The 56,902-nt window shown below is 44.4% G+C and overlaps 1 protein-coding gene across 2 annotated transcripts; it reads right to left on the bottom strand.

The window, feature by feature from the left end:
- Positions 1-17,842: 17,842 nt before the first annotated feature.
- On the bottom strand, positions 17,843-40,040 carry GPR20 (G protein-coupled receptor 20). Of its 2 annotated transcripts, none has more exons than XM_085536907.1 (2): positions 39,935-40,040; positions 17,843-19,195 (listed from the first exon to the last, which is right to left on the bottom strand). In XM_085536907.1, exon 2 carries the CDS (start codon positions 19,172-19,174, stop codon positions 18,113-18,115), a length of 1,062 nt encoding a protein of 353 aa, XP_085393033.1. In that variant the 5' UTR covers positions 19,175-19,195; positions 39,935-40,040; the 3' UTR covers positions 17,843-18,112. The 2 variants fall into 2 exon arrangements, with proteins under 2 accessions (XP_085393033.1, XP_015711897.1); XM_015856411.3 differs by lacking the exon at positions 39,935-40,040 and adding an exon at positions 27,907-28,091.
- Positions 40,041-56,902: the final 16,862 nt, after the last annotated feature.

The following is a 56,902-nucleotide window of genomic DNA, read 5'->3' as shown; positions in this document are numbered from 1 at the left end:
ACTGTGTGAGGTCAGAAAAGTGCATGAGATCCTGGTTCCAGGTCCTTCGCACTCCTGTATACTTTAAAGGTACTCTGTGGACTGCAGAACAGTGCAAACCATCTTGAAGCCTGCCTGCTCTTGGCCTGCTCTGCAGGTCACTGCTGGTTTCTTTACAGAATAACTTGGTCTCTTTTTGTGCTGCACCATATGTTAGATGGGACACAGATGTTTGCTCTGACAATGAGTCATTAACACAGTGTCAAGAAAGCTGGTGTATTTGCAGCTGGATCAGAGAAAGTCAAAGCTTTTAGCATGCATGAAGACAGCAGAGTTCATGTGCTTTTGTGAGAGTCTGGGGACAGCCAGACCAATCAGCCCCAGCAAACGAGTACTTCTCTATGGCCAATACAGGAATAAATTTGCCTGTTCCTGCTGTCTAACATAGTTGAGTCAGGACTTACTAGGTGTATTCATGTAAGACAGCTCAGCATGACCTTCCTGGCTTCTAAGGTGTCCAGATGTGACTGCAATAGCAGTTCTAGGTTCACCCCTTGTGTTCATGTGCTGTACTTTCAAATACACAGGGGGAAAGAGACTGAGATTCATGCTAGAAGAAAAACACCAGTGCTAATGGCTTTTATGATATGGCGGCTTATCTATAGGACCCTGGATATCATTTTTGCTCCCCTTTGACCTGGTTGGACTCACATCCCTTTTCTATCCCTTCTGACACACACTGCAGTTCTGGACTTTACAACTAACTCAAATTGCTATCCAGCAAGGATAATCTGGTAGCTTTTAAGCAGAACTCTGACAAAGTCTAGGCAGTGAGGGCACATCTTATATTGAAAAGGAGCCACTCCCCACCTAAAATACATGTCAAACTCTGATTTTCCTGGTGTGTTCCTGTAATGCTGTTTAGTAATTGCAGATGTGGTTATTCTTTGAGAAGAACTGGAGCTGCTGGAGCACTTTTTCCTTTTCCAGCTTTAGAAACTAGTAGAAAAAAACCTCTGGAATTTTAGGATTTGCATATATTTTAATGTAGAGGAACAAAAAAGGCATGAGCAGTGTTGCTATACTGTGTGCTATGAGTGTGCATTGAGAGCTCACACTCTTACAGAAGCATTAGGAGATCTGCAGTAAGAAGATAAAGCTGAGGATGCTGTGCGAAAAGAAAGAGAGAAATAATGAGTTAAAGCTGCATGTGCGTAAGCAGAAGACAGAGGAAGTAAAGGAGGACATGAAAGGGACATCAATATCTGTTTGTAAGGTGTCCCTGTTCATTGCAGGGGAACTGGACTAGATGATCTCCAGGGGTCCCTTCCAACTCAAACAATACTGTGACTCTATGAAAATGGCACAGGTCCCTGAGGAATATTTCTGCTCAGCTGTCCTGGAGGAACCGTTACCATAAACCTAAAGAAGGGAAGTTATCACACAACCCAGAAAATACAGGGAAATATTTTCCATGCTGCTCTGGGAGACCAGGAAGTTATTTTTGGTCTCTGTAGCACAGCTGAGTGTTGGCGGGAGCATGTGCAACAACAGAGTTCTCAGCAGCTGCCATTGTATTTGCTCCTATCGACCTTATCGCTAATAGGTGCAGGATATGAATTATAACAGTAAAGATGTAATCGGAGAGACCTGGAGACAGCTCGTCTGCTAGGGATGAGCAGTTGCCATGAGAGAGCCTCTCACATTGCTTCTTTTCAAGCAGGATGGCAGGTAAAGCAAGGATTCTGCAGCTTCTGTTGGCTTCAGCATGATGTAGGGGATAAGAGGTGGGGGCATTTTTATGACTGTGAAGGACAAGGAAAGTCACCTTATTGCACTCCTGGTGGAACACTCTGATATTATTCACAGCACTCGGGCTGGCTGACTTAATGTTATTCTTAGCTATTTCTTATTAAGTCACAGCACATGCAGAAGTGCGGCAGAGGCAAAGGATCCAGATCCTTCCTCAATTACAGAGGCTAGAACACCTAAGGCAGTGCTATATCCATTCATATCAGCTTGAAAAATAGCCCAGCAAATCCCACCAGGGGTTTAATCCTGACAAACATTATTTCAGCTCATGTGGTAAAAATGGTTTTGCAGAGGGAAAAACAAGCATCCTATACAAGTAATGAAACAAAACTGGCATCTTCCCTATGCTGACTGAGGACTAGGCGATACTTATATCCTCCTTATAAGCAGGCCAAGGGGAGAAAGGTCTGGCACTAGGCAACATGTTCTTTATATCGGTTAGAGACTCAGAAATCAGTGCAGCTCCTCCTGTCCCAGTGTGTAATGAGTGGCTGGCCAGGCAGAGACATTGCAGAAGGCTTCCAAAGGCCTTGAGGACACAGATGTTTTCTAGATGCCTCTGCATGGCTCTGGTCACAACAATAATGGGCAGGGAAGGTATTAGGGAAAGGACTGAGTCTCTGGAAGTTTGTAGGCCTTGGAGTTTTGCAGTGTTTTTGAAGTTTTGAACACATCACTGTTGAAGGTAAGGCTGTCCTGCAGAGCTTTGCAGAGTGAAGAAGCGTGGTAATGCATGAAGCAACAAGGCAAAGTCCTGGAGATATGGGAAATATAGAATCATTAAGGTTGGAAAAGACCACTAAGGTCATCCGGTCCAACCATCAACCCATCACTACCATCCCCACTAAGCCACATCCCTCAGTGCCACTCAAAAAGCAATAGGGAAGGACTTGGCATGCATCTATCTGGCTGCATTAAAGCTCTGTGATTTTCCATGTGTGCTTTCTTACAAGCACACCATCTCAGTAAAAGATCACTGCCAGTTTTAGGACACTGCAGAAGACATTTGACCACAATAAACACTGCAGCTATATTTTGCAAGAATAAAACATTGTTGACATTGCTATTTGCACAGAAACCCTGAATGTTAACCATTAATTCATTCCTCTGCATGATCTGCTCTCGCCAGTGCATCCAGTGCCAGAAACACCTGCACACCAATGTTTGTATTGCTGGATCAAATTGCTTTTATGGTTTGTGATAACAGGATTGTTCACGTCCTGTGGAACACATCAGGCCTCATCAAAGTCAGGAAATGAGTAGAAGGATGAGTGACCTGATGTGTGGATTCTCACTCCATTCCCAATCCACCCTGAGATGCTCAGTGGTAACAGCCACAATAGCAGCAATGACAAATGGGTAATTTGTGGTCTTTTGCACTGGAAACATGCTCTTAGAGGAGACCTCCTTTTGTTTTAATGAGGGCAGACAGTCCACAGAGCAAACACAGAGAGGGATCTAGTGTTCTTCAGCAGACTTCCATCCTTTGCACCACAGAGGAAGAAATGTTCTATACTTTGTCTGGTCTTGGTTGCCTCTGTTGAGCTGCAGATGAGTCAAGATGTATCAGGTAGAGAGAGGTTTGCATCTTGTAATGCTATATTCCCAAAGACCATAAAAACACCTTAAAATAGTTTGTGTTTGATCCACAAAAAAAACACCAAACCTCAAAGTCTTTGAAAACTTTGCTGTTTGGATCTGATCTAGAAAGTGCCATTAGGCTCTGCTCAATATCATGATGCAACATGGGACAATGCCAAGAGCAGAACTGATATAAACAAACTGCATCACCAGCTCCTGCCCTGTGCCTAGTTGCAATGAGATACACTGCCAGGATCTCCAGAGCACTGCTGATTTATTTTCATCTGCCTTTTTCTCCCAGTGGGTAAAGGCAATAGGGACTGACTGGCCAGAGCCAGATCCTGACGATCTCTATGCCTCAAAATGCTGAAAATGATGAAGGTGAAGGGAACAATCTGCAAGTGTTGTAACACCCAGCTATACTGACCACCTGCTCTGTCCTCTCTGCAAGGACAAGGTTGTGTTTTGTGCTTGGAGGTGCTTGCGAACAGCATGACTTACTTAATGTAGACTGAATCTGAGCTCAGCAGCATCATAGCAGACTCTTATTTCTATTTCTACTGCCTTAGCTGTCTATAAATATCATACCTATACATTTTGACCAGTTGTGCTTTAAGAAGCTGTCAGAAACACTCTTCAGCAATATTTTTTTCTGTGGAAATAAGAAGAAGGAAGGAAAGCAGCTCGAAAATGCTCCTATATTGCCTATTGTCTGGATAAACCTTATGTGCAGTTATGAGCTAAAAACTGAAACGCAAATTTATGGCGCTTGATCTAGTGCCAAAGAAAAGCTCCAGTTCAATTGCTTCAAGGCGCGTCTGTGTAGACGCAGGCAATTTGAGGTTAATTGTGATGAAGCCACTGCTAATTTTACTGATTGGTTATAACCTTGGGCGGACTTGAACCTTCTCCCAGAAGTAGAATGTCAGCTGAAACACACTGGCTGCCTGTACTGCGGCAGAAGGGAGAAGTCTCCAAGCAAACTACATGGACTGGGAAGACTGTGGAGAAGTGGTTGTCTTGAGATGAATGCACTGAGGCTTCCTTCAGACCAAACATATGCTTGGTTTAATGAAAACTAGGCTTTTATGAAGGTACAGATCAGCATGGAAGTTCCTGAGAATCCAAAGTTTTCATACAAGCAAAGGCATAATCAGTTCTGCCCCATTCATTCTGCTCCTGCTGGCCTGTATCTGCTCCTTTCCCTGGATGGGTGGAGCTGTATTTGCCCTGCTTATATGACTCTCTGCTCTCCTGTACTATTGCTTTGGTATCAACACAGATCCAAAAGGTTAGGCTCAGATGGGTGTGATTAAGAAGAGGATTAGGCAGATCCCATTATAGCAAACACAGAGGAAGAAAGATATAGTCATTACATTACATTGAAATCATCTCCAGCTAGGATGTAGATAGAACCGTACAAATACTATCCATATTAATCCATCCTGATGGGGCTTTCAGAATTTGCTCTTCCAAAACCACACTAAACTAAAGCAGTGATCTTTAGGATGCAAAAACACTCTGCTAAATGGGAAAAGGGGGCAATTTCTGGAGTTGCCTGGCTTTTGCGTGCAACTGTTTCTGACTGTGATGCATCACCACTTTATTCTGCATTGACCTGTCATGCAGGTCAAATCTCCAGCCAGGTGAGTTCCTATCCTCTGTAGGTTGGGTTGTGAAAGAGGCTGCTTATGCCAGAGCCTTGCACTGCTTTGGTGTTGTGTGAATTGCTGTGTCACCATTTCACCCTGGCTCTGTGTTTTGAAATAGACAGCTGCCACTTCTTCTCATGTTTTACTTGGAGCAGAGCAGTGGAGAGTCATTATAGGCCATTTTGAATGTTCTTCCTGTGTGGCAATTTGCCAGAGAAGGAGATGAATCACAGGCAAGTTCCATGTCCTGTGTGAGTGTGAAGGGAAGGCACCAGTATTAATGGTGACTGTCTCCCTGAGCTGCCCACTGAGTTCTGCATTTCACGGGGCTGGAGGTGGGGATGGCCTCCTAGAGTCCTTTGGTTCCTACTTAAAGAGGGATGAGCTACTCTGTTATGCTCCGCCAGCTGGTAGCAAAACCTGTTAGGTCTGCCTGACCTGTCAAATTGTTAGGCTACAAAGGGATTAGGAAAGGAACATAGAATGCTCCCAGCATAGGGAGGCCTCGTGGCCTTGCAGCAGGCTTTGTGTCATGGGGAGAAGTATGTGCAATCAGGGGTAGAGAGGACATAATAGGAAGATTTGCTCCCTTGCTGCATGCTAAGCCATGAAGGTTTCTATGCCTAAGAGAAACCAAGGAGGAATTAAACACTAAGGATTGCCTGCTGGTTCCCAGAGTCTCGCAAGCAGTCTCAGTGTTTGGATGTCCCTTGGATGACCAGGGAAACTGAGAACAGCATATGGATCACTTAGTCAAGCAAGGTTGAAAGATTCTCTTTGTAAGCACACAGGGACATGGGAAGTATTTATGTTAAAAAAGAATACTAACAGAGGATAAATAGGGATATACTGGACATAAACATATTTGGCTTAGGGGGGACAATAATACTCATAAGCTTCAAAAACACCTTCCAAAGACAGGCACCAAAGCTGTTTCTGTGTGCAAACAGGTGAAACTGAGGAAGACGTGGCATGAAAGAGGTGCCAACCTACAGGCAGAGGCAGAAAGGGGTTGAAAGAAGGTGTGAGATTTGCTGATATCCACAGGAGGGCACTGGAAGGGGATGACTGCCACTCTTGTCACTTAAGTACTGTAATCATGGAGTGGAATCGTTCCCATGTTTCAGGGTAGGAGGAAGGAAATCAATCCAGCTCAATGCAGAACCTGGCTTTGCCTTTTATTGCTCTTCTCTCTCTCTTCCCTGGGTCAGCCCGAGTTAAAATAGCATCCTAGGGGCAGGGCAAGCACTCCACTTGTCCTTTTAGGAGAGAGAAGTGTTCCGAATGGTCTACACACCCAAAATGTATCCCAGAATCGGATCTAATGTCAGAGAGGAACTGGGCTGGGTCCTTCCTTCTTTGTAATGCCAAGGGTGACATCATTTGACGGGGATCTCGGCAACACGCTTGCTGTCTCCTGCCTTTTTGTGATGGCATATTGGTAGCTTTTAGCCCTTTGTCACTGAAGTGTCTTCTTGCCTGTGAACCGCTTGGGATGCTGAATTGCATTTTGTGCATGCATGCTGTGGTGGAAAAAGGCTTTTGAATAGGAGGATTTTTCAGCCATACAGCTAATGTCTGGGGAAAATGCACAAGGTGACCTAGGTGGAGATGCTCTCCAAAGTAAATGGTTCAAGGAATTGATCCATAGCGACTTATTTTCATCAGAATTGTTTCCTTCTTTAGCGACTTGCTAATCCCCCCCCCCCCCCTCCCGCAAAGGCGGCCCTCGGTTTTCCCTCAGCGCCATCTTGCGGCGGCCTCTCTCCCCCCGTCTCCCCTCAGCCTTCTTATTTGTGTCTTCCTACTTGTTATAGGGCCCTTCTTTCACCAGTCTAGCTGGGTTAGGGACATGATGATTGCTCAAACAGCAGTAGAGACTCACAGCCTATGGCACAGGACACCTAGGGTAAGGTGGGAGCAGGACCAGTCTGATAACTGGATGAGAAGGTCCGTGCTTTCAACAACAGGAACAGTTCCAGAAGAAGGACATGAAGCTGTGCTGCTGGGTTGTGTGTTGCTCCTATCCTGGCTCCAGGCTGGCTGGGATGTTTTGAGAAGTATGTTATAAATCAAGTGATGGTGCCAAGGGTAGTTCTAGCTGGCAACCTTAATAAATGGATCCTTATGAGTGTGCTCTGCCCTGGGGCTCAGCTGCCCTTCTGTAAATTACAAACACCCATCCATTCTGGGGGTATTGGCGACTAGTTCCTTACCCTCAAGAGATCTGGGGACAGGTGGTCTCAGCACAGGTACAAAAAGCTCTGTGGGAGACAAGAATTCGTTGCTTCCATGGGTCATGCATGAGCCATTGCCAGCAGTGGACTGAAGCTCGGAAATAGAAGAATCCACCAGGGGTTTCTGTGTGGTCCTGCACACCAAGGTGTGGTGTATGTGACTCACCCATAAGGCTTCTCAGACTCTCCCAGTGAGGGAAACTGAGCACAAAACGTGTTGGTGAGTGAACAGCATTCCGACGCTGAAGGAGGTGACTGTAGATAACATAATCTGGCCTTTCTCTGAATGAGGCCAGAGGCTTCACCTTCTGCCCATAGTTAAATGCTAGTGTGCTTTTGAGGAGGGTCTTGTGATGGAGATGCCACAAGGTCCCCTTAGAAGTCACTTCCAGTGGGTGATTCTTTGGGTGGTCCTATGTGGAGCCAAGAGTTGGATTGGATGATCTCTGTGGGCCCCTTCCAACTCAGTGCATTCTGTAACTCTGCGATTCCCTTCAGATGAAATATGTCCACCATGCCTTTGTCTATTTGGATGCACTCCTGTGATGATTCTCATCAGAAACTTCTCTTTCTTATGCATTTTCCAGTGATCTTAACCTAAGTTGGCCAGTGGAAAGATGTAAATAAAAAAATGTGGTTGATTATGAGGATAAAATTGCAGCCTTATGTACAATGTACACCTACATGTAATGTAGAGATACAACCCTGTAGCAGGGATGTGATGTGCAAGCCACAAAATACAGGGCTTTGGCAGCTGATCTGAAGGAGATATCCATGATCTAAGATAAGAGGAGTTTAGTTTTCTCTATCCTCCCAGAAAAATAGGATTTCAGACATTATTTTCCGTCCAGCTAAATTGTTGGGATCTCTGTGGGTATTCAGACTGCGTTCAGCAGAGGGCAGTGGTTGGTTTGGTCACAACTTGGCTGGCAGCATCAGACCGCTCGAATCACTGTAGTGGACTGGGAGCCTTAAGGGTACCGGTTTCTCTATGAGACTGTGCTGTGCAACTTTGATGTTTGCTGACATGTCTTTGCTGCAGAGTATCCAAATGAAGCGTAGAACTGGATGGTGCCAGCAGGTGGGTCCTCCATGCCTTGCAGCAGTGCAGTGCAACAGAGATCCTAACTGGGCTTGGGAAAGTTACCTAAACATAAATAAAGTGTGTGGGGCTGCTCTGAGCTTTTCCACAATGCCTGGGAAGGGAACTGGGGGGACAACTCCTGTGACGTCCCCCCCTGTGGCTGCTGCCGTGTCAGATGCTGCTGTGGGAAGATGGTCAAGGCTGGGGATTCCCAGAGCCAGTTGCTCTGTATGGGGCTGGTGACAGCTGATGTGATGTCAAAATTGCTGGTGCAGAGCAGCCTTGGGGTTGCCAGAGCAGTCCAGCTTTAGGATCCCACTGACAATGGGTGCACTGTTCTGTGTCCTTCCCCACATTTGCTGAAATATATGTGAATTTTTCTATGTATTTATTTGGAATGTAACGATGGGTGGCTCAGGAGAAATTAACTGGGGAGAGCTCTGAGAACCCTGAAAGGTAGAGGGGCTGCTGATGCATGAAAGGCCCATTCTGATATAATAACCAGGGCCAGATCCTGCCTGGTGCTGAGTGCCCTCTGTTCCTGCTGCAGGCAGAAGGGATGAGCTACTTCCTAGGATCAGGCCAAGTCTAAAAAGAGCCAATAGGATATTTATGGCTGTGTCTGGGCAGCTTTTTCTTCTCTCCTGTTGCTGCAAAGGCCTCAGGCAGGCTGTTTCCTGTGATTTTACGCACCACTAGCTGGTCAAAGAGGCTCTTTTGGAGAGCTATGAAAGCATATTTCATCCATGAAGGTGTTCTGCAGATTGTGGAGGGGAAAAATTCACCTTGCCATGAAAGGAAAGGAAATTGTGCCCTTGAGGGGACTGGAGAGAGCATGAAGGGATCCCCTCCCCCTTTGGACTTGCATTAAAAAGCCTGCCAGAAATCTTGTATTTTTGATCTGGTGGTGCCTGAGCTGCTGGCTGCTGTTGCACCATCCTGGTGGCACAGGGGATGGGGTTCCCCTTGGTACCCCTTGGGGTGATCCTCAGGTGTGGTGTGGATAAAATCCCCTCACTGGAGAATGTATGCTGAGACTGTGCCTCAGTTTTCCTCTGGCTTTTACCCTGTAGCTCCCTGTGGTTCATGGGTTCATGCCCTCAATATAGGGACTCCAAGTCCTCTCCCCAGCCATGTTCGAGCACTTCTTTCTCTCTTTTCTCATACAGCATTGCACAGATTTGTCCATTTTTGACTTACGTTGCATTTGTTTTCAGTACTTCTCATAGCACTGGCATCCTCAGGCGTTCAGACAGCTGTTCATCTCCCTCAGATCCAAGGGCAGTGGACCTTTTTTGCCCTTTTTTTTTTCCATCACACCATTATAATCACACACACACGTGATGCATTGCCACCCAGGCTTGTTCTGCATGGCCGTGCACACCTATGCCTCTCTGGGGATGTCCTGCCCTGCTCTGTGTGGCTCTCCTTTTGGCCTCCATTGCTTCCACATTCAGCACTGCTATCAAATGACCCTCCAGGATACTCTTGGTGGAACAAATTGATTTCTCTTGCCCCCAGGAGCTTTCAGGACAAACAGCTGCTCCATTGATAACAAACTCTATGTTGGAAAGAGCATGTCCACATCCTCCGTCCTGGCAGCTGCTCCTGCTGATATTTAACATGGCAGCTGTAGAGATGATGTGCAGAGAACAGCTCCTCACCATCTTCATGGGCTTGAAAGAGCTGTGCATGTGGCTGCCAAATGCAGAGTATGTAGGCTTTGCTGCGCAGTACAGATTACATAGTGCAGGGGCTGAAAGAACACTGATGATGTTAGGGATTCACACTGGTACTGGCAGACAAGGAGCACTCGGTGGTGGATGGAGAGGCAACATGTTACCATGGTCCTTGAGTGTCATTTTGTCCCTCAGTCCATCTGTATCACCCCCATATATAAAAAGGTTTTAACCTTTGATTTTCTCAGTACAGGAGAGAAATTGACCTGACAGAGCACATCCAAAGGAGGGTCATAAAAGTGATCCAATGAATGGAGCACTTTTCCTGTGAGGACAGGCTGAGAGAACTGGGGCTGTTCAGCCTGGAGAAGACAAGGCTCCAAGGTGACCTGAGAGTGGCCTTTCAGTGTCCAGTGGGGGTCTATGAGAAAGAAGGGGACAGAGTCTTTAGCAGGTTCTGTGGTGACAGGACAAGGGGAAATGGTTTCAAACTAAAAGAGAGGAGATTTAGATTGGATTTAAGGACAAACTTTTTCATGATAAGGGTAGTGAAGCACTGGCACAGGTTGCCCAGAGAGTTGACGGATGCTGGTGATGTCCTGGTGACAATGAAGGTATTGATGGGGCTCTGAGCAACCTGATGTAGCTGTAGGTGTCCCTGTTCATTGCTAAGGGATTTGGACTAGCCAACCTTTGAAGGTCCCTTCCAACTCAACTCTGTCCCCTATTCCCATCTTCCTCTGATGCTCCAACCTGAAAAAGGCAGCTGAAACCTCCAAAGATGCTCAGAAAATAGTCACCAGAAAGTCTCAGCGTGGAAATATACCTCATAGGAAGAGACAGGGTCATTTAATTTTTCAGAGTGCAGGAATGGATTTCTGTTTACAAATACCTTTGCTGGGAGAAAAAAAAAAATATCTGGCATTGCAGAGCATAGTAATCTGTTAGACAAAGACAGAGCAAATATCCATGGCTTGGAATGTGAAACTGCAGAGACAAAGAAGGTGCTTTATCTTCTGTAATCCTCAAAGAAACACTGGTGTAAAATGGGAAGAATTCCTGAAAAAGGGACTCCAGTTTAAGTGATGATGAGTTGACTGTGTTGAGCCTTCTCTTCTCTGTTAGGCACACAGTAACCGTAGGAAGAAGTCCTGCAGGTTTCCAAGTCCTGCCCACTGTGGGAGGCTGCAGGGTTGTGCCTGATTTTGATGTTACATGAGTTAATATACCCTCCAGTGCTTGATGAAACCTCAGCCAGGTGAAGTGTTAGCAGTGGTAGAACTGTTTTGATTGTATAGATAAACCATCCAATAATTTGCTTTAATTATGACAATACTGATTTGTTTGCTTTACGCAGTGTTTGTCATAAGATGAAGCATGGTTACCAAAATTATCATGTAGACTAGTCTGTATATAATAGAAGGCCAAGAGGTTAGAAGAGGAAGAGTTTCCGGGTTGGTTGGAAGGCACAAAGTAAAGCTACCAGATAAACAAACCATAATTTCTGTCAAGAACCTATCAACAGATTCCCACTGCATGTGCTGCAAATGGGCAGCTGTACAGAAAGCTATGTCTGGACTGGTGTCTTCAACACTGCCATGTTTTCTAAGTGGCGCTGGCAGGACGGCATTTCCAACTCTAAATAATATCAATCAAGTGAGGCCTGCCCTGGGAAGCCAGGATTCAGGCAGTCTCTGAGCTAGCCAAAATGTCAAGGGTTTGGAGACAGGGCTTTGGTTTCGGTTGCTGTCTGATGAGCTTCTTGAATGAATTTATAGGAGTCCTTCACAAGCTATGGGATCAGAGGAAGGATAAGCCAACTATTGGGCTTTGACTCAAGTCTTTTATGTCATGTCCTACTCTGATATGGACTTCCTCTGGGCAAATCTCTTGGGGGAATCTGTTCAACTGATTTGCAGCAATCTCATTTTTTCTTCACTTTCTTGTAGAGACAAACATTTCTGGGCCTAATTTAGATATCAGCTTTTGAAGGAAATAGAAGTAAAGCCGATTTGAAGGAAATAGAAGTAAAGCCGAATTTTCTGATTAAAATCTGGGGTATTATTCTGATGCCAGGTGCTTGAGCCAGGTAGAGGGAGTTTTATTTTCTTGTTTTAAGTTCATGTCAATAAAGTCCTGTTAGTGTTCTCTGAGGGGGAATACTGAAGAATAAGGAGAATATTAGGGGTCTGCTGCAAGGGATACAGCAGAGGCCTTTGATGCATTACCAAAAGTAACCCAAGTGCAACACTTTGTACTTGGCTTTGTTGAACCTTGTTAGGCTTATGAGGGCCCTCTGAATGGCATCCCTTCCTTCTATCAACTGAACCACTCAGCTTGGTGTCACCAACAAACTTACTGAGGATGTACTTGATCCCACTTTCTATGCCACTGATAAAGATGTTAAAGAGCACTGGTCCTAAAACAGACCCCTGGGAGATGCAACTTGTGACTGTCCACCACTTGGACATAGAGCCATTGACCACAACCCTATGAAAGCAACCATCTAGCCAATTCTTTATCCACTGAGTAGTCTTCAAATCCATATCTCTCCAATTTAGAGATAAGGGTGTGGTGCTGGACTAGGTAAATAACATCAGTTGCTCTTCCTATGTTCACGAATGCCATACTCCATTCTAGAAGGCCTCTAGGTAAGTCAGGCATGGCCTGCCCTTGGCAAAGCTATGCTGGCTGTCTCAGATCACCTCTTCTCACATGTGCCTTAACACAGCTCCCAGGAGGATCCACTCCATGATCTACTCAAACACAGATGTGAGGCTCACTGATCTGTAGCTCTTTGTGTTTTTCTTTCTCCTTTTCTTGAAAATGGGAGTGCCTAGTTCAGGGATATGAGAAATATGGGAAGCCTGACTGCCAGTGAAGACTGAGGCAAATAACTTGTTGAGTACCTCGGCTGTCACCATGTCTGTTGTAGCCATCTCATCTCTCTGTGTCCAGTAAGGAAACCAAACTCTGGTTCACATTTGCCCTTTAAGGCGTGGCGCCACAGTCCATTCTGCACCTTTGCATTTCTGTGGCCTGGTGCTGACAGGTAATGGAGAGCACTCTTTTCTTCCTGATACAAAGATTTGGGTTTATTAAGACAAATATAAGAAGAGAGAAGGCTACTTACTTTTGGGTTGGTGGGATTGCAACTCCTTTCTATGAGCTTTTTGCTGAGATTGCCATGAAGTCAAGAAGGACTTCTTGCTACATGTAAACTCAGCTTTATTTCATCTAAGAGACTCTATCTTGGTGCATGAGCAGCTGGAAAGGACCATTCCGTGTTGCACTGCATGCTCTACACATAGCCGTGAAGGAAAATCACTTGCAATGGAAGTCAAACACATACTTAAATTAATTTGAGCTGTGATGCTACAGTCAAACACCCTGAAGAAGAATAGTTTCATGAATTAAGACCTTGATATCCTGCCAGCATTGGCAGATTGTAAAAACACTTAGGAGCTCTCATGTCCCTGCTAGATAAGTTTGGGTGCTTTTTGCAGCATCTGCTGGGTATACAACAGCTGGGTGTGAGCGAAGCCAGTTCTTCACCCAGGGTAGAGGACTCTGCTGGTCCAGTGTCCCTTTACATATCTGGGGGCCAAAAGCTCTCTTCCACTTTTCCAGCACACAAGAAATCTTGTCTTCTACCCCAAGAACACATCAGTTCAGACTGCTGTGGGGAGATCACTCTTTTTCCTTTTCTGGGCCTCACCTTGGGAAGAGAATATAGTGCTCTGCTTTTCAGCTTTTTCTTCCTTAAATGGGAGCCTTTCAGATCTGATCCAAGTGCTGGAATCCTCCCCAGAGCTCCTGTTTCAGGACTAGTGATGCCCAGATCAGGAAAAGAAAGCTATGCCCTACCTAGATTTCCTGTGTCATATTCACTGGATATCAGATCTGTGTATTCCCTGACAGCTTTCCCCTCCATTAGCTTCCTCACCCTACTTCTCACCAGCCTTTCCTACCACTGAGCTCCTCTTTTTTAACACACTGGCTCCCTCCCCTTCCTCCGTTATTGCTTTATCTGGGGTTGTGGTTTGTCTGTAAAGCCTTCATTATCTTCCCCTGCTGTAAGCACATCTGAGGGGAAGCAAAACCCAAAGGGATGAGGAGGAAAGAAGAGCATCATCATGCTGTTTCCACTTTGCAGCTATCAGCATGGTAGTGGACTGGGGACAGAGCTTGCTCAGAGCCCAGAAGAAGGACAATCTGGCCAATAACCCCATGTGTGGGGTTCCTTTTATGACATAAAATAGAAGATTTTAGTCTTTGCTGGGTCTAGCCATATTTGCAGTATGACAGAGGGCTGGCTATCCTATATCTCCTTCTCTTTACATACATCCCAAGAAATGCATATGAGTTTTTGCATAATATTTCTTTGGTAGCCTCTGGGCAGCTGGTAGAAGAGCATATTCTAATTTGCATTCCAGAATTTTAGATGTGAAAGAGCACCAAAGTACATCAGAGGGGAATGAATGCTCTAATTCTCCTGAAAGGGCAGGGCTTCTTACTAGAGCTCTTTTGTTGCAGTTAAGCTCCTTAGGGAACGCTGTATTCTGTCTGCCATGGAGTTGGCAGTGATTGTACGCTGTGTGATACTCATTCATCCCTATTAATATTTCAGCCTTTGGCTAATGACTGAGATTCTCAATGGCCGTTAAGTATCTGATTCTATTCAAACACATTGGGAATTTGGCATCTAAATCTTTAAATCAGCATATAAGACTGCCCTGCAAAACTGTTCTGTAGAATCCTCAGTGTCTATTTAATGGTCTGTAGAGTCACTCAAGTTACCCACGGAGGCTTCTCTGTTGTACTGCATACAGCTTTGGTTGTGCTGTTCACATCAGAGGAAGGTCAGGTTGGGGTAGGAAGACTAACACAGTTGCTGTCTGTGATCACAGAATGCGTTGAGGTTAGAAAGGAACTCTGGGTCCATCTGGTCCAAGCCCTGATCAAGCAGGAACACCTACAGCAGGGAGCACAGGGTCACATCCAGATGGATTTTGGAAGTATCAAGGAGGAGACTCCATAACCTCTCTGGGCAACCTGATCTCCATCAGGCAACTCAAGATGAGAGAGTCTCTTCAGCAGCAATGGGAACTGACAGGTGAAAGATGCCCAACAAAACTTCCATTGGAAGCTTATTTCTGATGATGGCCAACTTTTTAGGTTCTTATTTTCAACATTATGCCCTGAGCAGAAATGGATGACTTTAAATAGGGCAGAAGTTAAGCGACTACTGCACCCTGGGACAAAATGACACTTGTAAACAATACGGATAAAAAAGAAAGCACAAATAGTCAGTGGAAAAATAGGCAAGTTTGTAAATGATCTAGCATCTTGATCAAAGGCCCTGATCCTTCTTTGGAGTTGGGTGAAAATGGGAAAATGAGCACTGAAAGATCTGGATAAAGCAATAAACACTGCCAAGTAAAGAGAACTGTTCAATCTCAGATGGGTTGTATGAAGAGTGAATAATATACTGACAGTAAAGGGAATACAGACAACTACCAATTAAGTACACAGCAGAAAGGGAGATGCAGTTGAGACCCTATTTAGGAACTTAAAAATCTAAGCAAATGATCGTAGAGGTTTTATACTGGCCTCAAATGAATAACTGCACTGCGAAAGATATTAAAGCATTTCTGTATGTGGCAAAAACACTGTCAATAGCCAATTAAATGGAGGTGTAAAACTGCAGCTTGTTGGAACAAAGAAGCTAAAATAAGCTATGCACTGAGCATGTGCTTTAGCTCCTTTTTCTCTGAAACAGTCGTGGCAAATGACATGACAATGCATGAAACACATTTTCATTACAAATGAGCTAGCTGTAAATGTCTGTGACCATGTTGTGGTTTGGTGGGCATGACTTTTGGGATATACATGGAAGTGCAGAGCTTTGAGGCACAGTATATTTTCTCCAAATGAGGGGCTGGTGAAAAACTGTGGCAAAAATATGAATTGACTATTCTGACCAAGAAGCGAGAGACTGTTCTGGGTGCTGATGCATCATTTGACAGAGATCTGCCAATAAGCTGCCTTGGCTACTAGGCACCTTATCAGAGTTAGTGATTTGCAGATAAGTAAGGAAATAGATGAGGTGAAAGGAAAACACAGTAGAACTGAACCCTGGAAATGCTCACCATGTCCATGTCTAGGGTTAGAGTTATGGTTAGGTTCATGATCCAAAAGAGCCTGAGTTAATGGCCCAGTTGCAGCTGTCAATGTCATGCTGGTCTTCGAGGGGAGACCTGCAGCTGACTGAACACTGCCCATTTGTAGACTATAGATGCATACTTTTATTTGAGACATGGGGCTCAGATATCCAAGCAGAAGTGTCTGCGGCTGGGAATGCTCTGGGATACTTGAGGCTATTGGCACAGTGCAGGACTTGTGGGAGAACTACAGCCTTGTGTAGCAGGGTCAATAGTGAAAACTTGCTATCGTACCTACCATGGCAGTAGGCACTGGTCTATTGGCAGTGAAATACTTCCCCAGGGATTCTGATAGACAATTAAGACACATGCACGAAAGTGTTCCATGTGTAGGCAGTGTCTGGGCTCCTGCAGTATCTCTGGAGATGTAGGCAATGAGGAGGTCTCTGCTTCCATGACCTAGATCACTTTCCATGGATTCCACTGCCTGGGACAAGCAGAGGTCCTGCAGACACCTATGCTCATCTCTGGGCAGATCCCTGTATTGCAGTGGTGTTGACTGTTCATTGCTTTTGTGTTGGTCAAGGAAACAGAGTAAGGGAAACATATATGTAATCACAGGAAACAGTTTTAAGCATTGGTTGTGTTTTGGTCCTGTGAAGTGAAGGTGGCTGTCCCATCATTGGACCTGGGAGAAGTAAAGTATTCCAATCCAGCTTAGACCAATAGAGCCTACTGTCCTGAATGATGATGGGTGAGGAGAAATGGAGCAGTAACAACTGTTACTGCCATTTGTTTTGCATGTTTTGTGCTTTTCCTTGGATGACTTCTTTGCATTTCTGTATTGCTTAATTGTTGCAGTCCAAACTAGGACATGTACCCACTGTTGAGGACAGAATCTCCTGGCATCATTATCCTTACGTATCTTTCAAGCATGGCTCTTAAATCATTCTAGGGACTTTGTGTTGGGCTGAGTTTTGACTTAGATGCTTGAGATAGATTGTTTCTCTATCCCTGGAAACATCAGCATTTGAATGACTGAGTGGATGAACTGATGGTGGGAATTAGGACTGAAAGCCCTGATTTCGCAATGTGACAGGAAGAAAACTCAGACAAAGATAGTATAGCATTATAGTCTGGTTCTGCTTTTCATCTTGGCTTTTCTTCAGGGAGAGAGAGCTGAACAGCAGAGTTTGCTGGAAAGCACATTCATTTTCACAGCTCTTTGTATGCTCATCTGCAGTTCAAGGGATTTAGTGATCCAAATTATAGTGGAACATATCTTTAATCTTTCCCCAAGCCCAGACAATGTGTATGAAAACATACATACCCACAAATACTTTTTCTCTTATGCTTAAATGAAGGAGCAATAGTACTGCTTGACTTTGCAGTCTCTACCCTGAAAAAGTTATGACCTTTTCAGAAACAAGTGAGTAGATGCTGGTGATACGTGTGTTACAGTACTTTATGTCTCATCCCTTTGGCATCTTTGTCATGGGTATCCCTGGAAACATGACTCTTATCCTTTACTCTTAAGTACATGACCGAGGCCTGAAAAGCTTTCATAGAAAACAGAGGGACTTACTGCTTTCCAAGCCGTTGTAGTAGTGTTGCATTACAATGTCAAACAGGAAAAGAAAACCACAATATGGAATTTGTTGTTAGCAAAATGTCTGTATTAAAGTACAAAGAAAACATTCCTGTGGGGAATAGTAATTAATAAACTCTCTTTTGTATTGGTACTAAAAGCACTGCAAGTTCAGTTTTCCAAACAGACCACAATGTTTTTGAGGAAGAAATTCCACCACTGTCATTCTGAAAGTCTCCCTAAAGAACAAAGATATCAGACAATGGTACCATGCACCCTACCAGGGTTCCAGCATCATTACCCTGGTTTACTGCAAGATGTCCCATCAGAACTGGGTTAGATCTGGACGCTGCTTGGAGATGGCAAGCTCACAGGGCTTCCTATTGTGTTTGAGAAGGTGATGATTGCATTGGAGCCCTTGGTGTTCTTGTTCATACCCAGGATGTCCACAGTGGTTTGCTCTGGTTCGGTTTTCCTGAAGATATTTTTCATGGTTGACTGGAAGTTGTTGGTGACAAAGCAGTAGACAATAGGGTCCATGCAGCTGTTGAGACTACTCAGAGTCACCGTCACATGGTAGACAAGGAGGCTGACATTGCGTGGCATGTCTGGGTTGATGGAGATCGCAACCTGTCGCACATGGAAAGGAGTGAAGCAGATCATGAAGATGATGAGGACGGTGATAAGGAGTTGCACAGCCTTCATTCTCCTCTCCCGACTCTGGTGCATGAGGCTGGGCTTGGACAGAGCACACATAATCCTGGTGGTGAAGAAGATGATTATGATGAGGGGGAAGAAGTACTCGCAGACCATCAGGACCAGAATCTCAGAGAGGCAGCACTGGGCAAACTGTATTGCCATGGTGAGGATGGAGAAAGTCACTACAGTTGCAAAGATCCAAATGAAGACACAGATCCCCTTGGCACAGGTGGGGTTCCTCCATTTTCGTGAGGCTTGCACCTGTACTATAGCCAGGTAGCGGTCAACACAGATGCACGTCAAGAAGAGGATGCTACAGTACATGTTGACAAAGTAGCCAAAGATATGAACAAAGGAGCAATTCTGGCAGTCCTCTGCAGTATAGAACATGATGATCCGTACAGGTAAGGAGAAGCCTACCAAGAGATCGGTAACAATCAAGTTGATGGTGTAAATCACAGAGGTGGTTTTTGTCTTAGTACGGAAGCAGAATACATACAATGCCAAGCTGTTCAGCACAACACCCACCAGGAAGATAATGGCATTGACAACTATCAGGGCAATCCATAGGCTGTAAAATTGTTTGTACAGTTCTTTGTCAAGGTGGATGAACTTGGAGAACATGTAATTGCTGGAGTTGGGTTCCTGGGTAGAGTTGGTGTGGTCAAGAGCTGGCATTTGGGTGGAGAAGGTCGTCATGGTTGTTGGCTTTCCAGCAATCTGGAAGAAAAGACACAGAGATATATTGATGTATGTGTCACTCCATAGAGCTCAGAATATTGTCACTAAGAACATTTTAACCAATGTATTTGCACATCCTCAGTGCAACGATATACAATCCCCATCTCAAGTTTCTCCTGTTTAAAAGTGAATGTAAGGCCTGTGCAAGAATATGAGCTATGCCAAGGGGAGCAGAGAGGAGAAAGGAAAATCAAGGTGTGTGGGTCATGCTTGGGTCAGCCACATGGAAAATGGTCACTGGTCCAGGCGCAGCCCCATCATCTGACTCCTAACATATCGTATCCCTTCCCTCAGCCAGGTGATTCCATAGAGAGCTGTGCACAGAAGTAGTTTCAGGAACTGCAAAGCTTTCCTAAAATCAAAGGATGGCTTTTTTCCAGGAAAACACAAGCAAGTTGTGTGGCATTTTCTAGATATCTGTGCTCACAGCAACAGCAGCCGGGAGATTTCAACCAGGGTGTCAGCCATGACTCCTGCCAGGGTTTGACAGTTTAATTTGCAAATCATTCCTGACTTACACACTATTTTAAACTGATTTGTATATTATAAGATAAAAAATAAAAAAAAAAAGAAAAAGAAAAAGAAAGCCCAATATATACAGAGACTTGGCTGGTTTCAGTAAAAATAAATGGTTGAAAAATGTCTGGAATATCTCAAAAGAAGCTGAACAGGACTGTGAGGTTAAAAAAATCAGCTTGAATCAGCAGAGACTAATGCTGAAAGATTTGAGTTATGAGGGTTTGAAATCCCTGCTACCAGAGAGCCAAGTGCAAAAGGGCTGGTAGACAAGGAGCTGCAAACACATCTTCCAGCACTTGCAGGAAGTTTTTTCCTCATGTTCATGTGGAACTCCTTATGTTCCAGTTTGTGCCCATTGCCCCTTGTTCTGTTACTGTGCACCACTGAAAATAATGTGTTTGCATCCATCTACTTGACTTCTGACTTTTGAATATATCTCATTGATGAGATCCCCTCTCATTTTTCTTTATTCCAGGCTGAACAGTCCCAGGTCTCTCAGCCTGTCTTCACTTTCCTTTGTTTGCAATAAAAACACAATACTTCATGGCTTTTTTTGCAGCCAAGGATCCACTGTAATACCAAGTCTTTTCCAGCAGAGCAGTCCTGTGCCTGTGCTGGTGATAGAGTCTTAGGATATTGCCAGGCAGGCTTCTGTACAGAATGGGTGCCTTTCTGCTCCTTCACAGCTTGGAGAAGGTTTAGAAATCTGGTAAATTTTCAACCCTTGAGATCAAGAGTCCTCATGGGATGCCATAGCCCTGCTGTGGTTTATCTGTATGGTTCATTCAGGTGAGTTGTAGGCAGAATATTTGTTGAGCAAAACCAGAAGTTAGGACTGAGGAAATTCTTTACTCACATGGTGGTGAAGCACTGGCAAAAGCTGCGCAGAGAAGCTGTGAATGCCTCATCCCTGGAGGTGTTCAAGGCCAGGTTGGATGGGGCCCTGGGCAGCCTGAAATGGTGGACTGCAATTTTGCCCGTGGCAAGAGAGTTGAAATTGGATGATCTTTATTAAGGTCCCTTCCAACCCAAGCCATCCAATGGTTCTATGATAATTCTATGAATTTAGGTCTGCCATGAAACTCCCTCAGAAAATGTCTGCAGAATTGTCTAAGAGAACTGCTGGGCAAAGAGGAGCAATACTAACTTCTGCCTACTTTTACACTCAGGCCATTTCCATCAGCAGCCAGATGTTGGAACATCTTGTGTTTTAGGAATGGCTGGATTACCTCAACTCACACTGAACTCCAGTGGCAGCCAATGTAGGACACATGTTCTCTTTATTTTGTCTGGGTCTGATTGAGCCTGCCTACTCCTCGGGGAAAGTTGTCTCCTCACATTTTGTGCCAAGGAAGCTGTTAGGGAGTAACAGGAAAAACTGGGCCCAAGACTGACTGAAGGAGTTGCAAAGTGTGGCATCAGAGAAAGACCCGTGGGGAAGATGCAGAATGCTAGCATCACTTTTGAATGGTTTTATAATATTCTCACCATTTGATCTACTCTGTTTGTTTGTGTGGCTCTTTAATTACAAAAACAAACTGAAATGAGCAGATGCCTGGATCTGCTCCCAGATTTCCCTCTGCAGATGACGTCAAGGGGAGCACTGTAGAAGCCACTGCACTTGTGCAAACCAGGAAATAGAGACAGTTTTGCTTCTTGAGCATGGTATGAGCTTGCATATCTGTGTTCATACAGACAGAGGTGAGCAAAGAGAGAATTAAAAATCACCCATCCCATCCCTTAGCAGGCCCTTGAGGTTTGTAACTTGTGTGGACAATAGGGCACTTCATCCCATTCTAGTAGTAAGGCACTGGCTTTTTTCTCTGATTTTATGTCTTCTTGGTACCTTGCCTCTTACAGAAAGCATTTCTTCACTCTCAGATCTGTTATCAGGAACACCTGGTATTCATCTTACAGTTTTCCTGTTCCAGTGAGATCAGTAACTTGAACTGCATACAAATGCGTCTCATCCTCATAATACAAGTGAAGTATGCACATTTCAGACTAGTAGGAAAGTATCACCTATGAGTGCTGTCCAGTCATTCTCATGCATGTTGTGCTGGTTTACGTAGTTCCCTCTTCCCCCAAATCCCATGTGCAATGAAATAAACTCCAGATATTGCAATCATTCACACAGATAACAGACAGAATTTATCATTGTAATGGAGGAGATATGTTAGAGCTGGTGTCTCTTCTTACTCTACTGCTGTCCTGCTTGGGTTTACAATACAAACAACATAAAAGAAACCCTGACAAATGTAAGTAATTTTGAAGATTTTCCTTACTGACAAGCTATGGTAAAGCTGCTCTCAGGCTGCAGTGGGAAAAGTCTTCCTCTAATCAGATGGTTGCTGATGGATGTTTGGGTAAATGGCCTTTTAGTTTGTGGGACTGCTCTTATTACATGGCTCACGAACAGAAAGGATGGAGAGCTGGACTGGCAAAGCAACAACATTCCTCTGAGTGCTTTTAATGAGATGGAGCTAGACCAAACCCTTGGTTAACAGCTACTAAGTATTTTTCCATTGTGGGTCTCCAAGCACTTGACAAAGGTACATGGCCCCATTTTGCAGCAGGCTAAACAAGGCGCAGAAAGGCAGCCTGACCTCATGTGTGAGGAGTGGTAAACGTTTCCAAAGCTTTCCAATTTTGCCTCCCTCCCCTCATTTCTGAGTCCAAAAATTACCCCAACTGGTCTTTCTCTGTTATCAGAAATACTAATGCAGGTGTTAAAGTGGGTCAGTTCAGATAAGCATTACCACGGAGCAGTCAGTGAAGGTCGTGAGAAGCTTTGCAGCCTCTGAAAACCTCTGTTTTGCTATGGTCTCACTATTTATGGCTTGCAGCTGTAGCATGAGCTCATGGAGGGCTACGTGAACCAATCACCTTTCCTTGCAGAATTAATAGCCCTTGTGCTACCCCTCTGACTATAATCTCTAAAGGAATTGGAGCTGGGCTTTCTTCATGCCTAGTTCACCCCTAATCTCCCCAGATTTCCATGGAAACTCTGTTTCATGGAGCTGGTAGTCTGCGAAATCCGTGATGGGTAAACATGCACCCTTCTGAGCGCCAGTGACCTATGCTGTTATATTATACCTCTCAGGCTGGGTTTTGTCTGTCTGGCTCCGAGGCTGTGGGTAGCATTTCCTTAAAAGTACAGCAGGCATCTGGGTAGAAATGGGATATGGGGAGGGAGGGAGACTGGAGGTTGACCTGGTTTCCCTCGTTTTGATAAAGGTTCCCATTCAGCACTGGGAGACAGGGACTTGCTCTGAAGTACTTTCTTATCATTGCATGACACAACCAATTCCATCGTTCTTGGGCCAAATAGGAAACAGATGGTCACTGTGCTGAAACCAGGGCCTGTGATCTCTTCTTTTGATGCTTGGAATCCTCGTTCTTTTAGCATGGGCAACTCAGTGCTACGTCTTGCCCCAAGAGGATAGCCTTGGCCATCCCATATTTCTTTCCACTCAACTTTTAGCTCTGTATTAGCCTTATGCTTCACCCTCTGCTTGCTGAAGTCAGTTGGAGTTTCTTCCTTGACCCACCGTACTTTTGGATCGAGCTCAGCAATTCAAGTAATAGGATACAAAAGAAAAGGCAGGTCAGACAACTGAGCTTTGTCCTGAGCACTCTCCAAAAGGGTTATTTATTGGTTTGTACTGATAGGATCTCTGCATACAGAAAGAGAACAAAAAAGACATGCACTGGGATGGGGAAGATGAAAAGGACATTTGTAAGTGAGAACAAGTGTTATTTAGTATAAACAGCTTCAGCTTTCCTCATCTCCCTGTCTTGGATCTGAGCATCTGACTGGACAGACTGGCTCCTCTCTCATCTCCCTGTCCCATTCACCCTGTCCTGTCTGCTAACCTTGCTCTGTTGACTGGCATGGAGGCAGCTTGTGTTTAGCTTTGCAGTCTCTCCGTGTTTAAAGTTCCATAGGTGATTTATCATCCTGTTTATAAATGAAGGGTTAAACTCACTCGCTTTCAGTTTAAATTGTATGATTCTCCTGGCAAGCTCTCGCTCAACTCTGGCTCAAACTGGCCAAATATGGTGTTTTTCTACATGTTGAGGACTGGCCCTATATGTAGTAGAGCTCATTCTGTCAGCCTGGGGAGGGTGGGTTTGCTGATCGTGGGAACTGAGGGAGAAAGGGAGAAAGAGAGAGAAAGAGAGCAAATCCAGCTGATAGAGGGGAAAAGCTGCTTCCCATCTAGCCCCCAGTCTGGGAGAAGGGAGCAGTGTTTGGGGTAGAATTATACCATTGCAAAGAAGAAATGGGGCTATTCCCAGAGTAGGGGGGACCCTATATTTGAGGGAAACAGATAGAATCATAGAATGGCTTGGGTTGGAAGGGACTTCATGGATCATCAGGTTCCAACCCCTCTGTTGAAGGCAGGTTTGCCAACCACTAGACCAAGTACCAAATCAGGTTGAGGAGGAACCCATCCATCCTGGCCTTAACCATCTCCAGGGATGGAGCATCCACAGCCTCTCTGGGTAAACTGTACCAGAACCTCACCACTCTCAAAGTCAAAACTTCCTCATAACATCTAACCTAAGTCTCCCCTCCTTTAGTTTAAAACCATTCCCCCTTGTCCTATCACTACCTACCTGTGTAAAAAGTTGATTTATCTCAAGTTTATAAATTCTCTTTAAGTATTGGAAAGCCATGATGAAGTCTCCCCATGACCTTCTCTTTTCCAGACTGAACAAGCCCAGTTCCTTGAGCCTAGCTTCATAGGAGAGGTGCTCCAGCCCTTGGGTCACCTTTATGCTCTCGTATGATTTCAAGATGTGATGTCTGCTACAAGCTTCCAGGACTAAGTGAGCTTAGACAAGGAGTGTGAAACACCTGACTGGGGGGAGCTGCATTTGAAAACTCTCAGATTCAGTCCAGGGTAGGATTATTCCTTCTCCTCTAGTGCTGTGGAACTAACAGGTGTTTTGGAGACTCAAAACACACATCTGACATGGTGGGTGCCAGACAAAATTACACCTGTTTTCTTATGGTTCAGTGTCTTGCTCAAAACACTGGATCGATGTTTTACCGTACTTTAGATGGTTATTAATAGCTTTTTCCCATGTGGACATCTGGTTGTATTAATGAGGACTTATGTTCCAACTCTTTCCTTGGCTCCAGAACTTGTTTGAATTTATCCTTTCATTGCTGCCTAATTTCCTGAAAATTGAGGTGATCTTTCCCTTCTGCCAAATTTTGGTATAAATTAGCCAACAAATTGGAAAACATTGAGAAGACAGAGGAAGCCAGAGCTGACAAACACATAGGTAAGAACTGAATAAGGCCAGATTATCCTTGTTTCCTCTATTTTGAACCTGCAGAAACACTTTTCACACCAGCAAGAGGGATTAACACTCACCCAGCCAAACTTTTACATTGCTCTAGTTTTGTCTGAGAATCAGATTTCCCATCTGGGCAAAGGAAAATCTTAAACATCCAGTCCCAAGGTATGGCCAGATGTTGTCCTTCAGGCCATGTGAGTAATTACAGCCTAAAGATGTGTACTGGGGGGATAATGCAGTGTTGGTTTGGGGGTTGATGTTGCTCACGTGTTTTTAAACCATTTGCCTCCTGTCTGATGATCCCAGTGAGGCTACATGTGGTTCTCCATCTCCAAGGCGCTGCCTTGGGTGTTGCTATGAGCTGTGATTTTATTTCTACCCTACCTTGTTCATAGTTAAATGCATTGTGCACAGTTGTACCCCATACTCTCTAGGAAACCCAGTGCCAAAATCAGGTCCTGTGTGCACAAAGAATCCAACTTCCAGGTTTGTCTGGGCACGAATAATAGCCTGTGGGTGGCTGTGCAATAATTTAGTCCAACAGGTCATCCAGAGTTCCCTGCCACTTAGAAAGAGGGAGAACATAACCCTCCAAACTTTGTTCCTCTTCTTCATGGAGCATAATGACCGGGAGGGATGTTGCCTGGCTTGAACTGTCTGCTCTCTGCATTTGAGCTTAAGTTGGCTGTTTAACACCAGCTGATGTATCACCAGTCTGTGACACCCCAGAGACAATCTATTTTAAATCCCAAAACTGCTGCATGGTCGTCTTTCAACCCTGTCCTGAGCATGCATGGAAAATATGGAACGAAGCTCCCAAAGGTACACAGAGCAAGCAATTAATGTGCTGGCAGATTTTTTCAGAGCTCAAAATAATAAAAAGTCCGTCCTGAAATATTTAGATGTTTACAATGACTTATGGATTCTGTAGCATGTTCCATGTCTTTCTTTTATACTCTACCAGATCCTGGTCTCGGAGTGATAGAATTCCTAAATGAATTGGTGAATTCTCTACAAATCAGGTTGTTAGCATTTCAAGGCTCTGGGCAGCCTGATCTGGTGGTTGGAGACCCTGTACATAGCAGGGGGGTTGAAACTACATGATCATTATGTTCCTTTTCAACCCAGTCCATTCTATGATTGTATAATTTGATGATCTCATAGCCTGCCAGGACTAGTACCCAGTGCCATCTGTCATCTACATCTCCACTGTAGACTCTGAGAGAAATCAGAGCATGACTTCCTGCTTGTACCCCTCTCTGTCCTTCGTGGATCAGTGTAATAAAAAGGATAAGTGTATTCTTTTTAGGGGGAAAAAGAAATTACAAGCGTTTTTATTTTTGTTCAAAGCTAAATGTGGAAAGAAACTCGTGGATCTGGAGTTTTGTAGGGCTAGCTAGTAGAAATGGAATTGTGCCCGTCTTCTTGGGAGGTTGTAACATTACAAGAGAAATGTATTTGAGTTTTTGGGGATTACAGTAATCCATCTAGCCTTTCAAGGGTGCCTGGGACACAGTGTTAGAAACGTCAGTTTGGAATAAAAATGACTGTGGCTGTGCAAGAGGAGAACCCTGCAGTGAGAATTACTATATAGGCATGGAGAAAAACTTCACAGACAAGTGCAAAAGCATTGCAGGAGTTAAAACAGAGCAACATCAGGCCTGTGTGTTGCTGCTTGCTTTTTGAAAAGGAAATTCTTAATTGCAAATGTAGCTGTCTATGAGCACTTTTCCCTCTTTCTGCTTTCAGCTGCCTGCTGGCTCCATCCCTTGGCAAGAAGCCTGAGCAGGACAATGAGGAGCAGCAGTGGAGTTTTGCTGTCAGGCAGTACCTGGGGCTCTTTATGGTCCAGAACAGAAGAAAGCCAGGCTCAACCCCCAGAGAGTGCTGGTAATGGAGATGATACAAATGCAGATAGGAACCAAAGAGATTGAGCAGGGAGGCATCTCAGGGTAGATTACCAGATCTTAACCCTTTTGGAGGCTGGTTGCTATGGTTTCCCTTGTTAGGCACTTCAGTCAGTGCACTGTGCAGATAGAACCCCCCAGTGCCTCTAGAGATTTGAGAGTTTTGGATTAAACCTATTAACCTGGAAAAAGTTGAGGTGTAAGCAGGTGTATTACTATTAAAGCATTTCTTAAGAGGTGTTGTTAAGGATCTTGGAGAGTATCTGATTCTCCTTAGGATGAGAATCAGCACAGCCAGAGATAAAACAACTCCAGCCCCAGCAACCTTGTTCCCAGCAATGCATTGTCTCCTTTTTTGGCTTCAGAAGCCTGCATACAGGTCATTATAGAATCATAGAATCAGAATTATTAAGGTTGAAAAAGACCTCTAAGATCATCTAGTCCAACTGTCAACCCATCACTTCTATGTCCACTAATCCATGTCGAGGAATTCATACCCAAACAAGACATCACCCGACTCCTTACAAGAGCTGGCATAGTATTTTTCACCAGGGGGAAGGCAGCACCTTCACACATCTTTCATCACCCCATCTCTTTAGAGAACAAACACATAGCATCGCACTGCCTTCAAACCTCAGAACAGAGAAACTCACAATGCAGAAACCTCCTTGCAGCCCCACTGTCCCAGTGGGCACCTTCTGGTGAACTTCCTTGCCTGCAGCAAGGACAGAACCATGGACATCTTCCATGTGCTCGACAGGGTGCCATTCCACCTTCCAGGGCTCCATGATAGACAAGCTTTCTGTTCTAAGTTTGGTCTCTGTTCTTCAGTGACTCCCTCCTGTCCCCCTTACTGTTACCTCTTTCACATCATGCTCCACTCTGACCACTGTCCCAAAGCATCTGCTTCTACAATCCTTCTGATATATTCCTTCACCAGGACTGACTTACCTCTGGCCCGATCCCCCTTGTATGTTAGAAGAGCTGCTGGTAAGAAAATTTCCTTCTGGACCTGAATGCTGTTGCCCCAGGAAAGAGACATCTGTTCCTACAAGCAGGACTGGAGTGACTACAGAATATGAAGAAATGCCTAATCTCCCTCTCTCTCTCTCTCTCTGTCTCCCCCCTTCTCTTCTAAATATAGCTTTGCAACTAATGGGAAAAAATACACACTCCAAAAAAAAAAAAAAAAAAAAAGAAAAGAAATTTCCACTTGTCTTTAGTGTTCAGAATTTCTCTCGAAACATCTGGCTCCTTGCCCTAAATCTCTCTGAAATTTATGAAGTGTTGGAAACGCTAAAGGGAGCTCCAGCCTTTGCTCACAGCAAACATCTCTACTAAACTAATATCGGTGTTGCTGCACCACCTGCCCCCTCCCCAGGTTCACTGTCCTATGTTTTTTGTGCAAGTGAAATCTCCTTACTGAGAACACTATCAGCTCAAGGCCACAGCAATGTCACAGGAGGAAAATACTTCTCTTTTCATCTTCTCTATGTGAGCTGGGATTAGACAGAAGTCCCCAGTATTTTCAGGAAGAATCAAATGCCACTCTATCTGTGTCATGCCTTGAATCAAGTTGTCCAGACCCTAAGAAAGGACCTGGCAGAGGGGGATGAAGTGTGACCTTACATCTTTTGATTACTTCTGGCTCCAGTCATTAAAAAGAGATGTTTATCATGTCTGCCAATGGACTAAGTTGAAGCTGCTGAGTGTAGATGAGTTGAGGTTCCACCATGAAGATCCCCAACACATTCCTCCATCTTCACCCTGCCCTTCCATACTAGTGGTAGAACCATTGTAGCTGTCGTAGCAGAGAGTTGTGTGTTCCTACACCCTTGGCTGCAGTGTGGAGCCAGGAGTTGGACTTTTATGATCCTTATGGGTCCCTTCCAACTCGGGATACTCTGTGATTGTATGACACTGCGCACAGTATAGCAAAGTATTGCTATGCTGAGATGGGTTCAAGGTACCGCTTTCAAGATGTCCCTGTTGACCAGTATTGTAAGGACTCTTAAAACCCCCAAAGTCCCTCTCATGAGAAGATGCTTTTCTGTCTAAATAGGATACAAAGAATGCCATATTTGGTGGGATGGGGCTCAAAGGGAGCCTACGCAGATGTTATCTCCAGGAAGCTTTGCAATAGCTTTAGAGATCCCTCCTGGGAAAAAGGACAGAAAAAAATAAAGTAAGACATAGTCACAAGTTTAGTTATTTAGGAGGACAGGGAGAATGGATAGGATTTTAGTGTCAGCCCTGAACTGTTTTTTTTTCCTCACTAATTTAAATAAAGACAACACTGATGCCAACATAATAAACACGCAGGATATGGGCCATAACAACACAACGGGATCAACTGAGAGGCACTGAGGGATCAACTGAGAGGCACTGAATTCCAGGTCAAGAGGCCAAATCCATAAATAGAGGAGAGGTGAACTCCACACGTGTGTCTCACTGGAGCACAAACAGTAGCTGTGGATATTAAAGTTGACCTAATTTTATGTGGTTAGTTAGTTTTTTGTAGTTAGTTTTTCACCCTTGAATCTTTCCCAGGAAGGATGAGCTCATCTTTTTTTTTGTCAGGATATTTTATTGATTTCCTATTTTGAGTTTCCTCACAATGAGCAGAGGATTCTTCCTCCAGTTTCAGGAACATCCTGCTTGATTATCTGTGCACCCTGATCCAGCCTGTCACAACTGTCCTCCAGCTCAACCACATGTGTTGGATCTCATCTGCTTTTCACTTCCTAATGATTTGGAAAGTGAGTGTGACTGTAAGGCCTCCATGAGTCATCTCTGGATAATAAACTTGCTTTCACTTCCTTCATTCTTGGGGATTTATCAAGGGGAAGAATGAAAAATCCCCACCTGTTTGTTTGACCCCTATTGCTCTCATTGTCTGTGGTGGCAAACGTTTGTTTCCCCCAGTCTGCTAACAAAACTGTTATGTTTAAGGAATAGCTCTATGGATGTACAAATGCAAGACTGTAAAAAGAAAGGAGGCCTTTCTCCAGAATGAGTTTTTGATACCTGTGCTCTGTTCATGTGCCTGATCATTCTTATATGAGGACTAGTTTGTATTTGTTCTCCTGTGTAATGCATATGAGCTTTGTTCCCATCCCTTGTGCATGGGATAATGAGTGGCCTGTGCTCCCCCACTATCCCAGCCTCTCTCTCCTTGCCGAATTTAGAGCTAGACTTATAGTGGCAACAGCTGCAAAGTTTCAAGTTGTGCCTGAGATAGAGCAGAACATGCCATATTGGGAAGCAAATGCTGCTGTTAAGGTGGAGAAGGCACATCCATGTTCTGGGCCATGCTTTGTCCCAGACTCGATTCCCACACTTGACTTCAGGAGGAATTGCAATTGTAGCCGATGAAGCTTCTATCGTCTCTCTTTTCAGATTTTATGATGCTCCCAAGGGGAGAAGGAAGGTAGAAAAAAAAGAAAGCTTTAGTAAGTGGAAAATTTTCAAGCTTTCTGGCTGAATATGCAACTACATTAAATATTGCAGTGGGCGCCTTGAGATTGTAAGCAGAAGACAACACCAATCAGCTAAAATGAGTGTGTTGGAGAAGGAATAATGGTCAGGACAGGAAAGAGTGCTGCTGGCCCATAATAATTCCTATTAATCTATTAACATTAGCATATAAAATAGAGATGGGATGGGGCACGATTTAAAAGCACAGAATATCGAAGCAGGAGGCTCTGGAAGAGAGCGTCAGGAGGCTGATACCATTCACCACCCAATCAAGATGGGCAGGATCAGCTCTTGAGATATTTCTGTTGACCAACTCTGAAAGGACCTGATCAAGATTCGTATCTAAGCATGCCTGTTTTTGTCAAGTTGAATTTACTCTCTGTTTTACTGAATAGATCCTTAGAAATTCATTCACCACTGGTGAAGGAGAGCTTCTACCCAAGAAGGTCTTGGACCCAGACCTGGCAGAATCAGAGCTCAGAAATTTGAGGAGCCTTCACCTCTGGTCATGAGGGACAGTGAAGGATAGGATGGATCCTCACTATGTGGAGAGCACAGGAAGCATGGGATTGAATCTGTCTGGAAATCCTCTTATAATTAGCCACTTCAAAGAACATGAACTCACATGCCCGTAGACCACCTCTACTGAGCATTTTCCTATTTTCCCCACCAACACAGCTGTTCCTGAAATGTTTGTCCACTTGTATCAGGCAGCAGAAGATTCAGAAAGGGAAGCAGACAAGGAAATGGCCAAGGTCACAAACTCCAGCATATCTTCACATGACTTCTTGCAAGAAAAATTGTCCAGCTGTTGTATATGCAGGGTTGATGAAGAAGAGGCAACAGTAGATGCTGTCTGCTCCCTGTCATATGAGTGAATCCATTATCACAGTAGGAAAAATCAATTGCATGGAAGAGAGTCTGCATTCATTTTACCCTCTAAAACAGCTCTTTCCTCCAGTTAATTTGCCCCAGAATATCCAGAGGCCTTAATAATCTCTGGAAAACACTCATGTATATCCCTATGGTATGTACTGAACTCAAGCTCTGCATTCTTAATTTACTACAGCCTAAATGGGTGCTGTGAGATGCTGTGAATCAGAGGCAGAACTGAAGACTCAGAGAACTGGTTTGATTCCCACAGATGGTCCAAGGATAGAAAGGAGTCACCCTTCACAGAGGGCAATTGCCAAGAAAGCTCCACATAGCATTTGGGTTAGGGTAAAATCTGTGGACACTGAGACTCCTAAAAAAATGTGTAGGAATGTCCTTCATTTCAAAGGGGCCCAGCTAACCCCATCATGCTTCCTTACCATTAACGAGTGAGACGTGTGTTCCTTTCCCCTGGAAGGAAAGCCTTGGACAGCAGTGTGGGAATATTGTCAAAGGACAAGGAACAAAACACTGGCTTCTGTCCCAGCCCTGCTGCAGAGTGTAATGGAGCAGAGCAGGGTCTAACAGGTGCCAAGCTCCTGCCAGATGGATGATAACACCTGCCCTAACATTTACTAACATGAGAATGGGGGAGAGAAGCAATTTGGTGGGAACAACTTTTAGCTCTACAGACTTGGTGGGGCTGAGAGGGACCAGAAGGAACACCTGAGTCTTCATCCTGTACCCAGCTCTGACTCTCCTTGTGCACAAGGTTTGGAAACACAGCAGGATCAGCAGGAAAATGGAATTGAAAAGGGGATCAGGTAGAGTCTGTGCCCTTCCCTCATTCTTGCTCCATCGCCAGTTCAGAAAGAGAAAAAAAACCCTCCCCTTCATAGCTCACAAACTGGTGCTTGGTAAAAGGAATTGTGGCAAGTCCCTGGAAGTGTTAAAGAAAAGGGTAGATGTGGCACTGAGTATCATGGTTAGTAGGCATGGTGGTGATGGGTTAATGATTGGACTGGAATGATCTTAGAGTTCTTTTCCAACCTTAATGATCCAGCTGACAGCTGGATTCAAAATTGTCAGTAGACAGCTTTGGGCTCGTGGTATTTCTTTCTTTGAAGCCAAGCAGAAGGAGATGTGCCTTTAACTTCTGGGCTTCTGAGAGGTCATTCTTTGCTATTCTTGGATATAGTGATTGAGGCATGCTGTGTCAGGCTGTTTGGAAGATTAGAGATCCCCTTGGAATCTGAGCTCTGAAATTATAGCTATCTAAGGTGATGGCTGGAGGTGTGGTGGGGAAAGATATGAGCTCTTTGCACTATACTCTAGACAGGGCTTCCACAGGGAAGAATCAACCTTTGTCTCCCAGAATTTGTACCTCTCCTTTAATGCCTGGGGACAAAAGCACCAAAGAGGCAGAAAATCACAATCATCTTCTGCCTGGAGAAAGAAAGCATCCAACTGCTTCCCTCTGGCCATGCTTAGCATCCCATAGCATGACTCTCAGCATGCAAAACAGAGACTGTGTGGAGCTATAAAAATGAACCAGCTGCCCCTATCAACACAGTTTGTAGGGGCAGCCATACCTACCTGACACAAGAGGCTCAGCAAAGAGCAGTCAGTTTCCCATGCCAAGGCATTACTCCAAGCTCCCAACCACTTCCCAGAACCCACTCACCATCTGCAGAGAATTGTAAAGGTCAGAGGGACCATTATCCGTGGCTCTGCCACTGAACAGGCTCCCATCTGCGTCTTTAGGCAGGGTCGGAGATCAGACAGTTGCCATATGGGGGGCTCCTGCTGATGGGATCCAGCTGTGATTTGTCTGCTTGACAGGGAACAGGGAAAGACAAGTGGTTCTCAGATGAACCACTTGTTGGCTGAGTCAGGCATGGGAGAGAAAGAGTGCAAGAGCCAGTTTCCTGCCTGCCTGCTGCATTTTTAGGAATTGACTTTTCTAACCATTGCCTCCCCCGGCATTTCTCTCCCCTGCTCACACCAGTGAGGTTTCCACTATGGATCCTCAATCAATTAATCAACAAAGTGAGCTGGAAAGACCCTTTGGCAACGCAGCAAAGCATGTCATGTCTCAACAGTCCCTTGCTATCCAACCCTAGTTGGGATCCCTTACAAAGTCCCGCTCCTACCTTTGTGTCCCCACCCCAGCCCACCTCTGGCCAGCAGCCACTTCTTGCTTTTTTACATTTTTTTCTTCCAGCTATTTTTTTTTTTTTCAAAGTCTAATTGCCAAGAACACGATGTCCAGCATCACAACCTCACCCCATTCCCAGCAAAGTAATTCCTGCTGGATTTGTTTGTCACTGAGTACAGATGCATGTTGGTGTTTGGAGGGCAATGCTATGCAGGCAGCCAGGGCTTTGGCATTTCTTGGGTACACGTGCTTGAGGAGGTTGGGCCCTATGGAGTGGCTTTTTTTCCAACAGGAATCAGTAGGAAACTTGGGATACCTGCACTGGGATGTAGCTTGAGGGCTGCCCCAAAATACCTCTCAGTGCTCTACTCTTGTGCTTGGGGTGGTGGGAAGCAAAAAACTTCAAATTGACTGCAGGATTGGGTTACCCAGAGAGGTTGTGGGGTTTGCATCCTTGGAGATTTCCAAAAGCTACATATGGACATGGTCGTGGGCACCATTTTGAAGGTGTCCCTGCTTGAGCAGGGGTTGGACCGCATGGACATAGAGGGTCCCTTCCAATTTCAACCATACTGTGATTCTGTGTTCATGTGAGGCTGTAGAGGTGGAGTACTGAGGGCAAAAAGGACATTCACATACACATAGCAAGCAAGCAGCAGGACCTTAGGGAACCAATCTGCTACCTCCACCTGCTCTGATTTAGCAGACCTGGCAAAGAGCAGTGAGATGCTTCCAGGACCATCTGCTCAGCACCGGTGTTCATTGCCATACAAGCAAGATGCAGCCTAACCCACGCCCTGATGCCATACAGAGTCACAGCAACCAGGAGGAAGGAGACCTACAACTCAGAAAATCTCCTTTTTGGCTCCATGCTTCTCAAATGGCTTTAGAGAAAATCACATAACCTCTCTGGTCTCTCTCTGCAAGTTGAGCATGCTAATCCTCCTCTCCCATCCACTTTGTTTGCCTGGTTTGTAGAGATCGTGAAGGCTCACAGCAGGGCTGGCTTTTGTTAGATGTACACAGAGCTCAGCGATGCTCTGATCTGGAACAGGGCAGCATAAATCTGGCAGATTATCGTAGGAAATTCCACAGTGATGAAAAACTCTATAGAAACATGAAGAAAGGAAAGAGCCCCATTTGGAAAACAAAACAAAACAAAACAAAAACCCAGGGAAAAAAAAAAAAAAGCAACAAAAACCAACCCTGTTTCTGCTGCTTGGTTACAAGTGATTGCTGTCTCTGTCTCTGGAAGGAGCTGGTACATTTTCTCATTTATGTTGTTCTGCAGGGTGTGTTTTCCTTTGTGTTTTCAGATGTTTGGAATTACAGGTTCCATCCCTGCAGGCAACTACTGCTCCTGGGGATTAGGCTTTGATCATTTATATAAACGTGTACTCAATGCCTGTCCCAGATCCTGATGGTTCAAGCCTAGAGGTCTCCTTGGGTCAGTGTGCAACTGATATCATCTACCTGGTGTTGTGGCCTCTGACCTGATCACACACCACATCCTTATCTCTAAATTGGAGTGATATGGATTTGAAGAATCAACTGCTTGGTGGATAAGGAATTGCTTGGATTGTCTCAGCCAGAGTGTTGTGGTCAATGAGTCTATGCCCAGGTGGAGGCCAGTCACGAGTGGTGTCCCCCAGATGTCTGTCTCAGGATCATTACTCTTTTACATCTTTATCAGTGACATAGATGATGGAATCAAGTGCATTCTCAGCCATTCTATGATTCCATGATTCTATGTCAACTACTGCTTGTGTCTCCTAGGGCAGCTTTCTTTAGAGGACAGCAGAAGTCTAGGTAGCTGTAGGACCACCTCACAGTGCTGGAGGCAGAGGTTAATCCCACGGCTGTAAAACAATCCACCTTCCTTTGGGCAAATTCCGCTGGCTTCTTTAAAGCAAAAAATCCAGCCTACTTGGGATGCTAAACTGGGCTCTGCTTCTTTGGGTGTCTTTCCATTTTCCAAGAAAAATAAACTGCAGGCTCTGTATTTTTAGATATGCCATCTGATCATGGCTGGCTCTATATCAGTCCCAACACTGTGAGTCAAGATGCTGAGCTCTGGAGCACAGCTCCCTTGGGCAAGAACTAGTGGCTCGAGCCATCCTGAGTACATTAATAAATCAGCACGTGTAAATAACTGTGCACTTTCCTAGGTAAGCAGCTCACAAGGAATCATACAGTTGGATTTATTGCTGCTGTTGTCCTAGTAGCTCTGGCTCTTTGGGTGAATTTAATACCTCAGTGAGTGGTATGGGACAGCCCTTATCTATCAGGGGCCAGAGGCAGCACTGCTCCCCTTCCTCTCCCTGTCCCAACAGTGAGTGTCTCCTGACGTCTGGTCCTTGCTATTTCAGTCCTGGGCATCCTCTGCGGCAGCTGCTGGTCAGAGTGAGCTCTGCATTTCCTTCATGTGACAGCAGGATCTGACAATTGGGTGACCTGAATGGCTGAGATACGCAAAGTCTACTCACTTCTTTTAGTTGGATTTGATGATGGTATCCCTTCCAACTTAGGATATTCTATGGTTCTGTGATTCTCTTCCAGCAATGCTGAACTTATTTGTGACTGGTAGGAGAAGGAGCATCTGAGGGATAGCAGGTTTCTTTGTGCAATCTTGTTTCATGCAAACCTGCCCTGTGCAACCTTCCACCATGACCAAGAGAAGTTGTGGATGCCCAGGATGTTCTTTAAGGTCCCTTCCAACCTAATCTGTTCTACAGTGAAGGTCCTATGACCCAGCCTTGCAAGCATCTGCTCATCTTACCCTGCACGGATGTGGAGTTATCAGCCTATTAGAAATCTCTATCCCTTGCCAACTTCCTTCAGCTCTCACAAGGCTGTCTCTAACACCAGTGCAGCCTGGAGATGATTTTCTGTATATTTTATCAAAGCTGTGGGGAAGCCTTGAGCTGTGTGAAGAATGGGCTGCCTTGTTCCTGATAGCTTGTTTGCTGTGCTGCTTCATCACTCTAATGACAATCAATTTATCCACATAACTGGTTGCTGAAGACAGTGTAACGTGCCTTGACAGCCTGGATTTTTCCTGTAGATGTATTGCTTGGCGTATTTAACCAAGGCAAAAAGAGAGAGCCTGCCAGCTGAGGGATTGCAACTCTGTGTGACCACACAGATTTCCCTCTGCATCCTGCCTGATGAGGACCTTAGTGTCCTCTCCTCCTGTGCCCAGGTGCCCATTTTACTATCTCCTTCTGGGATCATTGCTCTGAGAGGACCCTGATGGGCTCCAAACACTTGCTGTAGTCTCTGTATGGGATCTGCATGCTCAGAGCTCTGTGCTGTTTAATCTTGCTAATGCCTACCTGGGTCACAGTGGTGTTGAACTGATGGTTGGGCAATATGGTCTTACAGTTCTTTTTCAGTCTTAATAATTCTATGGTTCTAGGGTTCTATGAATAAGTTACTCAGATAGAGGCATTTGTAGATGCTCTGGGTGAATCAGAGAACTTCAGCAAACACTCTCTGTCCTTATCCACAAGGCTAAAGCCTGCTTGTGATGGCTTATCTATGGCACAGCCCCTGAACGAGAGCCTAATCCATCTCTTTGGGTGTCCCAGAGAGAATCAGAGAATCATGAAGGTTGTAAAAGACCTCTGAGATCATCTAGTCCAACTGTTGATGGATTCCCACCATGCCCACCACATAGCTGACAACCTCAGCACATACAGTTAATGGGGTGCTGTCAACAAGAGCCATACTCCAGCTGTGTTAGCTTTAAGGGTGTTTCATAGAGCCCCATTTTATTTTATGGCAGGTATTTATAGAGCAGGTGGCTGGAGCTGTGAAGAAAGGGCACATTTGCTAGCAAATCTTATTGTACTGGCACAGAAGTCATCACCCTTTCTTTTCTGTTCTGCTCTGATGGCACTTTTGAGACTTTGATAGATGAGTTGCACATCTTTTATGGATTATGTGTAAGAAGCAATAAAAAAATCCAGTTCCTCTGTGTCTATATACAAATGGCATATTGATCTCAGTAAATATCATGCTGAGATTGAACAGCAGTGTCCCTGGTTAATGTCATCACAACAGCTGACATCTTTTCTTTGGGTGGTGTGGATCAGCTCAGCCAGCCCTATCTGACTCACAGCTTTGCCTTTCAGTTTCCCTGATTCACCTTTCATGTCAACCCAATTTCTTCCACCTCTGGGTTTGATCAGTCTTGGCTGGACTCTGCTGTGACCAGCTGGAAGGGAAGAGTTTCTCTACTAAGCAGTGAATAGGATTTTCTCATGGGAATCCTTGGTTGAGTTAAATGCTATAAATTAAAACACAGGTGTGAAAAATGGAAGGGAGTTGAATGAGAAAGCAAGAAGAGGTGGCAAGTTTCTTACAATATTTACAGTATTTACAGGAAATCTTGCTAAGAAGCAGCAGGTGTTCCTCAGGAGGGTCTATAGACTTTGCCTTAGATGTTAAAGGATATTCCCTGAGATACACATTGAAGTGATAAATAGTTTCACCTCCTCTTAAACCTAGCAACTGGAAGTGCACAGAAACATGATAGAAGTATGACAGTACACAGTATAAAGAACAAGCAGCATGCACTTTGTGTGTTTGCAATGCTCCCATGAGGGAGTTTTGGCTCCTGGTTTAACAAGGGCTCGGGAATTTGGTCATCTTCATTTTTAGATGCAGGGACTCACATCTCCTTTAAAGGGTGAGGTTTTTCCTAACGTGCTGAGTACCTGCCTGGTAAAAATCCCTGTTTACGTGTCTCCAGCTCATTGAAACACAGATAGCCAAAGTCCCTTCTGACAATTTGGAGTGCAGGATCAGATCTTTCCCCATGATGGGGCATACAGGGGGAGGACAGCCCTGCATGAATCGCATCATCTCCAGGGCACATCCTCATGTGCATAGCGGGGAGTAGAACCGTGAAAGCACTGTATGTGCACAGGGTGGGATTTATTGCTCTGCTCAGCAGCCTCCCCCGTTCTGCTTGAGCTGCCTGTGGGAGAACGTGCCGTGAGAGGTGTTTCATGTACAGTTCTGTCCTTGGCCTTTACCTCCTTCTTCAAAACAGGGGAAGGAAGACTTGTAGGGTGCTTGTAGGGGAGAGAGGGATGGCTCTCTGTTTTTTTTATCTCAGCACACTGTGGAGAAAGCAAAGGTGCTAAGTAAAATGTGCTGAAATTATTAATAAAGTAATACATTAACTGGCCACGTCTTTGTAAGGAAGGAGGAAGAATGGGATTTCCTTTCCCCTTTGTGTGTTGGCAGACATTTCTGCCTGCAAAGGAGATAGAAGAGCATGTTTTGTAATAAAGATGCTCCCACTCAAGGCAGTCACTCCCTCTGCCTGTAGATGCTGCGTTGTGTAGATGGTGGGCATCACTGCCTCCCCTGTTCCATGGCTGCTCAGCTTTCTGCTGTCTCAGGAATGATTTTGCATCATGAGCTGAGATGCAGCCTTTGCATCTAATCATGGGTGATGGAGGCATTTGCACCAGTGGTTTTCAATTGGGACTGTCAGGCATAATTAATAGGGATTAAACTTGTGTCCCTGCTGCCTTTTGCTTCTGAATGGGGAAGGTTCAGCTTTGCTGAAGGAGATGCCATTTCAGGAAAAGGAATGGCTTTTTGCTGAAGAAGAGAAATTGATTCTGGCACGTGAGAACAGTTAGAAGAGAAGGCGCCTCGTGTTACCAAAACATAGCTGAAACGAGTCCAAAGAGCTGCATTTCTAATTCATCACGCTCTGCCACTGACCATAGTTTGTGTAAATGACAGGAGATGCTCTCTTTATGATATACTGCAGGCAAACACGTCTCGGCCAGCTGTGCTTGCCGACCATTCATCCATCTCACCCAACAACCGCTTCCCCCATTCAAGAGAGCACAAAGTAAGGCTGCTTTCTATACCATTTCCACGGTGAAGGTTTTCTGCTTCCTAACTCTGAATCATAAATAATTTTGAGCCTTTTCAGAGCACTTTTTCATGTTCGGAGTGTAAAGGCTTTGTTTCTAGCTCTGCATCTCTATGCAGGAACACCTGAAACATGTATATGCATATGTTGCTGGACACGAGAGAGGTAGTCAGGATATGGAAATACACCAGAAATACTCAGTTTTTCATATGGAATCACTCAGACAATTTTGTCTGCAGCCTGCTTTATGCATATCAAGTGTGCATACTCACAACAATAAAAATCTGGCATCCAAATGGACCAGTTCAATAATGGGAAGCACCATTTCCCTTGATGAGATGCAGCACCCTGCTCAAGAGATTCTCCCCAGGAGATGCTCCTCATCCTGTTCCCACTTGCACCCAAATCCACGTGCTTTGCTCTCAACCCAGCTTTCCACAGCTCCCATCTCAATGTTCATGCCTCCAATCTCTCAGTCCAGCCAGGACTGTAGCACGCTGCCTTCCTGAGCTGCAGCTGGTAACTCTCCCTCCCTCTCCCCCTTTCTGCACGTTCCCGCTGGTACTTACATAGTTTGGATGAGAAAGCTCAGCTGCTGATCCCAGAGCCTGCTCCTGGATTCCTCGACCGAGCGAGAGCGCACTCGCTCTCCAGCACTCAGCCCAGCACAGCAATACAGGAACCAGACCTCTTGGGTTTACTTTTACATTGACGTCAGTGTCTTTCCTAGCCTCTGCGGCTTGTTTTGGTCAAAGGATGTCTTCAGAGTAAAGGGGAGGAGTGGGGAAGGGAGAGGAGTGAAGATGAACTGGAGGTGAGTTTTCATGATGAAGGCATAGAATCATAGCATCATTTGAGTTGGAAGGCACCATTAAAGGCCATCTAGTCCAACTCTCCTGCAATGAACAGGGACACCTACATCTGGATCATGTCTCCAGGGGTGGAGCTTCTACCACCTCTATGGGCAACCTGTGCCAGGGCTGTACAAAGACTTGTTGATTGCTTTCACCAGGGAGTGTGAGTTCTCCCTTCTCCCAGCTTCAGTAGCTGTTTGTGCTGGGTTCAAGGGAGAGGGAAGGAAGGATGTCAGGAGGTCTGAGAGAGCTCTTGCACACTACCACATGAACACAGCAGCCGTATTTGTGTGCTCAGACAAAGTCTGTGTTTATCTCCAAGGGAAAAAGAGGTGTAGATTTGGATCACTTTGACCATCACAAAGGATGGCCCTGAAGATGTAGGCTTCATGAGCCATTAAGTTGTAGATGACCGTACACTTGAATGTATTTGTATTTGCATGTAAGACAGCATGCACTGTACATGTCACATCTCTTGTATTCAGATTCAAGCACCTGATCCTCATAAGTTTGGAGAGCACACATCTTCTGTGAAGATCCTGCTTCCCCTAAATATGGTTCAGACTTACCTTGTGATTTTTGATGTATGGTGAGCACATCCTTCCTCCTGCTTTGTGCAGTGGGGATGTGCATGGACTTGTGTGTGGGGCATGCACGACACCAATGCTTGTGAGAATACCAGTAGAAATTGGGTTGTATGAACAGGATCTCTACTATTGTCTTATTCACAGCAAATTAAACACACCTATGTTTAGGACTTCTTTCTGCCTGGGAGTGGAGCCAGATTTTTTGTGTGTGGCCAAGCAAATTCTGGGAATTCCAACATAAAGCCTTCATGCCTTTAATGCTGATAGTTTTCTGTTAAATTCATGAATACTCATTCACTTGGGTGGTGTGATGCAAATGCTTGAGCACTTGGATGTTAGAGACACAGGTAAGGGTGAAGTCTGACTCTATGCCATTGCACAACAGTTAATTCTGTACTCTTTCTGGTTTTTGGATTACCTTTCTATGATGCACTCATCCAGCTCTTAATGCAACTGGTCTATCATCCTTTATTTGGCCATCTGAAGCAAACCATTCCTTGTAATCTCTCAGAAACAGGTACTGGGACTATTCTGGATGAATGCAAGCATCAGCAGTCATAACAGTTTTAATGGTGATACAAATACAATTGGTCTGGCCAACCCTTGCAAACTGTAGTAGTCAAACCTTGCAGACAACAGAGATTTTTGAAAAGCAAGTATCAGCTGGTATCACCAGAATGACTGAATTGTACAGGTCTCTTTGAAAACAGTGAGAAAATAAATGTCTGCCACAGTGTACCATGACTATGGAGAATAAGAGACATATGCAGGGATAGCTTGTGGGTTGTTCAGCACATCTATTGCAGAGCTGAATAATATGCCCAGTTTCTTGGCCACTGGATCACACACTGTACTGCATAAATAATATTAAAGAATCCCAGTGTCCTTGTCACAACCAAGACATTGTATGCTGCTGAAGAAAGACAGAGTCTTATAAAAAACAGAAAAAGTGGACCTCATAAATCACTGTGTCTATACTTAGAAATGTGTTAAACCTTCTAAGCTCCATTTCAGAGCACGTAATTTTTTTCTTCTTTTCTTTTTTCTCTTTTTCCTGAGTTAAAAAATCCACCCAAAGGTCAGTCAGAAACAGGAATAAAACTGTCTTTGAAATCTCAAGCTGCTGTAATAGCATTTTTGGCAGTGAATGATAAACTTGAACAGTTGAGGTTTACGTGGCAGATCAAGTGAACATGTGTTTGTCTATACATTAAATAATCCTGCAGTGGCTGTTTTTCATTCTGTCTCCAGACCTATCAGCTTATTTATAGATTTTGACTACACATGGACTTCCTGAACAAAAGAAGGTAGACAAACTAGCTCTGAATAAACCCTCACAGCGGAGCTATGCCCATAAAGCATCACTCCTGGGCAGGAGTCCCATTTTAATGATAACCTCCTAGATAGTTTGAATATTAACCCTCCATTTGCCTATCTGGCAGGGATTTTTATAGTTTTTCAGTCTTTTACAGCTTTTGAAGTGTTCTTCAGGAAGATTTTCTAATCCTGAAGGTGCTGAGTTGAAAGAAAATTGTGTCATCCTGGCCAGAGCTCTCAGACATGTCTGGGGTGTAAGGTCTATCAGCCATTACATAGAGTATGCCTGCATAAAGGCACTTAAAAGCCATATATTCAGCTCTGAAATTAAATGAAAAGCATAGGCAGTCCATGATAATTGGGTAGTGGTAACACCTGAGGATTGCAGAGATGCTGGGTCTCTTCTCTGTTAAGCCTCATAGTTAAGCATTGTGTTCCTTGCTTAGTTAATCCTGGAGAAATATATTCAGGGTCTGGTTTTTGGGGTAATAGCTCAATGTTAGTTAAGGCAGAGAGTGCCATGACCCTGACTAAGTAGATGCACAGTGATGTGTTGTGTCTGGAGAGAGACCCCTGGTCCCAGTGCTGACTCTTGGTGAAACCATGCTGGTTGCTTCATATCCTCTCCCTCTCTTCCATGTGGAAGTGTTAGCATAGCTTCTAGGAGGATCTTCTTCATTATCTTCCCCAGCACAGAGGTAATGCTGACAGGCTGGCAGGCTCTCTTTGTTGCTTGCCCTGGTCTCTCTCACCCATGTTCTCTTGATGCTGAGGTGGATCTGATGAACAGACCAGATGTGAAAACACAGTAGATTCAAGGCATAACCAGTTGTGTTCAGGCTCTCAAAGAAAAAGACTGGCTCCAGTCACTTCAGATCTAGTCAGTGTAGTTGGGCTTTGAGCTACTTCAATATCCTGAGTTGCCAACTCTGTGTCTTGAGTAACCAACTGAACAGAGCCCTAGTGCTAGACGAGAAGGATCTCAACTCTCTCCCAAGCTAGATGAGCTGAAACACAGTGAACAAACTTGTCCATGAAGATGTTTGGATGCTGTCCATAAAGCTGCTCAAATGGTACCCTAACCTACACCATGACTCACTCTGCCATTTCCAGTGACGTTCTTGTCCCTTTTGCTTCACAAAAGCAGCATTTTGTGTATCAGAGATTATGTGAATCAGAAAGGGAAACAATGGCTCATGAAGGCATAATGGCTGGTTTATGGCCCTGCCTGAGGTGATTATTTCTCACCGGATCTGAAGGTTGTGCTCCGCTTACTTTGCATTACATTTAACAAACCTCTGTGAAAGGAAGTTGAGTGCAGCCATGGAGGGAACTCAGGCCATGCTCATTATCCTACTTGCTTTTTCTTTTCCACCTTTCACATTTTGCAGAAATTTAAGTGACACCCTGGATGTAGGAAAAAGGTGAAGCCTTATCAAGGATTGTGCTTGCAAAATGAACATGCAGCAGATTGTACCTGGATTTTTTCCCCTTTCTCAATGCCCAAATGAAGTATCAGATTGCATCTGATCTCCATATTTACCCTTCCATGCCCCAAAATAACAAGGGCTACATCCCAAGCATGCAATCTGAGTAGATCTCCAGGAGTTTTTCATTTAGATCTACAAAAGATTTTGACAATTGAACATATAAGCCTACAGTGCCACTTTCTAAATGGCATATATCTGGTCTCCTGTGTAGGAATACATCTTTCCTCTGTATCTTTGTTTGTCTCTGTAAACAGCACTCTGAGAAATCACCCTTCTAACACCAATAAAATCTGTTGTTTAATATATATATGTATATTTAAGCAGAGCTATTTCTGGTAGCTCTGTCCTGTGTATAATTCCATGCTCATTTCAAATACCACTGCTACATTTCTTCCATCATCTTGCTCTTCTATTCTGGTTAAAATTGAGATTAAAAATAAAACAACAACAACATTCTGTACTGCCCGAAGTGTTTCACATAAACTGGCACAGCCCAACAGTTTTAAGGCTCAGTGGTCCAACCTTCAGAGCCCTTAAGACATGTAACTTTCCATTAGTCAACTGGACAACTCACATAGGTCCTAGTTCAAGTGACCAGAGAAGTACACTCATAACTAAGAGCCAGATTTGCAAAAAGCAGATGACCTGTTTCTTTGGAATTTTCCATGGTTTAATCTTTAACGGAGAATGCTGGGTTCTTGAGGGAACTACGGGCTCCCACCCTTGCAATGCCATGGGATGGGTGCCTCACAGCAAAGGAGCAATGCCAACATTAGCTGGTTGGGTGTTCAGATGAAGAGTAAGCATAAGCTGTCTGCTATGGGAACACCACTTTCTTGCTAAGTTGGCTATTTATGCACTCGCATCTTGGCTACTTAGAGTGAGTTTGACAAGTGAAATGTATTTACTATATAGCTATGTAATAAACGTTCAACTTTGACATTAGGGGTATTTATTTATTCCAGGACAGAAAAAAGGGAAAAAATAGCTATTGCTTTTAATTTCCAGCTTCACTGACTCAAGAACTACCAGTCTTGCCCTCACTGAAAGAGTCCTTGCTGTCCCTTGGCAAGTATGCTCTAAGGGTGAAATGAACTCAAAGATTTGTAGCTGGAATGAGCTGGGATGTTTGGAAAGAAAATAATAGTGGTTTTATGTAAAGTAGTCAAGCTAATGTAAGAAAAGTTTGGACTTTACTGGTTCTAAGTCAGTCTGTTAGTATTAGGTAGACTCCCAGACAATGTAAATCTCAACTTCTTGAGGAATAAAAATGTAAACAATTTGAACTTTAATGATGCAATCAAAGGAGTCAATCTTTCAGGGATAATTCTACTCCTGCTGAAACTGATGGAAGTTTTGCACTTGGGTACATAGACTTTTATGCTGGATAATATGGAACTACAGTCTATGTATGGTGTACTGTGACATGAATATACGAACTGTTATGAAGCTTTATTTTTCTTTACATGACTTTTAGTAGCTTTTCTTTGGCTTCTGAAGAATTCTGAGTAAACTAATATCCCCAAACCAATTGTTAAAAAAACAGTCAAGATTAAATGAAAAGAATATCCCAAGTAGGAAGGGACCCAAAAGAATAATCTAGTCCAACTCAGTGTCTGTCTAAAGAGAGACCTTGTCGACATACAAATAAGGGTTCCAGAAATTTGCCTTGGAAAAAAAAATCTGTCTAGTCTGGCTCTGAATACAATTTAAAATGGTCTGTCAAGCTCTTGTATAAATAGGCCAAACTATTAATGTGCTGTGATTCAGGTGCAAGTGATGAGCTTGTAGAGATAAATTTACTTTAAAGCCTGATATTGAATTAAGCAGTTTCCTCTGAAGATGCAAAACACCCTAAAAGTGGATGCAAATGTGCATTTTGTTCATGTCTGCTCTGGCATGGAGCAAATAAAGATATGAGCAGAGAAGCTCAAGAAGTTCCGGTGGCTGGTAGTGTCAGAGACACTGGAATGGGCTGCTCAGGGTGGTGGTTGAGTAACCATCCATGGAGGTGTTCAAGCAACGTTTAGATGTTGTACTAAGGAACATGGTTTAGTCAGGAAATACTGATGATGGACAGTTGGACTGGATGATCTTGGAGGTCTTTTCCAACCTTGGTTATTCTGTGGTTTTATGATTTTGCAAGTTGTCTATTCCAGCTGACTATTCTCCAGTCTGGAGGCCACATACCCCAGAGAAAACTTGGCAGAATCCATTTTCACTGGCTTTTGAGCTGAGCTACAAGAGCTGGGTAGTAACAGAGGGCTGTGGCAAATGTCAGCCCTCTCTGAAATAGCTTCTGCTGTCTCTGGATAAGCAGTTCACCTGTGAAGGAGGTTTTTAAGTTGTTTTTGTCTGTGTTGGTTACAATTCTATAGTAACCAGCAATTCTTGACCAGTTGCATATTTCTCCTGCCATGTTTACGCTACACAAACTGGAGTGGCTGCCTGGGAAATGACTCAAAGAAGTGATATACAAGGGTCTTTGATAAATAGAATAATTCTTAATCCCATGTTGGGATTTCACCGCAGTGAGTGAAATGGAATTGGTCCTTGTTGAAACATGGGCTCACAGTGGCTGAAGATGACCACAGAACTACACTCACTTGTTGGTAAGGATGTAGTCCCTTGATTTACGCTCTTTAGCTCAGAAAAATGTATATTTTCTGGTGTGTACATGACCTCTAACATCCCCAGCTGCTCTGTTGTACTAGCTTATGATGGGTCTGTGTGGTATAGCCTGGCTGGTGCCCTCTAAATATAAAGTGCTAAGCCCCCTCCACCTACTTACATAGCTAGTGATACTCATCGAGTCTACCTTCAGCTTCAAGCCTGTAAAGAAGATGTATTAATACTGAAGGAAGCAGTAAAATGTTTAAGGAACTCCTAGTTTATTGATATATTTTACAGCATGTCAGTCCACACTCTATAAAGCCTTTCTGTGTGTTTGAGCAATGAGGCCAAGGTCTTTCCTTTAAGAGTTTCCTGTAAGTTGGCACACATTTCATTCCTGGAAGTAGCTATAGGCTTGTTACTGATTTGTTCTTATTGATGGCTTTTGGAGATTTTGGCAAATAACAAGTGAGTGTAAAAAGAAGGGAAATAAGTAGATCTCAGCAGCACATTGTTGTGCTCCCATGCACCCAGGAGCTGTGAGGGTCACAGATTAATGGGAAAATTATGCTGTTAATTATCTTTGGCTGCCAGCACAGCTCTGAGGCAAAACCATATCAAGTATTGATGAACAAATGTGAACTGTGTGTCTGCTCTGTGCTGCTCTCAGAACTGGCCTGTGGTTCTGGGGTCTTCCAAGGTTACTTTAGGCCACCCTATGTGGGTCCTGATGGCAAATTTGCCCTCTCATTTAGACTGTATTTGCCATGACCTGGGTTTTGTGTTTTCTCTCTTCTAATTAGGTCTCCTCTGACACCACAGTATTTGGAAAGGGCTTTTTTGAAGAGATTTGAAGAGACATTCAGCTCAGTTTTATTCTTAGTTTCAGTTCATTACTCAGTCAGAAGAACTCCTAAATCTCCTTTCAAGATATTCTTGATCTTAAAAGTGCTGTGACCACTCCAGTGATCCTTGCCTATGACAGTTTAATAAGTGCATCTGTCAGGTGAACCAGCGAGTCCCTTCTTGGCAACTCCTGGAGGCATGAACAAGTGAAGAGATGAATCTACTGCCCAAGATTAATTTTGCCAAATGGGCAAAGGATATGAGGAACTGAGATTCAGCCTTTCCTGACCATTTTTTGGCCAGGCTTTGAGCTGTGGACAGTGCATTTACTGCTGCATACCAAGTACTTGACTCACCGCTTGCTTTGCTTTCTGTAGTGTCCTTGTGTTGTGGAATTGGGCTGCTTGGAAAGCCTGAAGGCATCTCCCAGAGTGGTATCAAATGGTTGGAGACGGTAGATGCTCTGTTCTACAGAACAGATGGCATTAGCACAGGTAGAGTAAAACAGTGGCTTTGACAATGAAATTAGATTTGGGTCCTATTCGTGATGAATCTTTCTCTGAGAACTGATGCCCTGATGACTCATCACATCCTTCCTGGTCAGTCCCTGTAGCTCTGTCTAGTGCAGGATATTCTCATTTTCCATGGGCAGGGGACCTGTTTTGAATGCACCAGATACATCCTTTCAATATGTAATATCCTTTGGTTAAAAATCCCTCCTGTCTGAAAGACAAGTACTAGATACCACCTCATGGGGTTGATACTTGCTTGCTGAACTCCTCTTTTCTGTCTTAAATTCTTTCACTTTTGAAGGGCCTGAACCTTAGGATTTAAAGATGAACTTTACAGGTTCCACAGGTCAGCTAGGTTCCACAGCAAACCTAAGCTACAAAACCTGCTAATCCTCACTCAGCTCTTACAGTGTAATACCCACAGTCCCGATTCTCTTCAAAACCTTTGTGTTGGTGGGAATTCATCTCACTGGCTCCAGGATGGTATTTGATGATGGATAGAAACCCAGACATGTAGGAGTCACCATATCCACATCTCCTTTGTAGTCTCTGGAGAGCATGGCAAAAAAGGCAAGTAAGAAAAGTCTTAATTCAGTTGCTGATGAAGGTTTCTAGCTGTCCAGCATCTCGGCTGACCTCCATCTGCTCCACGGGGCGTGGGTTTTCTGAAGTCATGTGTCTCGTCGTCTTACATTTTTTGCCTCTCTAAAACATTCCCATCCTAAAGAAGCAGGAAAAAAACTATAACCAACAACACCCAACCTTCTCAAACTGTCCTCCAGCTCTGAAAAGCAAAAGGACAGAACAGCCTGATCCACTTATCCACAGTCATCCTCACCTTTTCCAAGGGAAAGTCATGTCTTGTCCTTCTGCGCTGCTTTGTGACACCAGTTTCTCCGAAGGCAGCACAACCACGGGGCAGAGGCGAGGCACATTCCTGATAGGACCAAGATAGTTTTTTCCCATAGCTCCCAGGCAGTGGGAACAGGGCACTTTTTCAAAGGATTGCTATGCCTAAAGTTAAAATAACAGGAGGAGCGGAGTGGGAGGTGCAATTTGGATTATAGTTCTCTGAGCAATGTTCCTCCGAGAAAGAGGAAAGAGAAGACAACGAAAGGATGCATTTGGGGAATTTCCAAGATACATCTGTGACCACTCTGATATCTCTTTGGGAATAAAGTTTGCCTTTATTCATTTGGTAAACACAGCCCATGATGCAGCTTTGTTTTTATTCACAGGGATTACCCAAGCCTGTGGTTCTGTTGTTTCTGAAATATTTATCTTGCTGTTTAGTCCCTCTTCCTACACTCCCCGATGGAAGAACAATATTGATATAAAGTCCAAAGCATTTAAAATCACATGAGCTGAGTGTTGTTTTACAGCTCTGAAGCCCCGAGCTGTCTTTGTCCCTCTGATTTTTCCACAAGTTTACAGGCCATGGAAAATCTTGTCTGTTTTCAACTTATAAATCTCCACTGGCTATGGAAGTGCCTCTCATGAGAAAATAAATAGATGGGTGCTCTGGGGACACTATGGTGTTGGAGGTGACAATCTTTGAATCTTATACAACTGAGCCCATGCTGTCTGTAAGAGCAGAGAAGGGGAAATATTGCTCCTGAGTATTTTAAAGCCATATCTTGAAAACAGGAACTTGTGCCAGAACAGTTTATTTTGGTTAAAGCTGACTTGTGCTGCAATTCCCCCGAGGCAAGACTGAACTTGGGAGACACATTCAAGGGAATGGAGCATTTAATTGATGTTGAGTGATTGTGAGCCTTGAGAGCATCAGCATCTGGGTTGGATCAGTTGGAAAATGTTATTGTCTCCATGTGTGTCTGGACATATGTGTATGGGGACTTCCTTAAAGTCACCAGTGCAACTCACCTTGCAGAGGACCCTGATGTCACCAATGTCTTGAGCCTGTTTTGGTCATTCTTTAAATTAAAGAGAGGCATTTCAGGGACATGAATGTGTTCTTGTAGCCCAGAAAGCCAGCTGTATCCTGAGCAGCATCAAAAGAAGTGAGGCCAGCAGATCAAAGGAGGTGATCCTGCCCCTGTACTCTATGCTGATGGGATCTCAGCTGGGGTACTTTGTCCAAATGTGGAGTCCTCAGTACAGGAGACCAGATAGAGCACATCCAGAATAGGGCCACAAAAATGATCCAAGAAATGGAACATCTCCCTTCTGAGGACAGGCTGAGAGATCTGAGGCTCTTCAGTCTGAAGAAGGAAGGCTCTGGGGAGACCTGAGAGAAGCCTTTCAATATCTAAAGGAAGTCTGTAAAAAGAAGGGGACAGACAGCTTGCCCAGAGATACGGTGGTTACCCTGTTCCTGGAGACATTCAAGGTCAGGCTCAGTGACCTAGCTGTGGATGTCCCTATTCATTACAGGGCAGTTGGACTAGGTAACATTTAAAGGTCCCTCCCAGTGCCAACAATTCTATAGTTCTATGAATGTGATCTATACAATTAATTTAAGGAAAGACTTGTAGATTGTGCTTGTAATTTGGTCACACCAAAAAAATTGTGTTGCACTGTTAGGTGTTTAGCCTTGTGGGGCTAGACCAATCCACAGGCAAGGAAGTGATGGAGGAATCCAACAATGGCTACAAATAAACACCAAGGATCACAGGGTGATTAGATAATTCAAGTCAGAAGAGAACTTTGCAATCAATAGGCCATCTACCATACTCAAGGCAACATTAAGGACAGCAAAAGGTGCTGGGAGTCTGGTGGTGAAACACAAAAAAGATGTCTTATTGTATTTAGGATCTTCATCTGCCATGGGAAGCTGTGGAATCACTGCAGCACTGAGGGACATGGTTTAGTGGGCACGGTGCTGATGGGTCAGTGGTTGGCCTAGATGATCTTAGAGGCCTTATCCAGCCTTAATGATTCTATAATTCTATAGATTCTATAGAAATTAGGACTTGATCATTTCAGGGAAACAGTGGTGGTAGTGAATGGGGATTTTCCCTTCACTTACATTTGTATTACAGATTAGGTCTGTCTGAACTGGGAATTGAGAGGGGAATTAAAGCTTTACAGTCTCTATGTCTACACACCATATATGCATGATGTTTTTCAAGTACTCTCCATGCCTCCAGTACTTGTGCACTGAAGTTGTTTTGGAGCTAAATGTGTTTCACATATTTAGTGAATCCCAGTGGATTTTTCTGCATGACCTATTGGCTTCTGCAGCTTTTAGCACCCACAGAATCCTGTGGCAAGGAATTTCACAGTTTGACCACATATTACACGAGGAACAGTCTTGTGTTTGCTTTGCAGCTTCCTTGCTTTGGTTTGACTAAAGGCCTTGTTCTTGCATTAAATAGGCAATGAAAAGACAAACTGTGCTTACCATTTCTGTGCTTTTTGTGGTTATATAAATCTCTGTCATCTCTCCTATTGCTCATCTTTCTTTTTTTTCCAGCCTAAAAATCCTGGAAGGCAACTCAGTTCAAACTTTCGGCTTGTTGGAACCTGAGCTGATGTTTTCATGGAGGTTCCAAACAGATCTAGTTTCAACCCATCCTTTTAGTCCTCCTTTTGAAACCCCCATTTAAGCTGCTTCCGATCCTTCCCATATGGAAGAAGCACCATAGCTTGTTACTTAGAGTAGCTGAACTTCCCATGCAGAGAGATGTGATCATCCCATGAAGGAACAGAAATCATCTGAAATTAATGCCAGTGGGAACATGTGGCTGTTAAGTGTGAGCAGCAAAACCAATAATCACTCAAGCCCCTGAAAAGTACATGTTACCTTCTCTTTGTTCACCTGCCAGGGACATGGAAAAGGAGAAGCGATGCAGAGAGGCAGCGTGGAATGTTGGATCTGAAATCACAGCCAGAATTTCACAGATAAATCTCCGAATCACCCCAGTTAACCCCTGCCCCTTCCTTCCAGGAACTCAACACTGCTTGGGGATTTCTGTAGCTTCTTCCAGCCCTTGGCAGTCCCCAGAGGTCTGGACAAGCTGGCTTCATACAGAGAGGGAAGAAGGCTCACCCAAGGGAGAGCGGCTGGGATGAGAACAGCACAAAGCTACACTGAGACAAAGCAGAGGAAAATCTTGGAGACAGTAAAACAAAAAGGGATGAAGAATAAATGTTAAACATCTTATTTTACCCTTTGGATAAGAGAGTTGCAGGATCCATTTTAACTTTGCTCAGTCTTTTCTTCCCTTTGCAATATTTGAAATGGCTCCCTGACATTTTTTTTTTGCCCACAGACTCCTTAAAGATCTTCAAGAGCTTCCAGGATGTAGTACTGAGCTCCATGCTCTCTGTGTCCCTTTGAGCAGGGGTTGGACCAGATGGACCCCTGCCAACCTCAGCCATTCTATGATCCTGTGGTTCTGAGGGAAGGAAAGGGGGTGCTCAGCCTTCCACAGGGAGATAAAGGGCAACTGTTCAACTAGCCATTGACCTGCTAGGTTTGTGTTCATGCTTGTTTGGATGCTCTTCTCATCTCCTATCTGTTTGTTTTCCTTTTTGCTCCTCCTGAATTTCTGTCCATCTCTGTCCTAGCCCACACTTGCTTATCACTTTGTGTTCCTTTAAGTCTTTATATTCAGGAGAATCAGTTGCCTGGGCAGAATTGGAGTGTCTGAAGCTCTGCAACATCTTTCCTCTCTTCCACAGGCTTTTCTGTCCCAGGAGAATTTTACTCTCTGTGTTCTTTTCACCAGCCAGATGAATTTTTCTGGGAATTGCCTTCCTAGTAACACCATTCCCTCTGCTATCTCTGTTTCCCTGGCTGCAAGAAGACAGTTATTAAGCCAGATGCCTCAGTGAGTACTGGAAATTGCTGGGTAGGAAAGGGCTACAGGGAAAGCAAATTATAATTACAGATCAAAATCTTCCCATCAAGAACACAAGCAATGCAAAGCACGTAGCCTAAGGGATGGCATTTCCAAGGGATGCGGCCCAGCCATGGGGATGTGAGTTCGAGAAGGTTGGAGAATCTCTCTTAGGTAGGTTGTCGGGTTTGATTTGTTAGGCCGGGATATGGGAACATTTCACATTTAGCAGAACAAGAAGGATGGGGAAACCTGGATGTATCTGGTGCAGGGGATTGAGCAGATGGCTTTCACTGCAGGGAAGCACCTCCTCAGGATGTCTATGGAGCTGTAGAAAGCAGTCATGAAGTCAAGGGGCAGAAATTAACTGTAATGAAAGAGGTGAACTAAATACAAACTTAGGTCCATTATCTTTTAAAAACACTTAAGGAGGGATGTGCTGATTCAGTGGCTGATGCAGACCGCATACAGGAGCTTACAGTCCTGAGCATTATCATAGAATTATGGAATCGTTTGAGTTGGAAGAGACCCTTAAAGGTCACCTAGCCCAACTTCCATGCAATGGACAGGAATATACATCTACAGCTGGACCAGAATTTGTGTTTCTGACATATTTTTGGAAACAGGTGCAGAAAGAGGAAGATGAGGCCATACAGTCTCCATGAAATCTTGTGAGTGCAGGCAGCTGCTGCGAAGGGATGGGGAAATGCCCTGCAGATTGGTGATGGCCCATCACACAAGGGAGCAAGGCAGTGGGGGCAAATCGAGCGTGCTTACTGTGGGAGGAATTGGAGTGGGCTTAAAATAGTTTGTGTCTCAATTGCTTTCATAGAAGTGGTCCCACATCAGCACAAAAGGATGAACCATGTGGCTTCCAAGGGCCAGTCTCACCCTATTTTTAGCCTGGTTTCATAAGGAAGTGGGCATCTGTCCATCTCTCCCCATGTTCCTCCCTGCTCTGACTTTATTTTCTTCTCTCAGCCACCCGGAACTAAGCAAGAAAATAGGTTGGAGAAAGAGAAAATAAGCTGCCCCATTTCTCAGTGCTCAATAGTGTTCCCTTCATTAGAATGTAATTAAAATAGACCTTGACTATTGCCTGGAAAGGCTGTGGGTTCTTCTTGGAGATCTCCAAAAACCACTTGGATGTTCTGTTGGGCACCCTGCTCTAGGAGTTGGAGTTGAACCAGATGGACCTAGATGTCCATTCTAACCTCAACTTTTCTGTAATTAGGAAATTCTGATTCTGTGAATGACCCTGTTGAGAGGGGCTGCTAACTACAGCCCCATGTCTATGTCTTATGTAGGCGGGATGCACTGACTAGTGTGTGTGCCATTATGGGGGACATTGGAATGGTCATGATTCACTGCATGAGGAAGGGGCACTTGCTGGTGGATTTTGGCTGCATCTGTTATGGCCCAGGTGGAAGGACATGTGTGGGATGGGGGGACCTTAAAGAACTATGCCTGCATGGGGCGTGTTGCGGGGCACAGTGGAATGTGAACTGTCTCTAGGCAAGGGGCTGGCAGCAGAGAATATAAAAAGGCACTTTTCAGCCTTGGCTTTCCCAGTGCAGGAAATGTGAAGAAATGCAAAGTTCCCATATAAGGAAGAGCAAGAGAGGAGCCATGAATCATGGTAGGACACTGAGCTGGGGAATGACCACAGGGCACTCATGCAAGAGAGCTGAAGCAACATGAAGGGCTTTTGGTCTCCTGCGGCCTGGGGGAGTCTGCAAAGAGATGAGGAATGAGGATGGGAGAAGAGCAAATCACTTGCACCCCCTATTTGGGGTCTGTGGCTCCTGGTATGAGCTGAAGGAAGGCTGACAGGCCTGGCAATCCTGCCCCTTTATTCGTCCCATGCTTTGGACAGAGTGACTCTAACACTCATGACAAGGTGACTTTTCCAGTCTCCATACTGGGAGAAAAGACTGGATTCAGCCCTCAGCGATTTGTGCTGATACCCATAGCTGAGCCTGCTTTGAGGTGCTTTCCAGCCAGAGTGATCCCATAATCCTATTACGTTTCTCTGGAATGTGAGGCCTAATGCTTTGTGGTTGGGGCATCCTCAACTTTCTCCTCTGGGAAGCTGTCAGAGTCCTTCTGTCTAGCCTGGAGGAAACTATTTGTCAACACTCATGATATTTGTGGCTTAGGTTGTCCATGGTAATGGATGATACAGCATTTGAAACTGAGCTCTAGGGTTGCTTTAGCATACCTCTGCCCACTGTCCAAATGTGAAAAAGTGGCACTTGTCTTTGGGAAGGCAGGGTTATGTGTTTAGATTGGAGAAGCTGGATAAAACAACTGGTTCATACCTTGGAGATGATTTCCCATGACATCTGGGGATTACAGGCTAGGATCACCTCAGGCAACACGTTGTTATAGGTCCATTACCATGGGCTAGACATGTCCCAGGTCACTGCTGGGCCAGGCACAAACTATCATGTGGAACAGCACTAGGAATGGATGCTTTCTGTTTCCTTCCTGTCCTTTATACAGACATCATCTTTAAGATCCCATTTCAGACAGCCCTGACCTCATGGCCTCAAATCCTTCATTGGCCAACATCTACTGTGCTATCCCCACAAACACCACTATATCATATGACTGGTTTTCCTTCTGTGTTGACCAAAAATTGTCCCTTTCTAAACTCTGTTTCCTGTTTGATCCTTCTCATTCATCAAGGCTAAAACCAGACTGTAAACCTTCAAAGTCACTGGCAGGCTTTCTGACTTCAGCAGCCTCAAGTTTTTACATCATTGCTCACTAAATTGCCCAAAAGAATTTTGGGAGGAACCATTTGTTTTGAAGGCATCACAAAGTACTGAATCTACCCCTTCCCGTACTGGCTTGTTTCAGTGGTTTATCATCCACATTGCTGAAATACACACTTAATTTTTCTTTTGAATTTGTTTGGTTTCCTAAACACGTAATGCTGAGTTGTGCTATGCTGACACACATTAAATCTCTGTAGGTCTGTACTGACCTTATCTCACTTTTCCTTTGCTGGTACACAGACAGCCACTGGGGCAGAACAGTCGATTTATCCTGATGTAAATCAAAGCGCAAGCATCTCCTGACCCCATTTTAATTTGTCCAAGGGAGATTATTGAGCACAACTGCAATTACGTGAAAGCAGTGTGACCCTTGTGAAATCTGGGCTGCTGAGAGGCACAGATAATCCTGAGTGATACTGTTATGACTACCATGATGACAGCACGACCTGCGTGGTGGACACGGAGCCTATGCAGGCACCAGAGAGTCATAGATGTGCAAATACAGTTATGCATAGAGAACTCTGATGTTCTCTGATAGTTTTCTCTATTCAGTCCAGAAGGGGTCTGGGTGTGGAAATGTAGATTTGGGGTATCTGAGTCTTGCCCTCCAGCATCATTTCTCAACCTCATCTTTAGCTGGAACAGATTCTGGCTAAAAGCTAAGGATATGGCATGGCTCCAGACATTTTTGCTTCAAATAAAGGAACGCGTATTTACCCCATGTTAAACCTTGAAGTTTTACCATGCAATCAGTATCCTCTGTGAAGACTCATAATTTCATTTCCTTTTCCTTTTTTTTTTCCTTTTTTTCTTTTTCTTTTTCCTTTTTTTTCTTTATCTTTTTCCCTTTTATTCTTTTTTTTCCCTTTTTTTCTTCTTTCCCTTTCCCTTTCCCTTTCCCTTTCTCTTTATTCCTCTTCCTTTTCCTTTTATTTATTGCTGTTTCAAAAACCTGAAGAAAATACCAATAGAGATGCTGTTGTTTTCTTCAATGGCACCTGCCACAGAATGGGAGTGTGTTGCCAAAAAAAACAAAACCACAAATCTCCAAAGCCTCTAAGTTGTGCTGGCTATCAAACCCTGCCCTGCTGCAGTAAGCATCTACTCCATTGCAGTGCAGGAGATGTATCTAATAGGCAGAAGTCCCTGGTTCTCAGCTTGTGAATAGTTTGCATGGAGCACTCTGACAGCTTACACTGCACCCACTCTTATCTAAACATGCCTAAGCCCCAGCATGCTGCTTCAGCTGTGCTGGCTTTACACTTCAGGCTGTTTTGAAAGTGAATTTGTAAAGCCATTAACATTATTTAAACAGTTTAGCCACAGAATTACCCAGTGGTGGAATCCAGCTGCCAGAAACAAGAAACGAGGCTCCTCAGTGCTGAGGATTAAATAAAACCCAGCCAAAGCACGTGCGTCTTGGGGAACGCCAGAACCAGAGGTGATGGGGGGGGGGGAGAGCTTGCTGGAAAAGAAAGCAGGCTTTCCGGTTAGAGGGAAATGTCATCAAGGCTTTTTTATTTCTATTATTATTATTTCTTCTTTATGAGCTGGTTTGGCTCCAAAGCAGACCCAAAGCAGGCTTTTTTTTTCTTCATTTCCCTGCAGTTTCCGGAGGACTGGAAGCTGTCAGGCCCCGGGTCTCCTCTTGCATTCTGCTTCCTGCAAAGCTCAGGGCTCAGCCTGCGGACACGGGGGAGCTCAGGACTTGCAGCCAATACTTTCTGTGC

This window comes from Coturnix japonica, chromosome 2, assembly GCF_054131305.1.
Source record: "Coturnix japonica strain WE chromosome 2, WE-NBRP24, whole genome shotgun sequence".
NCBI lineage: Eukaryota > Metazoa > Chordata > Aves > Galliformes > Phasianidae > Coturnix > Coturnix japonica.
This window is presented reverse-complemented; position numbering and strand designations above follow the sequence as displayed.

Bases quoted from the DNA above. Each gene is read 5' to 3' on its own strand.
- GPR20 (XM_085536907.1), bottom strand. From the start codon at position 19,174: ATGACGACCTTCTCCACCCAAATGCCAGCTCTTGACCACACCAACTCT.